Raw genomic sequence first — 54438 nt, 5'->3', positions numbered from 1 at the left:
ACGACTACTAATGTTCAATTCCGTAGCCTTGTAATTTTGAACCGATCCAGAAGACAAGGAAACTCCTGGATCAGTACCCCCCAGAGGAATTTATTTGTTATGGGAACATGGAGGACTTTGCGACTCGACAGATTTAAGGTGCATCAGTCACCATTTACTACACGGGGAGTCTTCGGCCGGCGGGGATCGAACCCACGAACTCTTGGACATGGGCCTTTAGTGCCCTACCGACCAGCCTGAAATTATCCCGGCCATAATATTTTTTATACCTCTTATAACCCTCGCTGAACAGCGGACCCTATTTGGGGATTTACAACTATTAATGTTCAACTACGTAGCCTTGTAATTTTGAACCCAATCCAGAAGACAAGGGTACTCCTGGATCAAGTGTTGGGGTAAATTTGCCATCGCGGAGGACTTTTTGATGGAACTAACCCGCATTTGCGTTATGTGGAGAGGAAGGCCACGAGAACCTCCCACGGTTAGCCTGAATGCAAGGGGACTCTAACCCATGATCCGTCTACTACCACTGAAGATATTTCACGTCAGCACTGTGGTTGGTGCAATTCGTATCTACTGGCATTCGAATCCGGTTCATCTCATTTGAAGGCGAACGCTCTATTTCCTGAGCCAGTTTTTCCCAAACTTTTGACTTTTGTGTACCCTTTCTAAATTTATCGTAACGTTGTGTACACTAATAAAGAAAATTAATGTATTTTTTACTATTAAAAAATTGCACAAAAGTTAAATCGCAACTAGCTGTTGACACCACCAATTATTAATTGTTAACTATTCAAAAAATAGCCAATAGAAAAATACGTAATCGTAAATTTTCATGGCTAGCTTTGGTTTTAAATAAAATTTTTTGAAATTTTCGTTTGTTGCAAGATATTTCGCATAAGAACGCGTACCCCCCCCTAAACTGTTCCCGTACCCCTGGGGGTACGCGTACCACACTTTGGGAAACACTGTCCTGAGCCATCACGATTTATTCACGGGAGAAATGACGCCTTATGTAATATATATATATATATATGCAGTTCATAAGCAACAATTTCTTTATTTTAACGTTATTTTACCCAGTTTGAAATATATACGTACTTACTTAAATATTGTAAAACACTGAGGGGCCTCTAATAGTCTAAAACAATTTTCCTCAGTATGGTACTAAAATAAAATATAATATCTAGTCAAATTTAAAAATTAATATTAAGGGGAGATTTGGGGCAATTAATATATACAGCATATATAAGCAACAATTACTCCATTTTAACGCTAATATTCGTATTTAGAAAAGAAAAATAATAATTTTAAGAAAAGGAATATTTTATTTACGCTATACAATCATAAAATAAAAACATTTATTTTTATTAAATTTAATTTTAAACACAATTACCGGGGTTCGAACCCCGGATCTCGAGACTAGCAACTTCTTGTTTGCTATCTCGTAGTTCTAACGGCCACACTATACCTGGCTGCCCGACTTACAACGAGCTTTAAAAACTTTCCCGAGCTTTTTCAATTGAACCATATTGTGGACTCCATAATTTATGTATAATTATTTATTTTGGTACGGTAACATAGTATTTTATAATATAATACTTGGTGGAGTTTGAAAATTATAAGTTAATATTAAGGGGAGATATGGGGCCATTTATATGTTCAGTGTATGAGCAACAATTTCTCCATTTTAACGCTATTATACGCATTTTAAAAAAAAAAAGATAAACAATAATTTTAAGTAAAGGAATATTTTATTTGCTTTACAATATTGTAAAATAAATTTAATAAGAAACATCCATTTTTATTAAATATAATTTTTAAATATTGGCCATGACCGGAGTTCGAACCCGAAACTGCGGAACAAGCAGTTACCTGCTTTCTATCACTTAACACTACCTGACTAGCCGAATTATAACAAGAACTTTTCCGAGCTTTTTTTATGGAATCATATTGTGTCACAGTGTTTGCCGCTTAGTAGTTAGTCTATAATTATTTACTTTTGTACAGTAAAATAGTATATTATGATATAATACCTGGTCGAGTTTGAAAAATATGGTTTAATACTAAGGGGAGATATGAGGCTATATATAAGGACAGTATATGAGCAACAATTTCTCCCTTTGAAAGATATTATACGCACTTAGAAAATATAAATTTTGAGTGAAACAAAAATTATTTACGTTGCAATTTTGTAAAATAAGTGAAAAAAAAAACATATATTTTTATTAAATGTAATTTTTAAATATTGACTATTCCCGGGGTTCGACCCCCGGATACTCAGGCTCAGGACCTAAAAATTCTTGCGTCCTATCAATTAACCATAACGTCCGCACCACACCTGGAGGTCCGACTTATAACAAGTTTCAAGTAATATCCTGCGCTTTTTCAATGGAGCTATATTATGCCACATTTTGGGCCCACTAATTCGTGATTAATTATATAATTATTTCCCATGGTATGGTAGTATAGTATATCATAATCTAATACCTGTATGAGATTGAATGTTAAAGGTTAATAATATGGGGAAATATATGGCCATACTAAGATACAATAGATGAGCAACAATTTCTCCATTTTAACGCTATTATTCGCAGTTAGAAATATATGCATACATACTTACATATTACGCTACATTGTGTGCCCCTAATTTGGATAATTATTTCATTTGGTATGGTCAGCTCTGCACATAGGCCGCCTTAACTTTCCAAACAAGCTGGTTCCTATCGATGTGAAGCTGAATGGGCTTCAAGTGGTTAGGGGGAACAAACCCCTTAACTGCTGAGACACAAGGACAGCTTAATGCCTTGACCACTGAGTGAATCATCCTGCCTTTAAACCAATAAAAAAATTTATTCACAGTATTCCAGATTTGAATTTAAGTTTGTTTGTTCTTCTTTCATTATGGAGCTAAAGTGTCTGAATAGCTTCAAAGAAGAAGGAAAAATGAAATCTGTTTGCCTTTTTTCTCCTTGTTTCTATCAATTCGTTTTTTTTTTTTTATCTCTAGTTTTTAAAATTGTTTATGAAAAAGAAAAATAATTTTACATTAGTTGCAAACAACAAAATTTCAACAATCTCGTAAGTTGAGGGGGAGATTTTTTGAACAGATTGTTAGGGAAATTTATTTTATTACTCAAAGTATTATTTTATTACTCAACCGTAAGACTTAAATTTTGACCATGAAATCATAACAATTACGGACTTTAGCCACATTCACCTACATAGAATTATATTTCTAGAATTACCTTATTTTTTAAGTAACTAACCCAATTTTAAGTTTATAAGTATTCTTACAACTTTTTATAAGTTCAACGATTTTCAAAGTTCAAGTTTAAAAATATTTACAAACTTAAAATTAAGGACATATAAGTCTCTAAAGATTAACATCAAAGTAAAATATTTTTTTCCATCTGAAGGAAACCCTTAAGTTTAAATAATTTACCAAATTAATAACAGAAAATCTAAAAAAATAAAGTAAATAAAATCTCAGCAACAAGTTTATGAATGTATATTTGTTTTCAAACTAATGCAGTATGCTAGTCTGCATTGTAATTAAACCATGTGTCAAAATTGAGAAGAAAATTACAAAATAGAGAGGAAATATTTTATTCTAAAGAAAAAATCTAGATAACAAATTGCATAAATTTTGAAATAATCAGGCTAATTACTGATGTCGCCAGATGCGATCTTTGTATTCAAGTTCTCCTGTCCTGCACTTTCTTTCAAACTTGGCCTGTAATAATAAGAAATATTATTTTTCAAAAAGTGAAGTACACTGACCGTAGCTAGCATATACACACGTTAAAGTCTACTGTCAAACTTAAGAACTCCACTCATCATTTGTCTAGAGCACTGTCATTGACCATGGTTATGATTAAGAGATAAAACTATTCCAAAAAAAAAGGTAAACATTTAGGACAGATTCTGTTTTGAGTCATCAAAAGAAGTATCAAAAGCTCCCCACTTGTGATGTTGTTGCACGACCCCATTGGCCAGCAGTGCTAGACCAGGTCCATGACGTAATACACCCTCAAAAAAATCCAACACCGTCAATGGATCAGCTACTAAATCCTGCTTGGTGAGCCCAGGTACACGAGGATGTGGTGAGGCAAAGCCTGGTCTGAAGAACAGTTGGTACAAATTTCAAAGTTCTTGGATCCTTCCGAAAATTTCATTGATTTAAGGTGACCACTTCGAAAGCGGGCAAGAATAGTTTGTTCCTGTCTATTAAAATCTTGGGCCAAGGGGCCTCCAGGTCGAGAACACTGATAGCATGGGTGCTTTGGGGGGACATTCCAAGTGATCTTGTTTTTGTGTTTTATTTTTGAGAAGATTTCCAAAAATGAGAGGGGTGCCTACGGCACAGAGGCCTCGGAAGCACCAGCTTTAGCCAAAGTGTCCGGAATCTCGTTTCCTTCAAGATCGACGTGGGAAGGAATCCATTGTAGATGAATCTGATGCGAAATGGAAAGCCGTTTTAATTTTTTGAGTATTGACACTCCAGTACTATCTCTCATGCTTTACCAATTGGTCAAGTGCTGTTTTGCACTTCTGCTGTCAGAAAGAACCCATATCTCGTTTCCATAGCAGCAGAGAGCTTCTTATTTTGTAATGAGAGGAGTTCTTTAGTTGAACATACAGTACCGTTAGCCTCTCATCATTATGGACTTTCAAGAAAGAAAAAAAGATTAACAATACTCTCTCAAGTTTGCATAAGGCCATGTGTCATTTTAATTGATTTTAATGTCATAAATTTAATATAGAGGACTATTTGAGAAGCAAAATAGTTTTTTCTCCCCTTTTCAGAAAAGGAAACTAAATAGATAAATTCTTTATGTGTCAATAAAATAACTATGTTTTCACTTAAATTAGCAATTTATACTTAAAAAAAACATTTTTTAATTCAGACATAACTAGCGTAACTAATAAAAGAAAGCTGAATTTTCACGACAACTAGGGGTATTGTGAAATATCAATATTTTTTTGATAAGAGCGATATATTTTAAAATAAATTCTAATCACAAATTAAAGCTTTCCAATAGTAGTTAATGTTTAGCTTTTAAAATCCTTGTTATCATGCAATAAAATGTGCCAAGATTCACACAAGTTATATAATGGATAGTTATATATGGATAGTGGGATAGTTATAAAATGACTTGAGTTTTAATGAAATTATATATATAAAAACAGTCAAATCTAAATTTTATCAAGTCTTATTTCATCTAAGATATTAAAAAGATTGAAATATCTTTGAAAAAAAGTTTTTTAATTTCAAAACTGTAAAAACTTTGGATATGGGTGATTCTCACGAAACATGGCAATTCACTGTCCCTTGATCTAATACTACAATACTAAAAGAGCTTTTTTAAAAAAAAATAATTAATAAATAGCATTGCTGTTAGCATTTTAAAATGACTTTGCACTAGCATTGACTGTTTTGTATACTTAAAAAATTTAATTGAATATCAAAATGTCATTTTCCTGTTATGTCCCAAACAATATTTCCAATAATGACTAGCTTCAAAACTTCCCATACATTTTACAAAATCTAATTTTTTTTAATCTTATCCTATGTAAGCATTTCTAGAATATACGCAGAGAGTATTGTTTACTAAAACTTCGTTTAAAATAATTTTTTCTGTCAATAATTTGCTTGTCCCATGAAAATCTGTCATTTTCCTGGCTACTTTTATTTAGTGATTTATAACCAAAATAGATAGTGCGAGGAATCAATATATTATGTTAATAGATTGATTAGATACCCTCCTATCTGAACTTGTCTTGTTGCATGAATAAAGAACCAATTTTCTGGCTCAAAATCTATTTAAAAAAAATTTTCAAGGTGAGTAGGTTTTTATGCTGTCATTTTCCTGGCTTCTTGAAATCATTAATAAAAAACTACACACAACTAGATTTATCTGGATTTCTAACTAGATTAGAAAACTCACAAAAACTAGATTTATCTGAGTTATTTTAAGATATACTGTTGTTTTCTGCAGAATATAAACGTCTTCGGCCAAAATATTAAATTAAAGTAAAGTTATATGCTATAAAATGGCGAATTTGTCATTATCCTGGCTTATGAATGCCAGGACATAGAAGTGTTACCAGAAATTCTTCTTAACTGCTAATACTGTAAAGAGGGAAAGCAAATATTGACCTAATACCAAGTTTATGTATGATTGTAATATGCTTGGATGTAATCAAAGTTATTTATTTATTTAATGATTGATTAATATACACAATTTTATTCTGTACATATCAGGAACAAAATTTTTTTTTGTTTCTTTCTACAGTGGATAAAGAGAATTAATTTAAGCAATTTATGGTCCACCTAATATAAAGGTTTAATTGAGTTACTTACCATTAACTTAAAATGACTGTTTTTTAAACTTCTAAGGTAATATGCTATTTTCCTGGCATTTAAGATTTGGTGAATTTCTATTTAAATTTTTTTCTCGAGCAAATGTCAATAAACTACACTGCTGTCTATAAGATATTAATAAGTGTCGCTAAAGAAGTATACAAAAAAAAAATTTAGATTATTTTGAAGAATTTAAATTTGAAGAAATTTTTTGGTCCGAATTGTCATGTTTCGTGAGAATCACCCATATATGAAATATGGATATACTTGAAAACTTACAATAAAATATACATGTTAGATCAAATTGTTATAATTCACTATGATATTTTCAAGGGAGTAAAAATTTTTTCAAATATTTCCAGGAACTTTGAAAAGATAAAAAAAAAAAAAAATTATATCACATTTTAAAATAATTTTAATTTAAGTGGAAAACAACTATTTTCAGAGCTAGTAGATGATACCAAGAGGAAAAAGTTTCATACCCAATATTTCTCATGCTTTGAATGACACAATTCATCTTGTAACATACTTTTACATAACCAATATTTTTAATTTACCAATTTTATAAAAGATGTAGATTGGTTTCTTTCAAAGTTAATCTAGGCAGTTTGCGTATTTTACAAAATTTTAATGAAAATTTCGGATTTCACAGAATTTTAATGAAAATGTCACATTATAGATTGGCCTATGCAATTTCAATTATTTCGGCTTCTCCTATAAGTTCAAAAAAAAATTTAATAAAATAACCACAGATTTCAATATAAGACAGATCAATTGTTATGAAAAATAACGTTAAACTTTTTACTTAGTGTAGTAATAAAAACATACTTTTGAATTTTTAAGGAATAAACCATAGGCTACAATTGGCACAATAATAGAAAACATGTACTTCAGCCAATTCTTAAATGTAGGGATGAATCTTTCTGTCATAGTCATGTGCATTGAATAATACCTTTGCACAGCAGGATCAAACTGAAAGTAAATATATATACACATAAATATGTAACTAAAAGTTCAAGAACCAAAGTATTAAAAATGCTTCAGACTATAGATATTAAAAATGCTTTCGACAATAGATATTAAAAATGCTTCAGAATATATATAGATACAGACAGGATCAAACTAAAAATAAATATATATACATATAAATATGTAACTAAAAGTTTAAGAACTAAAATATTAAAAATGCTTCAGACTATATATAGATACAGGCAGAATCAAACTAAATATATATATATATATACATAAATATGTAACTAAAACTTTAAGAACTAAAATATTAAAAATGCCTCAGATTATATATGGATACAGGCAGGATCAAACTAAAAATAAATATACATATACACATAAATATGTAACTAAAACTTTAAGAACTAAAATATTAAAAATGCTTCAGACTATAGATATTAAAAATGCTTCAGATTACATATAGATACAGACAGGATCAAACTAAAAATAAATATATATACACATAAATATGTAACTAAAAGTTTAAGAACCACAATATTAAAAATGCTTCAGACTATATATAGATACAGGCAGGATCAAACTAAAAATAAATATATATCTACACAAAAATATGAAACTAAAAGTTTAAGAACCAAAATATTTAAAATGCTTCAGACTATAGATATTGAAAATGCTTCAGATTATATATAGACATAGGCAGGATCAAACGAAAAATAAATATATATACACATAAATATGTAACTAAAAGTTTAAGAGCCAAAATATTAAAAATGCTTCGGACTATAGATGAGAGTGATGTAACATGAAACATACACAATTTACACAGTAATTATTAATTAAAATGATGTAAAAAATTGAGAATTTATGAAATACAATCAGAATCAACTAAACTACTTATAAGAATAAAATTTACTAAAACCAAATTATTTTGTATGAAACCGATGTTAAAGTTAATTGTTCAAATGAATATTTATAGTTGCCAGTCCTTGCTTAATTGCATAAAGAATTTTTTTTTTTAAGAAATGTATTATCAGCTAGAATGGAATTTTCGTTTTTCAGTTAAATAGATGATTCACAATCATTTCAATAGGGACTTCTCTTTTGTTTCCTGCGCCAAACAGATCTCAGGCAAAAATTTAAAAATCAATCATACCTTGTTTTTATGTAGTAGGCAAGTTTTTTCTTTCAACTCTCTTTGAAACATTTTACTCATACAGCATTAAGATTATAAAAAGGTAAGAAGTAGAGAAATGTTTAATATGTGTCAAAACAGCCTTCAGTTATCAATTTCTTTGGAAGGAAATAAATAGAATCAAAGTACATATATTAGACTTTTCTCCAGCATGATTTCTTACTATGGACATAAATTTAAATATTTATATTTTATAATAATAACACTAGCAGCTTCAATTATAAATGTGTATTATTCGCTAACATGAGTTCACTTCCTCAAAATATTATAACTATAAAATACATATCCCAGCAACAATTTTACCTTGCCCCCAGTTGGGCTCAATATGGGTCTTACAAGAACAATTAGAGACCAATATTGGGATGTCTAGATTTTTTAATATTGGTCCTAGAAAGGAAGATAAGGAAGGATAGAAACTATATTGGCTAAATAATGGAGATAAAATATTGGGTGAATCTGACCATTCTATATAGATCCGATATTGGTTGTAAAGTGGTTGTTAAATATCTGAAAAATTATGGCCCTTTGAACAATTATTGAGCCAAATTTCATGAATATTGGCCCAATGAGGGCCCAAGTTATTTTTCTGCTAGAGTATTATTTCTAAATAAAATTAAAAAAAAAAATTTTAAAATTCAAATATATACTCCCTTTATATTTGAATAATCTACTTATTTTACTACAGTTAGCTGGAAGCAATGGTATTCCTTTAAATGGGATGACAGCAATAATAACAGTTACATAATATTAAAAAAATTATTTTTCTTACATAACTTTCGTTCTTAGCAGGGATGATTGTGAGCCCATCTCAAAAATCCTGAAAATTTCTTGAGAAAATCATTAATGACGCATTTCTAAAAATTAATGTCTTCGTAAATTAAAATCATTGATATTTTCAGAACAAGAAATTCTAAATAAATTATATGCAGCATAATTTAAGTGAATAATTATGTACAAGTTTACTTTTATCTCTAATCACATTTATTATTCTACCAGAAAAAAATATTTAGAAATCAGTGTTTTCATCATAGAAAAAAAATGGGTGAGAATTTCTCACCCTTTCTCAGAAACAGGGTGAGATTTCAAAAAGTTAAGTGAGATTTCTAAAAATTAAAAAAACACAAAAACTCTTGGAAAAAAAATCATTTTTTTTAATTATAACGCATTTTTAACGTCTTCTATTTTTTAAAGCATTGAATATTTTTGCTGCATCATCATAGAAGATTTTGCCTTTACAAGGTATTTTTCCATCTTACATTAGTGCATTAAAAATTTGAACGTCTTACATGAAGAAACCTTACGGTAAGCACGTGGTTGCAGAGAAATGTGTTCTGAAAGGGGTTGTGTTCTGTTGTTGGAAAAGGTTTTGAACAATACTGGTAAATAGGGAAGCTAGATAACGAGGCAGATGTTGAAAATAATGAAAGATCAAGGAAGATAAGTGAAACGGATTTTATTCTAAATGGCGTAATTCGAAGCCTTTTCCAAAATGCGAGAAATTCGCGAATTTTGAAATTAATTTATAGAATGCGCGAATTTCTCGCGGTAATCATTTTTTAATGCGAGAACAGAAAAAAATATGCGAGATTCTCGCTTTCTCGCGCTGTAGTGAAAACACTAGAAATGAAAGAGATGCAAAGTATAAATTCTAGTTCTTATATTTCTAAATAAAATAAACAAGACTTTTTAATTCTAAATACGATCAATGATTTCTTGAAATTTCTGGACCTTTGATTTCTGTAAACTTCTGGATCGCGTTTAGCGAAGAATCCGGATTTTTTCCGGAGCATAATCTTCCCTGTCTTAGACTAAACTGTTTTAGGTTAAAAATTTTACAACTCACCACAATGGGATCAGTGCCATAGGGATCAGTTAGCTTCCTCAAGTATTCTTGCCTCAATGCTCTACGCAATTTCTTTCTCTCTTCGACCAAACGAACTTCTTCTGGTGAAGCATCAGGTTTACTCCCTGCATCAGGTCTGATACATAATTTAGAGGTAACTAAAAGAAAAATTAATTGATATTATATTTTTAAATAAAATTAATTTAGATAATATTTTTTAATTAAAAATTTCTTATTTAAAAACTATGGAGAAATCAATCGCAATGACTGCCAAAAATTCCATAGAATTATTGCCTTATAAGTAAATACTCAAATGCACAATTTCAATTTTCCATATTGTTTAAAACATATCGAGATATTTAAAAACCACATGCAAATCAATATCAATAACTGCCGAAAATGCAACTGAAACATTACATCGATTTACAATACTATTGGCGTAAATTAAGCACGTCAAAAAGTGATTATCTAAATGCATGATTCAAATATTGAGTGTAAATTTCTGTAGAAAAGAAAAGTAATAATTTTTTTTTCTTCTCAAAAGAAAAATCTTTCTGCAAGAACTCTGTAACGTTCTGCGACAAAGTCGCCGTGTCACTGCAAGTCTGACACGGGGCATAAAACAAAACTAGAAAAAAACAATGCAAAAAAAAATACAAAAAGTCAAAAAAAAAAAAAAAAATTTCAAAAAGTCAACAAGAAAAAAAAAATGCAAAATGAAAAAAATGTGCAAAAAAGAAAAATGAAGAAAAAAGTGCAAAAAATGAAAAAAAAAGTGCAAAAAGAAAAAAAAAAAATTTCAAAAGTCAACACATTTTTTTATTTTATTAATAAATACAAGGAACTAAAACAAAACATAATGCACAAGTTTTAAGTTGAGATTTGAATTTGTTTTTTTACATGTAAGAAACATTTAATTTAAAATCAGTTTACTATCCCGAGTTATCTCCGGCAAATGAAAAAAGTTAAATATTAGTCTTTCAGTGTTTTCATCTCAGAAAAAAAATGGGTGAGAATTTCTCACCCTTTCTCAAAAACAGGGTGAGATTTCAAAAAGTTAAGTGAGACTTCAAAAATTTAAAAAAAAAAAAAAAAAAAAAAAAAAAAAAAAACCACTAAGAGACTTGAAAAAAAAATCATTTCTTTAATCATAATGCATTTTGAATATCTTCTAATTTTTAAAGCATTGAATATTTTTGCAGCATCATCAAATGGAAAATGTTCTACATCTACTTTTTCATCAGCTATTCTCATTAGGTTGCTCAAATGCGTATTTGTTTCGTTTTGATCGTTTCTACCCACATTTGTTTCATTTTCATTTGTCCGTTTCGGAGTAGAAGATATTGGCTTTACAAGGTATTTGTCCATCTTACATTAACGAGCAAAAAATTTTAACATCTTACATGAAGAAACTTTACCTACGGTAAACACGTGGTTGCAGAGAAATGCGTTCTGAAAGAGGTTCCGTGGTTCGGAAGGATGGTGCTCTGTTGTTCTTAAAGGTTCTGAACAATACTGGTAAATAGGGAAGTTAGATAATGGGGCAGATTTTGAAAATAATAAAAGATCCAGGAAGAAAAGTGAAACGGATTTTATTCTAAATGGCGCAAATGAGAAATTTTTTTCAAAATGCGAGAAATTCGCAAATTTTGAAATAGGTTTATAGAATGCGCGAATTTCTCGCGGTTATCATTTTTTAATGCGAGGATATAAAAAAATATGCGAGATTCTCGCGTTCTCGCGCTGTAGTGAAAACACTGGTCTTTGTATGACAGTTCCTAAAACAAGGAGCAACACAAAGTGATACTTTTCAAATGTCAGTGAAGGAATATGCCATTTTTTTTATTACTCTTATTGCTATGTAAATTCAGCAACCATCGCATATACAATCGCACAAAATACATGTCCAGTCCCAAAGCAAAACTTGGCAAACTTCCAATCACAGCAGAATATATTTTTTGCTTCTGACCGAGTAAAAACGTGATAAAACAAAATGTACTGACAAATTCCGCTAAGCCAGAGTTTTCTCGGAATAATAAATATTTGCAATGTATACCTGAGTTAACTCGGAATAATCAGGTAAGTGGTTACAAAATCATACTGTTACAATTAACTTGTACTGTTCTGCTGATCAGTGAATTCAAAACTTTGATCTACTGATATTGCTCATCAAAATTGAGAATTTTGTTTCCTTTGGAGATTTTTGTTTACACCTACTTTAGTAGTTACACACGAATTCTTTGAGGGACAGAGCTGTTGCATTGCATTTTATAGGTAAGCAATTAGAGTACATTTTCAAGTAATTCCCAAAAGTTACAGTGTTCCCCCTCAATTTCAGGAAAAATAATTCCCCGACTTTTCCAGATATTTCTGGCAAATATCAATGGAAATCCATAACACATTTTATCTATACCATGCAATTTTTCATCAGAAAATTTTGATTTTTTTCTCAGTGGAATGTCAAATATTAGATTTTGTAACAGATACCTTACGAACAGGGACCGATCAAGACAAATTCAGGCCCAAGGCCCACAAAATTTTTTGGGCCCCTAACAAAATATTTTGAAATTAAATTTCCGAAGAACATAGTCCTAACAATTTCTTTTATATTTCTTCTTCTCTTCTAGATTCTTTTTATAGTTCTAACAATCAAAAGAATCTATTGAACTGCAAGATTCAAGAGAAATATTCTAAAAAATTTTGAAAGCAGACAGTTGAAGATAAAGTTTATACATCTAAATATTAAAGCAGGGATGCTACTCGCAAAATATCAAATTGTCTCACCAGAAATTGCATTTCGTCTCAGTTAAAATCTCTTTTTGGCTCAGTTTGTCTCAGCTAAAATTATTTTTTTCACTCAGTTTATCTCAGCTAAAATGATTATTAATCAGTTTGATAACAATATAAAGATAATTTTCAGGATCCATAAAACCATTAATAGCATACTAGGAGTACTACAATTATACATACATTCACTATTGCTAGGATTTTAAAAAACCTGCATATGATTGATTATAAGAGTCCACAAAATTGTTTTATGGACTCTGTTGTTTTCATATATATTGCATTTATCATTTATGCCAATGAATAGTATCTGTCCCAGAATTTTACAAAGTAAATTTTAACTTTCTTATTTTTTAAAATATAATGGTGTTAACTTTCTAAAAAGAAATATCTATTTAGTTTCAGTAATTCAAAAGGGAAAATACCCATTTCATTTTGAGCTCAAATTTCATCTCAAAATATATAACTATTCAGTTACAATGAAAGGTCTACAGATTTCAATAATTAAAAGAGAAATTCAGTAATTAAATAATGAGAGTTTAAGAAAATGCAAATAACACAAAAAAAAAACACTCTTTGATAGAATTCAGGAGGTGCAGTGAAATTTTGAAATATTTTAGGTAGGAATTTTTCAAGAAAATTTTAGGGAGCACTTAATAGCCAAAAATTAGCATATATACATTTTTATATCAAAACAGAAATATTTAAAAACTATTATAAACAATTTAAAAAGACACATATAAATATAATTTTCTTTCTAAAATGACTTGCATCCTTTATTAAGTATAAAAGTAAAATTTTTAGTTTATTGGCATTGACTAGTAGATTGTACTTTCTTGCATTCACAAGATCAGTTAGTTGACTATGTTCTTTTAATTTATATAGCTAAATATACAATCATAAAATGTGATTATGAATGCACTTAGTAATTGTTTAAATGCAACAACTGTAGAAAAATATATCACATCTTTACAGTAACTAATTCGAGAAAAAACTTAATTCTACTTCTTTCTAGAATCGTGAAACTGGATTTTAAAATTGCGTGAATATGAATTGCGATTTTGGGTTTTAAAATCGCGTGAATATGAATTGCGATATTGAATTACAAAATCGTGTGAATATGAATCGCGATTTTGGATTTTAAAATCGCGTGAATATGAATCGCGATATTGGATTTTAAAATCGCGTGAATATGAATCACGATATTGGATTTTAAAATCGAGTGAACATGAATCGCGATTTTTGATTTTAAAATCAAGTGAATATGAATCACGATATCGGATTTTAAAATCACGTGAATATGAATCGTGCGGTTGGATTTTAAAATCGCGTGAATATGAATCTAGATTTTGGATTATAAAATCATATGAATCACGCTGTTGGATTTTAAAAACACGAAAATACAAATCACGATATTGGATTTTAAAATCGCGTGAATATGAATCGCGCAGCTGGATTTAAAAAACACAAATCACGATATTGGATTTTAAAATCGCGTCAATATGAATCACTATTTCGGATTTTAAAATCGCGTGAATATGAATCACGATTTTGAATTTTAAAAACACGTGAATAAGAATATCGCTGTTGGATTTTAAAAACGCGAAAATAGAAATAGCGATATTGAATTTTTAAATTGCGTAAATAAGAATCCCGATGAATAATTTTTAGATCACGTGAATACGAATCGCAATGAGTAATTTTTAAATAGCGTACAAATACGAAAAACGAGATCTGATATTACAACTGCGTGATAACGAATCGCAATATTGGATTTAAAAATGCGTGAATACGAATCGCGACGTTGGATTTTAAACTCGCGAGAATACAGATCGCGATATTGAATTTTTAAATTGAGTGAATAGGAATTGCTAGTACGATTTTTAAACAGCTTAAAAAAGTCGCAACACATAAGTTTTAAATACGTTAAATACGAAAATCGATGATTGATATTAAAATCGTCTGATTAAAAATCGCGATTTTAGCATATTCCAGCGCAATTCCTAATATTTAAAATTCCGAAAATCAGCCAAACGAAAAAAAAAATCATATATCGGTGGTCGAAACGAAACACTTACACTCCTTTCCACTCTATAGCGGAAGTCGCGGGAATCCGACTATCGTTCCGGCGGCTTGGGTTTCTCTAATTGGACTCCCTAAAAATTATAGTTTTTGGAACATGGTCGAAAATTTTAAAAATTGGGAGAAAAAAGCGGATTTCCGCTTTTTCGTGGAAGTCTTTCATCCCTTGGAGACGTGAACGGCAAAATGATCTCCAATGACTCACGGCAATCGGATTAATATTTGAAACTGAATTCAGGTTTGCCAAATTTTGGACGTTTTGTCTCAGAATGGCGCAGCTTTGGCAGAAACTGAGCTGAATGTCGCAAAATGGCGCAGTTATGCCGTTTTGTCTCAGTTTGTCGCAAATGGCGCAGGCGTAGCATCCCTGTTAAAGCAAAATATAAAACAACAAAACAATGGTGTATGAAAATAAAAATAGTTTGGTGATCACAAACAATTGAAATCAGTGAGACTTTGCGAATATGCATTCTTGTTGCATTTGCATTGCAAGCTGTTGGAGTAAGAATTGCACCAATTAAAATTCAGCTGTACTTTCGAATTTGATTAGTGCAGTGCTTACACGAGTTTGGTTTATCACAATATAAAGAAAATTTGAAATAAAAAATGCCTTTTTTGAGATAAATTGTTTCTTTCAGTATTTTTTTTTTAAAAAAGAAATATTGTGACTTTTTACTAATTTTTGAGGCCCCCCAGATAGTGTGGGCCCTAGGCCTGTGCCTAGGCGATAATCAGGCCCTGCACAAAGATACAATAGAATGAGAAGGAAGGATGAAAAAGTTTCTCTAAAAAGTGGTATTTTATAAAATAACTGCAATAGATGTTAGAATTATTTAACTTGAACCTGAATGCCTGATTACTGTTACTGACACTATTAAGACTGATTATTTTCTAGTTATAATATAGGAATTTTCCAGTTTTTTTTTGTAAAAAATTACAACTTTCAGTGACTATTCCCTGTTTTTTAGAGTTAAAATCAAATTCCCTGATAATTCCAGGTTTTCCCTGTTCTCTCTGATCTGTGGGAGCCCTTTAGTTAATATTAAACGTTAAGTGGTTGGCATCAATGTGATGTATAGATAGAAGGTTAAATATTGCTGGGTGCCTGTTTCTTTTACTCTCTTCCTTCCGATTCTTGTAATAGGCATCAGTGAGTGGCAGATGGGAACTAACGGACTGCGAAGATGATGGTAACTTAAATTCCTCAACCGTTCTGCCCCTATGGTTTGAAGGAAGTCGGGTAATTCATATCCCAGAGTTTTTAAATTCTAAGAATCAGCCCTGACTTCCAATGTTGAATATCATGCCAATAGTAACAGCACGGGAGATATGCTGAACTGTGTTTGCAAATTGAGCTCTCCGTTAAAATTTAAAGTTTCAGAATTACTTTGAACTGCTAGGCGTTCAACTTTGCACATCATTAACAACAAAATGTTCTTCCCATATGTGTTGATAGTAGTTGTTGTGCTACCTTTACAGCAAACGATACTTAGTTGTTGTGCTTCTTCTGATTCAAACAGTACTTAGTTATTGCGATTCTTCTACAGTGAGCAGTATTCCTCCTACATGTCTATAATAGTTGTTGTACTTCTACAATGAATTGTACTTACTGTATGCATCTAAAATAGATGGTGGGCTACTGTGTTTTTGGGCAATGTCCTAGTCCTTATTTCAACTAAAACATTTCGGATTGAACCTTTAATAAAATGTTGTTTTTACAAACTCTTGTTTTTAATTCACGTGTAGTACATTACAAACTGCGAATGTTAATAAAGTAAAGATAAATGAATAATTATAATATAGAGAATGTGTAATGTACACAATTATGATGAAGTACACAATTATGTGACAAAAACACAAAATTATACCATTAATTTCTGTTTTGAGTGATCCATGATAATTTATTTTATGGTGGTCTGAGAAAAATTGTAGTGATCCCAGATAAATAGACCTTATTGTTTATGATGCAAAAGACACACAATCACTCACTTTAACAACAGATTAGGTGGCCAATTACCAAAAAAGAAAAAAAAAAGAAAAGAAAAACAGAAAGCAATGTAACAAAATCACATAATTATTTTCACTAAAATTTTTTTTTAAAAAACTTAATGCAACATCTAAGCATGTTATTTCAAAGAGAAATTTGCTGTAATTTGTAATACTTTATTAAAAAAGACATGAGTATCTACCAATAGTAACTAAGCATAGACAGGAGCAGATAAGCGTAGTATTAGCAGGAAATTTTTTAGCACCACACTCATAATTTTGGATGTGGGGGAAAAAATGTCTAAAATTCCTTTATCCTAACACGCAGATCAATCTGGCATTGATAGCTATGAGAAAGTTTTTCCCTGCTTTGCTTTCTCCGCAGTCACGGTATTGCTTTTAACTTTCAGGAATGAGTTTTCTCTGCTTTTTTTCAATTTAATAATTAAATAATAAAATAGATAAATAAAAAAAAAAACTCGCCTTTCTAAAGGAAGTAAGAGTTTTTTTTCTTCGAGTTTTCAAGAAGGAATTCCTTTTTAAGGTTTTCCCACCAATGCAAATGCAATTAAAATTATGCTTACTTGAATTATTAAAAATTTCAAACAAACAAATTTCGTCAAAATGAGGTGGTGGCAAAAGGGTTGAAACTGGTTAAAAAATTTTATGAATGCTCGTAGGAAGTTTTTTAATTGAGATTTTGTCAGAAAGAATTTAGAGATTTATTCTAAGAAAGTTTTTCATTTTATCTAAATCTGCAGAGGGGATTAAAAAAAAATTATAAAAAAATTTATACAAAAGATGTACACGTTTCTGAATTAAAAATAATAAAAATTTCTACATTGACGTGTTTTAAAATTAAATAATTTAATGATAAAAAAATTAGGCAAAAAAATCAAAGAATACTTACCAGAAAAATTACGTATAACACTTGCTGACTGTAAAACATTAAGTCGCCGTACTCCTTTTAAAATTGATAATGAAGCTGCCATTGCAACTATGACCTTATTAAAGATAAAGAAAAAGTATTAGAATTTAACAAGAATAAGTATCGTATAATATAAAATTAACAAAATAATTGAAAAGTCAAAGGAAAAGAATAATGTCTGCTTTGCAAATATTAATTTGATAATTAACCATATGAATAAATTGCAAATGATTTAAATCATTTTTAAATAAAAAATAAGAAGAAATTTGTTTAAGGCAAAATTCATATTCATGGAGAAAAAATAATATTATTCACTTATTGCCCTTACGAAGACGTCCTTCTATAATTTCTTGTTTATTTACAGGACAGGAACTTATATCTATTGTGTACGAATAAAACTACCGTAAAAACTGATCACACCGATCCGTACTCATTTCATAAAAAAAACCTTTTATTTACGTACGAAACGTCGATCAACTGAAAGCACTTTATGAATGCATTCAAAATTTAAAAAAATTAAGAGTTAGATGCCACAATTTTTTAACAATTTGCACTAACAATTTTTAACCTTTATTAAAAATAGAACTTTTCATAGAATGGAATACTTTTAATTTTTTCAATCCACTTCTAACTAGAATTAGTTGAAAGAGAATGAATTAAAAAAAAAAAAAAAAACTGAAACTAAGTAATCACTGTAAATGATAGTAAAACTGTAACCGCACAAAGCCGTCGTAATTTGTAAATGTTTACTTTCTGATTTTTTTTCTTCCTAAGTCATACGTGTTTTTGTCTTGTCATATCTAAATTGAATCAAGAATAGATTAATGTTTGAATTCGCGTTTGAAAATTTTAGTTAGAGTTGAATCACTACATTCCAAACAAATGAATTGCACTTGATTTAGTTTTTGTAAATCGAAATGTGGTCTTTTTTTAGTAGAGATGCAGCAAAGGATTTTGCTTTCGAACTTGGTGCTGAAGTGGAAGGTTTAAAAGATTACTCAATCTGGAAATTGCATTCTGGAAAGAAAAAAGTATATTTTACAGATTATTTTAGCTATCTCTTTTTCCGTTTTTGATATCAATAGAGCGTTATACGTATATTTTTTATTCTACTGTCTATGCTGATTACCTATTTAAATTTTCTTCAAATGTATGCTCGTTTTAATTTTAAATTTGTATTTCTATTGACAGGCATCTGGGGAGGCAGTCAGCATCTTTGTGTTTGAAAATTCTTCACCAGAAACTGCATCTTTGGTATTTACGTTATTTATTTTTAGCGTATCACACAAATGTTAATTTTATATATTTATTTCAAAGTACCTTCTGAGACTTTTTAAACTTTAATTTATGTATGTGATATTATTAATAATTTTTGTATTTTCTAAAGGTTTTAGTGCTTTATAATCTTCTAAGTAATTCTTAAGTTTTAGAAAAAAAATATAACTAACAATTAAAAATCTGCAGGTTTATCATCAGTTAATTTAAAACTTTTTTTTATTGTGTGTCTAACAATTGTTTAAGCTTCAATTTGGAACCTAATAGGATTGGTTTAATTTCTGCAAAAAAATGATTAATTTAATTACATATTACAATGTATCTGTGAACCTAAAGTTTCTGAATTGTGTATGCATTACAGTTAAACCTGTTTGTCTCGAAAACTTCTATGTCTCAAAATTTCTAAAATTCCTTACATTTACTATTTAAAATCATTGTGTTTTCCATATCTATCTTGAAATGTTTTCTTTCAAAACCTTTGTTTCTCGAATTTCTAATAATGGAGCACAAATGCCCAAACAACATAACAAACAAAAAAGATTAGACGTCAAAAAAAAAATCTTTAAAAAGATTATTTTCAGTGTTAAAGGTATGTTAAAATTTTTTTTAAATGTAAATAGATATATCTGGTATAATTCATTTACAGAAATGTCTATATTTTTCTGCTATTAAACAATTAAAGCACCTATAATCAAATGTTTTAATTATATTAAATTTTTTAAAGAACCTGTATAACTCAAAACCACTTTGCGATAAACAGTCTCAACTGAACTATTAATATTTTGTAAAACGTTTAATACCTTATAATCTCTAAAGTAATTCTTAAGTGTTGTAAAATTATCAAAATTATTAAAAATTTGCTATATAGTCATCACTAATCAACTATTTATTGTGAATCCAATAATTGTTTTAATCAATTTGAAATTTAATAGAATTGCTTTAGTTTCTGAAAAGAAATGCTGTATGAGTAGAAAATAAAAAAAAGATGTGGGAAGCACTAATATAAAATGTTTTTTTTTTTTTTTGTATTTATACCATTATCGCATGAAATATACTTTTATAAAATGTATTTTGCATTCTATAATTTCAGTTAGAAATTGCTAAATCTGCTTTGAAAAGATTGAAGACTCTAAGACATCCTAGTATATTGACATATGTAGATAGCTTGGAAGTGAGAATATAATTGTTTCTTTATATATTATATATGTCATGTGTTATTAAATGTCATGTGTTATATTAAATGTCATGTGTTGCATTAAAGTGTTTTCATTTCATACCTAATTTAAAAATCTAGGATTCGATAAGATTTTTTAATTATTATTTAAATGCCCCATTGTAAATCTTTATAATTTAGGTCCATGTTTTACTTTGAATAAAGGGATATTTCCGTATCCTGATCTGTTATGCCAGCTAAAATTGCCATGGTACCATGGTTTTTAACTTAGTTGCCATGGTTTTTAACTTGGAATTTTTTTTAAAAAGACATAAAAAAAATTTTTTTTTGGGGGGGGGGTATTATTATATTCTGCTGGAGGTCACGATATGCAAATCTTCCCTTTAATTAATAAATATAATTTTTAAAACAAAAAGTAAAATAAATAAAACTTAAAATTTATTAATATTTTTGGGTACTTGCGTATAATACTGATGACTTTTTTTTTCAAGCCTCAATTGGGAAATAGTTCAAACCTAAATATTTCCGCATTTTTTCTTGCAATTAATTATATTTAAATGTTACCTATTTCCATGTTTTCTGATTAAATTAATATATAAGTGTTTTACTTTGCCAATTTAAAAGGAACTGTGAATTTACATTAATAATGATAGAAATAGATTTATTCAGAATTTGTTTAGAAGTTCAAAATATTGGATTTCTATTACAGTGTACATGTAGGCTTGCCATTTATTAGGGGGACAGGAAAGTAATGTTGTTTCGATGCATTTGATATTTGTTATCAAGATTTTATTTTTAATCAAGAACGTATTCTTCCTCGTTATCAACAACTTAGCAATGCCGGATTGAAAATGGATTGAAAAAAAGTAAATTGGTTTTTTAAGACTGACGAATATTTAATGCTCTGAAATGACATTACTTTCCGGTCCTCTAATACTTGTTCTACTAGTTGCCCAGGTAGCTAATTTTACAGAATGAATCTGCATCTTAGTAAATCTAAATTTGTCTGTGACCTCAATGATGTCAAACAATGATTATTATAGTAAAAATATAGCTTAATCTGACATGCAGCTAATTTTTTCCAATAATATAAGCTCCTTAAAAATTGAACCTGAAGACTTTATTTTTAAATTTAAGTCCAATCTTATGCAGTATTATGAAATGGAATAAATCCCAATACGGTAAAATCTGTAATCAGGTAACAAAAAAAAAAAATCTTTTATTTTTTTTTTTAAATTTTTTTTCTCAATTCAGCTTTTTAGTTTTTTTTAGTTTTTTTTTTACTATCAAGTTTAGAGATGTTTTGAAAAAGAATCTTTGCTTGTTTACTTTTTAACGATGAAGAAAACTTAAATGCAAAATAATCTCTTGATGCTTTAATAATCTGCTGTCACTCAAGGGTTTTTTGCTACCGGGCTATTACAGAATTACTATTTTTGTGCTTTTTGATAACTTTCCCTTTAGAAACTTGTCATTAATAATGTTTTGTTGTAAAAAAAAAATAATAATAATTCAAACTTTTTTTTTCTTTTCAGACTGATAAACTTGTGTACTTAGTTGTTGAGCCTGTGGAGCCTTTAGAACTCCATTTGAACAAAAATTCTTATACAGCTGACCAAAAGAATCTGGCAATATCATGGGGTTTATATCAAATAGCTGTAAGTTCATTGACTTGCAATCATTTTTATGCCATTTTTAAATTATATTTTCTATTATTTTTTTTACTGTACAAATTTGGTTTAAAAAATGCTACAATTTTTCTATATCTGTTCTCACTGTTTACAGCAATTCAAATATCACAGCAAATTACCAATTATGTATCTTGAATTTATTTAGGAGATTTTGGTAGTTCTAATTTAATCCCATTTGCTTATCAAAAGAATTTTATTAAACATTCCTGAAATTTAAATTATATATAATAACTTTCTCTGTGATGTTTTAAAGGTTTGAAACTTTCATATTGTGTTTAACATCTGAAACCTAATGATATTTATAGCAGTAAATAATCAGAATTTGTTTAGGTTTTTGATTTGAGGATTATCAAAGGTTATGACTGTCAAAAACTGACTCATGTTTACACACGACGCAGGTTTAACATTATAAAATTAAATACTGTTTTCAACTAATAAATTTCACACTTCTTTTAACCTCTTGAAGGTTAATTATTTGTGATGACAGTGTCATTTGGTGAAAGTTAAAAAAAATTTTTTTTTCCCTCCTGTAACAATAGTAGTTACAATTAAAAATTACAGCTTTCAAAAATGTCTATGCATAGATAATTGTTATTCATCTATGAATCAGCATATTATTGTAGTTGTTTTAGCTGTTAATCATTCTTAAAACATCTACAGTTTTTTGCCATTTTATTTGGTCTAAAGCATCATAATTGTTTTTTTTTTTTTGCAACTGTTTTTTGGATTTTAAAGTAATGTTCACATTCAAGAATTGTTTCATAAAATGTATATTTGCATTTTCTTGAATAAATTTTTTTTTTTAAATTACATAATTTAGTTGCATGTATGTTATCCACTAAGTGTGTTTTAAGTATAAACAAATTTTTAATAGTTATGTATGATCAGAGCTCAAGGTATATTAATAAAAAAGGAGCTTAATGAAACAGAATTTTATTTGCTGAAGTAGCATTAATTACCATCCGCTTCAATATATTAAAAATTTTGCAATAAAAATTTATTAGGTTGAATAAAATTAGTCAGTTATTGGAAATATAATTTTTTTGTGCAATGCAGAAATATTTAGTTAACATATTTTGAAGTTAGCTATTTATTTTTAGTCTGGTCTTAGTTTTCTCAACAATGATTGCCACCTGTCACATAATAATGTTTGCTTGTCTTCTGTGTTTGTGGATCGAGCTGGTGAGTGGAAGCTTTTTGGTTTGGAGTATATTGCACCTGAATCTTACCCTGTGAAAGTTTTACCTTCTCTTCAGATTTATAATCCACCTGAACAGGGAAGCAATCGTTATGCTAAGGAGTCTTCCAATTCTTGGTAAGAACTGTTAAAGTGTTTATTTTTAAAGGTGCTCTAAAATTAATTGCTGATTATTTAGTAAGTAAAATTATTGTATCCCAGACTTTTTTTTACCATTGTACACTTGAATGTGCCATAATGGACGAGATTCTTCCACTTTTTGACATTGTTTTAAATTTCTCAAGAAAAACTCAGAGGATTATTTTGTAACTTTAGAGTTTTTTATAGTTCATGGCAATAAATTAAAAAGAAAACTAGTATTTTTAATCACCCTATGCCAAAAAATTAAGCAATAAGTTTGTAACTTGTATTGATTTCTTTAATTGTTATTTGCAACAACTGCATAGAGTTTCGTAATTCTAGCTTAAATATTTATAGAAATATGAACCTTTATATTAAAAAAAACTCTTTTTTGTTACGATTTTTTGCCATAACTTTAAAAATATTTGTTAAAATTAAACAAAATTTTTTGAAGCAATTTAAAAATAATACAAATATTTGAAAAAAGTTCACTTAAAACTGCACAAGATATGAGTATTTAAAGTAGTTCTTTTGTACTGCGCATGCGCAAAAAGATTTCTAATTTTGTCGTGGATAGTATTTTGAAACTACTGAAAAAAGTCTCATTTAAATATCTTAAAAATGTAAAAAGTTTTGAGCAAGTTTCTATGCTTTTGTACTTTTTAAAATAAAGCTCAAAATAATCAGGGGTTTTCCACAAATTTGAATTTGTTCTTGCTACTTTCCTGTTGCTTTGTTGTCTTGTTCTTGTTGGTTTTGTTTTGTTGTTCCGGTTATAAGACAGTGTCACTTGCTATACTACAAAATAAAATTTCTGAGATTAAAATTTAAATCTTAGTGCTAAGTTTGAAAAATCACATGAACTAAACAACTCTAATGTTACAATCCTCTTGAGTATTTCTTGAGAAATTTTAAAAAATGTCAAAAATTAAAAGTATTTCTTTCATTAAAAAGAAAAAATCTCTCTCTATGTATAAATAGTTTTTTCTAGAACCCTTCAAAAAAAAAATTTGGGTTCGTATAGCTTTCTGAATTGTCTGGTTAATAGTTATATTTTCCAATTTGGTATTCGGTATGGCCTAAAATCATTGTGTCTTAATTTTTGCTAAATTTTTATACTGGCACAAGTAATGGAAAAACCTCTCTTTAAAAATTTTTCCCTAAAAAACAGTAACATGAATATTTAACGCTTAATAAGAAGTTTTTCTTTTTGATTTAATAATATCGTTTATATATTTTATAAAAGTTTTATGACCTCTTCTAATTTAAGCACCCAATAGAAAGCATGAATCTCCTAATAAAATAAAAATAGCTTCATTGGAGGACAAAATTCATTTTTATTTTATATTGATTGACACCTGTTGAATTATATTTAGTTTAATTAATTATTACTTATTACCCTTAATTATTACTTTATTTTTTAAAAAATTAAAAGATTTATTTATATTACTTTCAGGGCTTGTGATAGCTGGGGTTTTGGTTGTTTGATCTGGGAAGTTTTTAATAGTAGATTAAGCAAAATCTCCTCTCTGAAAAATACAGGAAAAGTAAGTTTTTCTCTTAGTTCTTACTCAAATTCTTTTATGTTTAATTTATACTCAATTCTATTTATTTTCTGCAGATTCCTAATAATCTGTGCCCTTTTTACTGTGAACTTGTTTGTGCTAATCCAGATTCTCGACCAAGTTCCTCAACTTTTTTGAAGAAAGCTTCCAAAGCAAAAGGATATTTTAAAAACAAATTTGTGGATACCATGCTCTTCTTAAGAGAAATACATGTATGTATGTTCATTTTCTTATGTTACAAAATTTCTTCTACTTTGAAGTTTTAATAAATGGTTCCCAAAAAGTAAAACTAGTTATTAAAATTAATATATCAGTATTGAAGAAACTATCTAGCAATATACAAGGTGTTAATATAAGTTATATCTCAATTTAATTGAATTTATCTCTTCAATACATGAAATTTGCCTACTACATAGATCACTATGATGTATTAAGGGACCTATGCAACAGGCAAATTATATTATTTGTATTTTTTTCATTGTTAGATGCTGTAGAATTACAACATTTCTCCCTTGTTATTTGGGCCCAAAATAGGACTTGGCAGTAAATTTAGCAAGTTTGCCTTTTGGCTTAGTGACATTTGACATTCTTAGAAAAAAATTAGTTAAAATGTATAAGTGAAATACATTTTTATAAATAAACATAATTAGGTTTATCATGTTTATTATATTTATTTTAGTTTTTTAATAAGTTATGATTACTAACAAATATTCAATCATTTCTTTAACATTATCATGTTACTTAATAAATTATAATTATTAGTTATTTCAATAATTATGTTTCTTTTCATTTTATGAATTAGGAAATTAATTTTATAAATTGAGGCTTAAAATTTTGTTGATGTTTCTTGCCATAACTTGAAATTAAACTTTTTACCTATTTACTACTTAACTGACTAACTATGAACTAAGGTTTGCCGCTCTTTCTAATTATGCCATTTTTCTTTGAAGTGGACTTTTTCTACTGTTATTGTTTGTGATATCTCATATTGTCATATATTTAAAATTTAATTTCTCAAAAACTATTTAACCGATTTGATACAGATTTTGCCATTTAAAATTGCATTCTTCAGCATAGTGAAAGAAAATTATTTTACCTTACAATTTAATATTGTTTTCACTATTAAAAGAAATATTAACAAATAATAATTTAAAATTATTTCTTTGTGTGAAATTATCTTTGGATAAACATATTTTATTATTGTGTGTAAAAATGTTTAGAGTCACTTAAAAAGTTCTTGAAATATAGCGAAATACATAAATTATAAAATTAATATTAATGGGGCTACTTCTCCCTCATTTTTCGTGGGTCAGAAATGCAAATCCTGTGAAAAAAGGAATGTTTATTCAAAGGAAATATATGTTTGTGTCTGATAAAAAGTGCCAACACTAATTAATCAGTATATTTAGGTAAGGTCCTTGACCCATTAAGATTGAGTCTTAAGTTCGTGAAAATCCAATTATTCGATCAAAATTTAATCAGGATGTTCTCTTTCTTTTTCTCCACTCTACACTGATATAGAATGGTAATTTAGTAATATAATAACTGACAATTATGGCCAATATAAATAACTTACTAAATGTTATATACACAGTTCCTTTCCAAATTATTAGACAATATAAGATTCTATGTGGAATCTTAATTATCAGGTGATGATATACAGCTTTATTGTTCTTACGCGACTGAAACCGGCTTGCACTTGTTTACGTTCGTGTATCAGTTAAATAAGAGGATATATTATATAAATGTAGAATAATTATTTTATCAGGTATTATATCAATAATTTAAAATAATTTGTGCAAATTATTACGACTCACTGTAGTTTTTTAATCATTACATATTTTGCATGTTAATCATTACATATTTTATGTTTAGACATACATGTAAAAGGTTTTTAGTCAGGAGATTTTTTATGTACTCCCTATTTGTATTTATTTTTAGCCTATTGCATAACAATGTTAACCAATTGATACAAGAATGCAAACAGTTAGAACTGCATAAAAGCAATAAAGTTGTATAGTATCATCTGATAAGTAAGATTTTACATAGAACAAGGTTCCCATGGTCCTTAAAAATCCTTAAAAACTGCTTAACTTTTATTTTGGAAAATAAGGGCCCTTAGAAGTACTTAATTTTGGTACAAGGTTTTTAAAAGTGCTTAATTTTTCAACATAGTTGATAAGAAATTTTTCACTTCAATGTTTTAAAACAAAAAGTCGTTCTTTCATCACCTAGTTCCTTCAGTTCAGTTTCATTTGTTTTTCTGTTAAGAATTTTATTCCAAAATTTAAGATTCCAATCACTGTAATCACTAATCATTAACCATAAGTGACAACTACCCATCCCCCAATTGTAGCACTTCAGCACTTGTTTATTCATAAACTCCTTTCGCATTCCAACCATTGTAGACTATCAAAATGAAGCTCGCATTCTTCGAAGATAATTTTCTGTTGAAGAGGGCTAAAGGGGCATGTAGGTTTAACTGCATAACAGTACATGTATGTATAGCTACTATAAGAAAACTGCTAAAAAAGGTTGTTAATTAAACATGGTCTTCAGATGTAGTGGTTATTATTTATTCTTCTAAATTTAGAAAAATTGTCAGTAAGTTAAAAAGTATTCTAAACTTAAAAAAAAAAAAAAAGCACGAATTCGGACCTAGTTTGGATAATAAGGGTTCGGATAATCGGCACTCTACTGCATTAAGTTAAGCCCAATGAAAAAAAGTACCCTTTTAAACCCCAATGAAATTTTTTTTTTTTTTTTTTTTTTTTTTTTGGTGTAACTGAATATTTACCAAGATTGGCCCACAGCTGAATATGTGATGCATGTCTTGTAGCAAATTATAAAAACTTGTAATAATTTTTTCAATGTTTTTCCCAAATTTCTTTATTTACTCTTTTTTTTTTTAATATATTAAAAGAAATTGCAAATTTTAATTTCTGCACCTAGTTTTACAATTCATTTTGAATGAAATGATTAAAAAGGGAATACAGATAAGTTTCATAGATGTTGTTAATCCTTCACAATCTGAAATTTTTTTAAAAAAACTCAACCCAGGTTTGCAAAAATTGTCTGGGCCTACTTTAGCAAGCCCTGGTAAGTAATACAATTTTATCAGTACTTACATTATATTAAAATTATTTTTTTATTTATTAATTTTTTTAAGAAAGTTAAATAATTTGCACTGTCACTGATGATATATATTTATACGATGATAATAAGCAATTATACTATTTTTAAAGTCCTTAATTTTTCAAAAAACGTCCTTAATTTTTTTTAAAAAAATTTCTTGAAAGTGCTTAATTTTTGCTTTGTTAAAAGAGTGGGAATCCTGTAGAATTTTATTGTGCGTTTAATGATTTTGCCAGGGACTGTATATTAGCTATTAAGAAATTCCTGTGGTTCTGTTAAGTAAATGTTCATTTTATTTATTTAGATCAAAGACACTGAGGAAAAATTGAAATTTTTTAATAATTTATCTTCTTCACTGGATTCTTTTCCGCAAGATATATGCCTGTATAAAGTATTACCTGAACTTGTTAATGCCTTTGAATTTGGAAATGCTGGTTCTTCTGTTTTAACCCCCATGTTTAAGGTATTTGTTAATCGTATTTGTTTTGTGTTTGTTAGATTTTTTTCTATTTTGTTTTAATAGTTGCTGTACGTAAATATTTCAGTTAGGAAAGCTATTGCCGGAGGATGAGTACCAGAAAAAAATTGTACCATGTATTGTGAAAATGTTTTCGTCTAAAGATAGAGCAACAAGGGCTAAACTTTTACAGCAGGTAAGCAAGCTGAATTTGTTTAAAGAAAAGTATTTTAAAATAAAATTTTGTGTATATGCTACTGTTTGTGTATATAAATAAGGCATAACTGAAAAATTAATAATAAGGTTTATGCCACCAGTTATAAAAATCAGGAAAACTAACTAAAATCAGTCTGGAAAATCAGGAATTTTTTTCTTTGCATTTGTGGCAATCCCAATTATGTTTGTAACTATTTATGCCGTTGTTTTCAATATCTCAAAATTTAAGAAAGACATTGGCAAAGTTAAAGTATTAAAAAATTATTTGTTGTCATTAAGTTATAATAAGTAAATTAATAAAAGCATTATTAATAAATTACTATTAGTTTCAATGTTAATAAATTGTTAAAATTATACAAATTATTATTCTAATTTGAAGTTACTTTATTTTTTAACATTTTATTAAAAAAGTATCTTGTGATTTGTTCTTCAATTTTCTTAAAATTTATTCAACAATATCTTAAATTTATTAAAAAAAGTATTACTTAGTAATCTTTGTTCATAGAGTAAATATGCTTAAAAAAAGTTGTAATAACCTACATGTGAAAGCTATATGAAAACAGCTCAATTTTTGCTCATCTACTGCAAAACTCTATTCCCTATACTGTGGTGCAATAGCAAATTTAACATAAGCGACAAAAAATCCGAAATTCAGATTCATTAATTAGTAATTATTAATTCATTTGTATTTTAATGAAGAGTAAATTGAACATGGACAATTTACATAATAATGAAACGAGGAAGTTTCAAAGTTTTTAGCACATGTTTCAATTGTACAATGTTTTAACCATTTGTTACTCAACAAGCATCTAAGCGGTTGCCAAATTTGTCTCACATATGAAACGACCCAAACGTGTGTGCACCTAATGTCTAGCGACTGTACTGCTATTACCACTACGTAAGTTGTGATAAGCAAAACTTTGAACTTACTTGTTACTTTTGTAAGTAGACTTCCTGTCCAATTTATGTTTTATGAAATTTAAATTAATTTATATGAGTAACTTTTTTTTAAAAACTCTACATATTAAAACTTGATATATTATCACAAAGGATGCAGAAAGAAAATTATTATGTCATAATTGTGTTTCCTTAGAATAATATTATAATGAAATTATTTGCTGTTTTTTGATTATAGGTTGAACAGTTTATCGATCACATTCAGCCTTCTGTTATTAACAATCAAATATTTCCAAACATTGCCCAGGGTTTCTTAGATACCAACCCAACTATAAGAGATCAAACAATAAAGGTATTTGTTTTTGTTTTGTTGGTGTTAATTATTAATGCATGAAATTTTTTCTTACTCATTGTAACTATAATTGAGCTATATTGTTATTTAGTATAAAATTGATCTCTGACTTTTAAATTATTTTTTGACTTTTAAAATATCTAAATGAGTGTAAAGATTTAATAATCAAAAAAATTATTCCCTATAGATATTAGGGTGAGTTGGTTTGAATAGTAAGAAATTAATTCTTAAAATAATTTTGATTTAGATAAATTCAAAAGGTTTTTTGTCAATGAATTTTAAAAAATCAATTTATTTATTTAGTAAATTATTTACAATTTCATGAAAAAATATTGTTCTGCCATGTATTAATTTTATGTATTTTATTTTGTTATAAATATATATGCACTTTAAAAATCTTGTTGAAATTAGCAGATTTAGTAAATTCAATAGCTTGAATTTTTTTTTTGTGGTTCATTTAACGCATTTGCGCTGTTAACTTTAAAAAAAAACTCTCTGCTGCATCTTTGTCTTTGTGAAATTCTAAAGGTTATTATAGTCACCAACCAATAAGAGTTGAGGTATAAGACTTTGATTTAGTTGGAGAAATAAACTTTACATTTTTATAATAAAACACTCATTTTTGATTATTTATAAGATTTTAGCAAAACGCCTCAATTTTGAATAGTTAGTTGTCTGGATAATAATTATTTTAAATCTGAGCTTTCAGACTAATTTAATATGAGGTCAAAATAATTTGTGATGATCTATTTTCTACAAAATTTTAATAAAAATGCTTGTAAAAACTAATAATTTAGGCATTTTTGTTGTTCCCATTTTCTCATGAAAAATTTCAGATTTTTCACATGCATAAAATCCCTGGCCCTTTAGCTATAATTTCTTTCTGTAATTTTTTTTAAAACATAAGTTAGTATATAAATTTACTTATTATATATATTAGTATATAAATTTAAGAAACTTTATTACAAATTTAAATTAAATATTGCTAGAAAGGGTTATGAACAAACTGATACTAGTTGTGTTTTTAATGCAACAGTAGTGTAAGAAATTTATTTATATTGAATAAACTTTTATGAGTTGTTCAGTGCTTCTTAAATAAAATTATAGTGGAAACTCAACTGTTAAACTTTTTGCCCTGAGCAAAGTAATTATTAAAGTAAATATAGTATATTTTATTATCCTTTTGCATTAAGTTTTCCTTTATTATACTTAATTAGAGCAAAATACATATTTTTTAGTTCTACACCTTTTAAAAAATAGTTTAATATTTTATAGACTTTTCCAGAAATTATCCTGATTTTTATTGATAGATGTTTTTTAGATTATTTCTTTGTGTGTGTAATGAGGCCTGTATTAATTTTTTGTATTTCTTTTTTAAGTGCATGATGTATTTAGCCCCTAAGCTGAACTATCAGAACTTGAATGACGAGATGTTGAAACATTTTGCTCGCCTTCAAAGCAAAGATGAACAGGTAGGACTAAAAACTTTTTATATTAAGTAAACATTTTGTATTGCGATTTGCATTTTATACTGTGGTATAATGTCAGTAATTATTGATATTTCACGATATATTATAATATTTTTTAAATTTAACTAATTTATTTTTAAATTGCTTGAAATTTTCTTAACCCAAATAAAATTTAATGGCACAGTAATATCATATTCATCATTGTTATCAACAACACTTGCCATCTTGATTTTTAATGTAGAATATTGCCTTCAATTTAAAATAATCTTCTTGCTATGTTTAGAAAATATTAATATTTCACTATAGATTTATATATTACCCTGCCCTATTGAATTCTATGTAACACTGTTTTATGATCTGTAGCTGTTTACTCAAAGTTTTGTAATCTTCTACAAAACTTTAAGAATTGAAACCAATGAATTTAAGATAAAATGTTGTCAAATTTTCAAAATGGGGTCTTCTAATTTGGTTATTATAATATGTACTATTGTAATATGTATTTTATATGTACTATAAAAATATAATTTTGATTTGAAATGCTAAACAATTGAAACAATCAAATAAATTTGAAATAGTATTAGTAAAATGGAATAAAAATAAATACAACTGATTTTTTTGAAATCTATTTTTATTTAAAAAAGCATTGATTATATTTATCTTATGATTTAGGGCGGAATTAGAACAAATACAACTGTTTGCCTTGGAAAAATTGCCTCTTATCTTCACCCTCAAGTGAGTAACAAAAAAATATTATTTTAAGAAATATTAAAAATACTTTATTTAAATGTTTACTGAAACTTACTTCTGTCAGAAAACTTTCAATGTATTATAATATTTTATTCTATAATTTTACATCACTTTCAATATTACATTGCAATTTAATCACAGCAAAATGCAACGCATGTAGTCAATATTATTGATATTAATTTCGTTTTACCTCTTATTGTAATTGATATATCTTAAACTAAACTAAACTCAGTGGCGCGACAGCCCATAGAGGGTCAAGGCCTACTGTGCCCATCTCAGTTTTCTTGACCTTGGACTCAGGGGTGCAAGAGCAGATGTTCCGGTTAGGTGGTCAGCCGAATGCGAAACCCCCCAAAGTTAGTTCCCAAGCATGCTTGGTACTCATTTATCGACCCCCTGAAGGGATGAAAGGCTGAGTCAACATTAATAATAAAATTACTAAAATAAAACTTAAGCTAAATAGGACCTAGTAGTTGTTGACCTAAGTAGGAATTGACTTTAAAAAAGATATTTTTTTAACACAGTTACAGTTACTTTTGACTAAAATCAACATTATTTTCTTTAAGATATTGTTCCATAATACATTAAGCATCAATGTGATTAATATAAAATTAGCATATTAAGTTAAATTTTTAAAGTAAGCATTCTATACAGCCTAGATGAAATGTAATTCAAAATTTTTAGCGTAAGGTTATGTATTTATTTTGAAGCAAAACTGTGATCTATTATTAACATGCTTTAAACTAAAATCTGCACTATCAGTTGTATAATGTACATTGTTGCATAATATCATATTACGTGTCGATGTGATTAATAAAAAGCTTGCATATTGTCATAAAGTGTAAGTTTGTTTCAAGTATGTTATTATAATTTTACAGACGAGAAAGAAAGTTTTGATTGCCGCTTTTTTGCGAGCTTTAAGAGATCCGTTTCCACCTGCAAGAACAGCAGCTATTCTGGCTTTATCTGCTACTGAGCATTACTACAGTATTAATGATTGTGCTACTAAAGTTTTACCTGCTCTCTGTCACTTCACTGTTGATCCAGAAAAGGATATAAGGGACCAAGTAAGTAGGAAAAATATTTGTTTTGGTTTCTAAAACTGAAATTTACTAAACTTTATAGTTATCATAAACTATTATATAAGTTTTACAACGGGGTTTAGAGATTGTACTTAACACTTAAGAAAAACTTATCTAGTGTTTTAAACTTCAGGCTTAGGAAACCGAAAAAAGGAAGTAATTTAATTTAGGCATTTTTTTCATTGCTTAGAGCAGCAGTTTCCAAAAAATTTAGGTTTCCAAGTTAATTCCTTGAAATATAATTTTTTTAAAAAAAAATATAAGTCTTGACTTTTGAAACACCTAATAGGTTTGTATCCAACCTATAATTGATTAGGATATTAAATATTTATGTATTTATTAGGATGTATTTATTACCTATAATTGATTAGGATATTAAAATTCCTATAAAAAATAGCAAATTTTAAAAAATATAATTTTTTTTTCTCCAATAACAACATATTGTGTAAGTTACTAAATGGATATTGATTTTCAAATGTTTGCATTAGTATTTCTCATTGAACTTTCAAATTCAAATAAAATAGCTAATTTCTGGATTAAAGAATTATTTTTCTCCGATAGCCATTTTCACAGTTCATAGTAGTTTTTTTTCTTCTTCAAAAATCATAACTTATATTTTATTTTATTCGATTTGATTAATGCATATGCCAAAAATTACTAGGCTGAAAGTTGCTGCAGACTTTTGAATTCAACTACCCAACATGAAATCTAATTTTAAGACTCTTGTTGATAAAACAATGAAGCATTTTATTCATCATATTAAATGTTTTTAAATTATTTTGTGTTCTTTTTTGTTAGCATGTTTTTACCTGCTAATTTCTTTTTTTTAAAGTCAGGGTTCCCCCTTAAAAAGTTTGATCCTGTAGGATTCTGTAGCTGAAAAAATTGGGAACTGCTGACCTAGAGGATCCTGTTTTTTATGCATTATCTTAATGTTTAAATTAAAAGAGTGTATTTTTTATTTTATGAACATTTATTTTAGAAAAATCATCATTCCATAATTTTAGAACTAAATTTCGAACCATTAGCATTAGATTTCAAATATATTATATGTTTTTTTCTTTAAAATCAAAAGCTAATAATAAAATAATTGTGCTACCTTTTTTAACTTTTTGAGAGAGAAAAAAAAGCCTCATATCAGGACTTTTTCCTCATCGAACAGTTAAAAAATGTAGCTTATTCAATTTTTTAAAGCTGTTATTTTGTCTTTTTGCGACACTTATATTTTTACGCAAGTAACTTTTGTAATATCGCAATATTGTGTCACTGTTCAATATGCTATCAAACAAAGCTGATATGAAATTAAATTCGTTGGTTCCATCAACAAATTTATTCTAATTGGAATGTTTATCATTTGAAACCTCGGTAATTAGAATTTCAATTTATTATTTGAAACCTCTGTACCTGAAATCACAATTTTAGCAGTAATAACTGTTTCTAAGTGTTTTCAATGAGGAATTTTAAAGTTTTTGTTCAGTGTTAAAACTTGTTACATACTTGATCAATGCTAGTGTTTATGTTACCTGAGAATTTAAAAAAATTAAGTATTTTTAATTCTCTAAACTATTATTTGTTTCCTATTAATTTCTTACTAACAAGTAACAATTGAGATATCTTGTTTATTTTTTTTTTTTGTTCTTATTTTTAAAAAAATTGTTTTATAAATGTTTATTTTTTAGGCTTTTAAAGGAATTGGAGGTTTTCTTACTAAGCTGCAAAAAGTTTCAGATGATCCGAGTCTGATTGAGAAAATGGGTCTGTTAAACTGTTTTTTTCCCCTTGATTTTTTTAACATATTTTTCTTTCATTACTCTTATTGCTTGCTACAGTGTTTAAGGAGAGTTATGTGTCTAAATTGATTGACAATGGGCATTTCAGTGTTTTTAAAATTATTTAAAAAAATATTTTTTTAAATGTAAAATTATTTTTAAAACATAAAATTACTTTTTGGAAAAAATATTTTAATCAAAAATATTAGTACAGTCTCTTAAGAATGCTTCTATGCGTTTCTTAAAAAAAAATTTTTCTCCGCATTTTAAGATGAGATAGGGATGTTCTTTTAAGTTTAACACAATTTACATTTACACAAATTACATTTCAGTGTTTTTAAAATTAATTTAATGTTCATTGAAAAAATATTATTTAAACATAAAATTACTTTTAAGACATAAAATTACTTTTAAAACATAAAATTACTTTTAAATCATAAAATTACTTTTAAATCATAAAATTACTTTTTTGAATAAATATTTTAACCAAAAATGTTGGTATAGCAATCGTTTGATATGATTTTCTTAAATTTTTTTTTCACATTTTAAGATGAAATAGGGATTTTCTTTTAAGTTACATACAAGTTTAAGTAAATTTACATACATGCATTTAAGTTTAATTAAATTTACACAAATACATTTACATTTACACAGTTTACATTTACACAAATTATATTTCAGTGTTTTTAAAATTAATTTAATGCTTAGTTAAAAAAAAGTATTTTTTTAAACGTAAAAATAATTTTAAAACATAAAATTACTTTTTGGAAAAAATATTCATACAGTAAATGTTTGCTATGTGTTTCTTAAAAAAAAATCACTTTTTTTAAAAAAAATCAGGACTTTTTCAATTGTTCAATATTTTAGAATTTGTTTTGCAATGGTTTGAATAATATCTTATTAATCTTTATTAATGTCATTGCCTATATTTAATTTTAATCTAATTTTATCTATATGCAATTTATTTAATTTAGAGGCGGAGTTACAATCTACAACGCCTGCTTCCATTGCTGCTTCATGGACTTCTTGGGCAGTTACATCTTTAACTGATAAATTTTATAAATCGAATGTAAAATCCCAGAACAATCCTTCTCCTCAAAGTGACACACCATCAGCAGAATCAGCTGGTATGAGATTTTTAATTTATGTGTTTAAAAAGTTTTGAAATTGAACAAAACAAAGGCATTAAAACCGAACTTAGTAGCTTAGCGTTGCTTATTTTATTTATGATATATAAAATTATGTTTCAAGTAAAACAATTAAGTCTCTATAAGAGACTTAATTGTTTTACTTGAAGAAACAAGGTTTTTTATTGATAAAATGTACTGGAATATTATTATTTTAATTATAGTCTTTTTATGTTTGCGTGCTTAAAAATTTCTGAAATTGACTAAAACTAAGAAATGGAAGCCAAACTGTCAACCTAATGTTACATATTTGATTATTGTTTATCATTTATATTTATTATGATATTATGAAACATAATATCATGTATACAAATTTAATCTGTTATATAAAAAAGGTAGGTCTTTATTAATAAAATGTACTGGATTATTATTTTTTCTTTATTTTTGTGTTTAAAAAGTTTTAAAACTGAATTAAAAAAGGATATTAAAGCCAAACTAGTGAACTTAGTGTTGTATATTTTATGTATAAATTGCATAATTTAATTTCAAGTATAAGAATTAAATCTTTTATTAAAAAATGTTTTTTATTAATAAAATAGACTAAAATATTATTATTATTATTCGGATTATCAATTAAATTATTGAAATTTCAAATACATTACCAAAAAATATTTAACTATTTAGTTGACTCTGTATTTTTAAAGATTATAAAAGAGCTAAATTAATCTTATTTCTAGATTTGCTTTTGCAAATAAATTCTAGATTCTCAGAAATAAATTTGTTTTTATTTCTTTATGTTCATTCATAGAATAAATATTCACAATCATAGAATACATATTGTAATGAAACAATTATGGTTTTTTGAAGGTATAAAATAATTTACAATGACAGGTTTGTTGAAGAAATTTGGTTGAAGCTGATGTTGTTGATTGACACATTTCCAATAGTCTATATTTTATTTCAGTGATACAGGACAGCAATTACACATTTAACATCATAAACTGCTTAAATGAGAAATCAAATATGAATTGTAAAAATATTTTATTTTTGAAACATATGGAGCTCTACAGTGAATATTAATATTAATCTTTAATATTAATCTTTACTTTACACTTTATTCTATTTCTTTATTATATTTCTTTACTTAAAATATGCATTATGAATTGATAAATTTAAAAAATGTCCCGTAGGGATTGTAGCTGCAAGGCTGAGCCTCACAGGACACCTTGTTCCACTAAGAAATCAAATATTTATAGCAAGTGTCATGTATATGTTAATATAATTTTCGCCAAGGCTCTTTTTTTTTTGCCTTATGCATTTAAATGTGTTGGTGGAAAATAATAATGAATTTGTGAGAAATAATAAGAAATTTTAATGAATTCAAGACATTAGAAACCATATAACAGTTTTCGAATTCTATGCTAATGTGTTAGGCAGATGTAGAGGGAATCTCAAAAAATAGATTTTATTCTGTACTCATATCATGGTTGTGGATTAGATTACCAATTATATTAATGATTTTTATTTACTGAGAAAAGGATTAAATAGGATAATAATACTGTTTTTAAATGTTGGGAAATATAGTATGCATATTTCAGCATGACAAATAAATATATATACATATATAATATAATTACACATTAACTTATAGATTACAATTATATTACTTTTAAAATACAATGATTATTGTATTTTAAATGTAATGATTAAAAAAGTTCAAATTAGGACCATTTCTTTTAACAAAAAACTTGCTATAACTGCACTGCAATTGTTTTTTTCCCCCTTTTTTTCTTAAGTACACCAATTTATACGACATTGTATAAATTTTTGATCTTCTCTCAAACTTTGCTGACCCATTTTGCAAAAAATAGTAATTAAGTAATATTTAATGGAAGTTAACTTACTTTATACTATTTTTCAATTTTTGAGTAAATAATTCTTCTTCTTTGGTCTGTTTTTGTTTTGAGATGCCATGTTGACTTAAATTAGATTAACGCTGATTCTTTGTTTTAATTTTTAACAATTTATTTGTTTTGTCTTTAGCTGAAAAATTAGAAGAACTATCAGTTAAGTCTGAAAAGACTACAAAAGATGATAATTCATGGAATGATAATTGGGGAGAAGAAGTAAGTAATATCTGTTTTTATTCCTACTTCTTTTTTGATTTTGATATTTATATCAAATAAGGTTCCTCGTGATGTGTAACAATCTAGTTTAATCCACACTTTAAAGAACAAAATGAATATATATATATATACATGCAGAAGTAAATAAAAAACACACTGTTAACTATATATTTCTTTAAATATTAAGCATTTGTTTCATTCATAATTCACAACAAATTGCATATGAATAGTTAAAAAATATCTTTTAGCTTTTTCAATTTACATTCACTTTATGTCAGTTGAAAGCAAGAAACAGAGAGATACTTGTCCTCTTATAAAAAATATTAAATTTATAAATGAATAAACGTTGAAATGCATATGAAAAAAAAATATATATATATTTTACTTTTTTTTTTAACTATTATAATATGTTAAAGTTATTAGTAAGGCCCGGATTTTGGTGACATTTCCTTTTTTTTTTTTGCATTTTTGGACCTTTTTTTGTCTTTTAGAGCATTTTTTTAGATTTATAGGGCATTTTTCTTTAAATTTTGGAGCGTATTTTGCATTTTAATGCATTTTTTAAAGTTTTTTGTTAATTTTTTCCAATTTTTATTATTTTTTTATCAATTTTCATTATTACACTGGCTTCCAAACAATGAAGAAAATCTACAGAATATTAACAGGTGAAGCAAAATCTTTTAAAATTGAAGAAGAATTGTAAGTAAGAGAGACCGTCTTTTTCAAGTACGCACCTATAACATCAGTAGACGTTGAAAGAAGCTTCTGCAGGAATGAAAATTTACTTTCAGACAAGAGATGCGCGTTTACATTTCAAATTATCAAAAAACATTTAATAATCCAATGTAATTCTGATATTTAGTAATATTATGAGATGGAAGTTGTTATATCCATTAAAGCTTCTATACAAAATAAAAATATTTTGGTGTCAATATATTTTCCTTTTTTTGTTATTTTAGGGTATAAAATTTTTTTTCAATCTTTAATGAACGTAGAACAGGTATTGCATTGCTTTATATTTTTTAAATGACTCATAATAATTTTAAAGAGCAAAACATTTTTTTAATTCAATATTTTTACTTTATTTAAGGCATTTTTTGCGCAATTGTTGGATTTTTAAGGGCATTTTTTGCCCTTTTTAAGGGCATTAGTTGAGGTTTTTTAGGTCATCAAAATCCGGGCTCTAGTTATTAGTAATCTCTAGTTGTATTTATATTGTCTCTATAATCATAAATGTAATTTTTTATCAAAAGTATATTAGTATATGGGTAGGCCCTTTCCCCTTGAAGAAATTTTTATTTATTTTTCTGGATGACAATAGTTCTCCAGTTCTTAACTCTTAATATAGGTCAAAATTTTGCTTGGAAATTTTGCTTTTGGCGAGTTGTAATATATTTAATGTGGCCTCTTTTGCACAAAAAAAAAAATATATATATATATAATAAAATCGTAAATGATCAAAAAAACTTTTGATATCAATAATATAAAGCATTTTTTAAAAAGAATTTCTCAAAATATAGTAAACATTGCAAAACTCATTTTTAAAACGAAACAAGCCTGAAATAAAGTAATTTTCAGATTATTATCTATTCTTAGTTTCATGTTTATTGAAAAATAATAATAAAATGCACACATGCATTTTCAACGAAAAATGTGGCGACTGGCAGACTATTTTTGAGCCCCCATTTGTCATATTTAGTCACCATGTAACTGGTTGCGACCATTGATCTTGCTCTGCAGCCCTCAGTATTCCAAAATATATTTCAACTACATCTATCTATCGTAACCTGTATAACTATTCAGCTTGTTTTATTTTGCATAATATATATATCTGTTATGAAAGCTAAATAGATATACATGTATGTTTTGACTTATGTGGTACCGGAATGGTGGACATTTTTCTATGTAAGTTTGCAACACTTGAGTTATCTGTTGTTGCCTTTTAAAAATATGTAAATGCACCACATAATTAAAAGAAAAACAATTGCAAAGTTTTAATTAGAAATTTTCATGCTCCTAAAAAAAAGTATTTTTTTCTAATTTTTCCCTTTTGGGAAACATTTATTGTTGATACATTTATTTTTGGAGTCAAATAGGTAGGGTAAAATATACGGTGTCAACAACTAGATTGTGTAAATGTTAACAACACCACAACGATTTTATACTTGCAAAGATAGATTTCGAAAGATGTCTGAAGTGTTAATAGATTTCTGTTGAAAAGTATCAAACAGATTTGTATAAGAATCAATTAATTTGTTATCTATTTTAAAATTTAAACTTTGTAAATTTGATTTGATGTTAATTTAAATGTCATCTTAGTAAGTAGCTCTGATTTTGTGAGGATTAAGTACAATATAAGTAAACTCTCTCTCTCACTCAGTTATAAAATATTGCTTGAAAAAAAATACTAGATGACTGTAATGTCTATTGATGTAATCCAATAAAAAAAATGACATTATCTAACATTTTTATACCTTCATCTTTAATTTTTTAACTAAACACTATTTAATATTTGACTAGTCCATGCAATGAAAAAAAGGTGATTTATTATTTTTTCCCTTTATTGCAGGAAGAAGATTCTAAAGCTGGAATGATGAGTTTACCATCTCCTTCAACAATCAGCCCCAGTAATGAAAATGATGGTTGGGAAGATGAGTGGGAAAGTTTGGAAACTGATAATAATGTCTCAAAAGTAGGTAGTTTTAAAAGACATATATTTTCTTCATTGTTATATTAATGCATGAGACTTGGAGGAAATTTCAAATTTTTACTGTTGAATGTTTTTATGCAAAATAGAAAGTGGAACATCCAGTTTTTGACTAGATGAAATTTACTGATTATTTTCTGAGTTGTCTAATTTTAAAGCAAGTGGTATATTTGAAATTTGTACACCTTACAACTTAAAATTTTTTAATTTAATAAAATAATAAATATAATTATTGTTAAAAATTGTTTTTGGTGTGGAATTATCTTTCAATAAACAAATTTTATAATTGTGTACAAAATTTTTTCGATTCACTTGGAAAGTTCTTGAGATATAGCGAAATATTAAAAAAGAAAAAATATCATTAAGAGGTCTGAACTTTCAACCGTTCTCTTGATCAAACTGTCAAAACTATATTTTACAAATTGCGGCTACCCCCCCCCCTATTTTCAGGCTTGAAAATCAGAATCCGGTTATTAAAAAAAAAGAAGAAAAAAAATTATGTTTATTCTGAGAAAGTAAATTTTTTTTGTGTCTGATTTGGTAAATTAAAATAGTGTCTACATTCATTAATTAGCATGTTTAAGATAAGGCCTCTAACAGATATTTACCGTGCATCCTTTTATTATCTTCTACTATGACGCTTCTTTAATTCTTAAATCTTTCAATGTCATTTAACCATCTTGTCAGTGGTCTTCCTTTAGCTTGATATCCCTCACGGTTAGTTCGAAATCCCTTTAGATTTTAGTAAGACTATCTTCCAAGCCTCTCGAAACATGGCCTAGCCATTTGATTTTTTAATTGCAGATGGATATAAAAAAAATAAACATCATTTCAAATTTTCTTCTGTTAGAAGAAATGATAAGTTTCTCATATTGTATTATGGTATTCCATATAGCTATTGTAAAATATGAATTTCTGGTACAAATATCTCAGAAAGTTGTATTGTTCCTTTAATTTTTAAAGTGTGTGTGATTAGTGTTATTTGTGGTTGCCTACTAAACACCAGCATTCTCCTTCTTACCCAGTGGTGAAGATTGCTTTGAGCTGCGAGTAAGCAACTTTGATTCCAGCAATGAAATTAAACGCCACCAAAAAATTTGTAAGGTGCCAATCGTTTGTGGTTGCACTCTTTTAAATGGTGGATACTACAGGATAGGGGTTCAGATGTGAGGACCACCTGTAGGGTCAGCAGAGGGGGAGATAAGGATTGATAGATTTATGAAGAATTAGAATGCAGCTAGCGTTATCTTTCAGTTTGTTCTTGTGGAGCATAACATTTCGACTGAGGACAAGCTCGCAACTAGCAGATTTTTCTTCCCTCAATGAAATACATATGCCACAAAAACAAATTGAAAAAAATTTTATGTTCCACAAGAACAAATTGTTAAGATAAGGCGTTCTGCATTAAAATTCCTCATAAATCTATCACTCTTTATCTCCCCCTCCGCTGACCAGATGAGTGGTGTCTCGCCGTTCAAGCCCCCGTCCTGTAGCGTCCACCATGTAAAAGGGGGTAACCACAAACGATTTGTAGCTTACAAATTATCAATTTGTTTTTGTGGAATATCTATTTCATTGAGGGACGAAAAAGCTGCTAGTTGCGAACTTGTCCTCAGCGGCTTTCAATTCGTTTTTGTGGGGTATCTATTTAATTGAGGAGTGAATAACTTGTGTGTACCCAGCCTGTAAACGGTCAGAATTCAGTGAAAATTGTGTTTTTGTGGGGTTCACCCAGTTCTCAAATTCTTCTCCTTACCCAGTCCTACAGGTCGAGGCAAATGGGTTTGGCACTTTATTAAGGATTTCTGTACTGTAATTTTTTGTAAGGTAAAATAGTTACATGGTGCGTAGCCTTTTTAAAAGGTGCTTATTTTTGATTTTCATTATTTAAAAGTCCTTAAAGGTGCTTTTGTCATTGGGTGTTTTTAAAAAGTGCTTAGTTTTCCCTTTTGGAAAATGAGAATTTTCCTTTACCATGTCTATTTTCGCTACCTATTATGCAAAAGCGTACTTTTCACATTGTTCTATTCAACGCTTTTACAATTCATTCAATTTGCCTACCGTCAGTCCATAGTGTATGAAAGCGCATTTTACATGTTTGATGAAATACTTGCGAGTCCATAACTGTCTACTTAGCTGGGTTCGATGAGGTTATTGCACTCTCATGTGCAACTCTGCTGCATTTTGCAAGATATTCTTAATTCCAGACTGATTCCACCCCCTGATATCGAACCAAAAAACCTCTTCATCTTTTTATAATGGCTAATGTAGTGAAGAAAAGAGTTCTTTCTCAGAAACTGGTTATTTTGTCATGATCATGTAAAGTCTTTGAAAATTATTTTGCATTTCGTTAATGTATATAATGCTTAAAAATATTTTTTGAGTGCTTAAAAAGTACTTAAAAGGTGCTTATTTTTTGTTGAAAGATTTGATTTGTGGAAAGATTGTCGAAATGCTGGGTTCTCATTTTAATCATTAATTATTTTCACATGTTACTTTTAGACTATTCATTCACACTCAGTCATAATAGAGGTGTCACTCAGTCTTAATAACAGTAAACAAACTGAGCTTTTTATTCTTAATTATTCAGTATAAAAATGTAATAAGCAGTTTTAGGACTTTGAAAAGATAAATGGAATATTAAAATTGTTGATACTTTTTTTTATTTAGAATACTGAAAGATTAAAGACCTTCTTTCATGGTGACAGTGAAGATCCATTCAGTACAAGTACATTTGAAATGAAGGCAGAGGTTTCAAAAGAAATGTCTCCATCTACACCTGACACTGGTGGCGATTGGAATACTGATAGCTGGGACAATTGGGAATCGAGTACAGCACCTAAAAGTACGTATACATTATTGAATGAGATTTATTTTTTGAACTTTTTAATTTCTCTAAATTTCTTTGAAAGAGGCATTTAATTTAGCACACATGTTCCCACAGACCCGGAGTCAAAAAATTTTTTCAATGCTCCAGCTCTGCTCCCAGATGATAAGCTAAATTCTCTACTCCGCTAAGGCTATGTCAATTTTTCCTATACATTTATGTATGCTTTTGAGTTTCTAATTTTAATTTGAAATTTTTATTATAAAAGGGAATATTAATAAAATAATATAAGATTCATCACTTTCTTTTAAAGAAGAAAGTTAGGTGAATTTTAAATTCAAAATAAATTTGTTTTTAAGTAGTTTTGCCAAGTTTTTTCTGAGAATTTTCTATCTCTAATTAAAAAAAAACCTAAAAATAATGGAATTAAAATAATTAAATATTTAAAATACTAATTAATGACATTTTTATCCAATAGTATTTTAATTTTAAAAATTAATTTTTGATAAGAGTATGATTAGTATGCCATAATTATTAGATTTTAGAATGAAAATAAATATTGCAAATCCCAATTTAAAATAAAATTAAATAAATTACCTGAGTCAAATGTAAATTAATTGGTGAAACCATCCAAAAATTAAAAGCACGAAAATCTTAAATTTTTTGTTTTATTTTAAGCCCGAAAATTTTAAAAGACAAAAAATTAAAATAACCCAGGATCTTTGGAAAATTTAGAGCTCCAGGGATAACACAGCTCCTTGCTTGTTTCTTATCTCATCTAGTGGATAAGATAACCCATCTCTCTCTTAATATATTCCATTTGGAATTATGATATAACATTTTTTTATATGATATTACAATTATGATATAGCATTCTGATAAAATGTTTTGTTGTACTGATATAAAGTAATCTGATAGTAGGCAGTTGATGGGTAAAATTCATACTGCTGCCATGGTGGTAATAAGATTTCTTTGCTAATTCAAACTATTCATTTCTTCAAACTATTTGGAGGGGGAAAAAATCAATTTTCCATGTTTGTTACTTAATTAAGTGACAGGTCATTTTCCTATGACGTAGTAGATAAAGGTTGAAATTTTGGTTATAATAAGTATTCAATTCCTTCACAATTCATTAACATTTATTTTCAACAAAAATGAGGAAAAAATAACAGGCAATGTAATTTTAATCAGTCTACAAAATTATAATTTTTTGCATTGCATAGGACATATGACTTTTGCTGTTGCCTATCCACTATATAATTGTTATGTTTTTGTTTTTACAGAGTGGCTACAAAATATTGATACAAATATCAAATCATTTTATAGTACAGACATTAAATATAAAATTATTAAATACATAAACATAATGAACACTAGAATTGGCAGTTTACCTTATAATTTTTTTATTCGAATCAACCACCATCTTTATCGATTAGTAAAGATAATCTCTTACCCCATTGTCTGATGGCGGCACAAGTCATTTTAAGAGATAATTTGTCCCATTCATGCTATAAAGTAGCTCTGTGGAATTCTAAACTTCTGTTCTGATTAGCATTAACTTAAGACTCTGTAACTCCCGAAATACTATAGTCTAAAGGATTTAGATATGGTGAAGAAGGGGGCCAATCTTCTTGCTTAATAAATTTTGGACAATTGGGATGGAACCAAACCTGTGTTGTTTTGGCTCAGTGTGACAGTGCAGAATCTTGCTGAAATATCTAATCCTTTTTTTAATATTCAGCATTGACTTTTTACCCCTTTATCGATTCAGAGGAAATTTTTCGTTATTTGACACTGCAGCCCAAACCATTGCAAAATTCTTGTTCTGAAAGCATTCCACAGTTCGAACACTTTTAGATTTATCATCGAAGGTTGCTGAATATACATTATTTTTAGCATTATAAAAAAGTTTCGTGTAAAATATTTTCTCACCAGAAAAGATTATTATATCAACACTTTTATTACTGTGCCAGTTCAGATATTTCTAGCATTTTTGTAACCTTTTCAATTCTTGTGCAGTAGTCAAACCTTGAATTTTTCTTGAACTTCTGTACAAAAACCCAGGTCATCATTTGACGTAATTTGCATAGTTCTCAGATTCTCGTTCTCTTCTGGAGCCATTTTATTATCAGAACGTTGTGGATTTTTTCATATCTTTTTATGCTCTCTTTTGTATGAACAGAGCATAAGCGACCAGTCCTGGGTTGATCTTCACAGCTATTAGTATCCAATAATTGATTTATAGATAAATGTTCAATTAAACCCAAGAGATTTTATATTGCTTAGAGACTCTACTTGCCGAAAATCTGCGATCAAACAGTTGCTTAACCATCAATCTTTTAAATTCACTCTTTAAATCGCCTGCACTTATCGAATGTGCAACTCACAGGTATAATGACCAAACGATTAAAATTATTTCCTAATTTTTGAGTATTACATTATTTAGTAGCCACCTGTAATGACTCTTGGACAAGCCAACCGGCAATTGGAATTTTGTGAATTAAGTCGGCGCGCCTTTCGTTTAACAAGAGAGCACCACAAAGGTGAAAGTACGTCTAAGCTCAGAACCCCAGGGATAGATAGCAACACCACTTAATCGATAGTCCACTTCCTCGGGATCTGAAGGGGATGGAAATTTTTTCCACATTCTTGTACTCATGGTGCTGCTCAGCAACCATAGGGCTTTTGATTCCACTTATTTAAGAGCATATATATGTACTATTAATAGTATTCTAGAGCATATTCTTAGTGGAATCGGATCGTACACTGGCCATTCCCAACCAAAGTCCAATTCTCTGACCACTGGGCTACCAGAGCCCTAATGCTTATGGATTTCAAAAAAATATTTTCCACTTCTAATCAAAATAAAGAATGTACATTTGATGTATTTTTTAAAACAACTTAAATTCAAAATTTTTGTAATATAATTTCAGCAGGTTCTATCTCTGAACGGAATGCCGAATCTCTGCAACAGAAGAAGGAAGCGAATCGAATGGCGAGAGAAGAAAGAAGAAAACAAAAATTAAAAGAGAGGCAACTAGCAAGACCAGTTAAATTAGGAGCTCAAAAAATCTCATCATTAAATGATTAAATGTTTGATTTTATTCTATCTGAAGTATTTTTTATTCATTCTAAGTCATTTTATCTTTAATTGTAATCATCATGTATTGTAAAATCAATTCAAATAAATGTATCATATTTTTCAAATGGTTTGATTTATTTGTGAAATGCATTATAAAGTGAAAGCTGGAATTAAAATGCATTATTATTAGTAGCTGCTGCAAAGATTTCCAATTGAGGTTTTCATAATACAGTACAGAACCCGTTATCCGGAAATCAAAAAACCGGAACGAAATTCGATAAATTATCCCGCCATTTTTAAAAAACATTTTTTTTTCCTCGTGAGATTTTTGGATTTTTCTTTCTATTTTGAGAACCTTTACATCATTTTGGAAATAATCATTAGTGTATTACTTCATCGTTTTTTCTTCTTTTTAAGATTATTTCTAAATATTTTTTTTTTAGTTGGGTTTAAGAATTAAAAAAAACGGCTTTTTGTAGCGATTCAGAAAACCGGAAAAATCAGTTATCCGGAATAGCGATGGGCCCGATCGTTCCGGATAATCGGTTCCCTACTGTAATTTGTATAAATAAATTTTTTACCTTTAACTACTGAGTAATGAATTTTTTTCTTCTCTTTAAACAATTCTAAAATCAATAAGTAAAGAATAAAAAGTAATACTATATCATCGACCGCGCTATTTTTTTTAAAAACAAAAAGTCAATGAGGGCTAGTTAATTACTAGAAAAATTATTCCAAGTTATTTTCGCATTTTATGGTGAAGTTATGGTTTTTTTTAAACCCATTTTAGCCAGAGTGTAGAAATGATTAAATTTTCTACTATTTTCATTGAAATGTGCTTAAATAACATTCATTAAAACAAAAAAAATTTCCTGCCTTAAAAATATTTTATGTATAAAGTAAAATTATGCGTTTTCGTACCATTGACCAAATCACTAGGCAATCTCTTCAGTCAAACACAAATTTTTTTATAACTCGTTTTTTTATTTTAATTTTAATTTAAAAAACTTTAATCTGTCATAATAACATATTATTAATCTCAAATGGAATAATTTCACATTTTCAAAAAGTCAAACTTGCCATTAACCGTTTCAAGTTAAGAAACTATAAAAGTTTAAAAATTCTTTAACAGAAAGTTAGACCCATAATATTTATATTGGACCGCGTATTATATTACCGGGAGCTAGTGTTTTACAAATCATAAAAAGTTTTCTTTAATTAAAATTGTGTTCACCTCATAAATATACTTGAACTGCTACAATTTTTTAAGTCTTGGCGACCAAAGCTGTGGAATTGGCTAATACGTATAAAGGAATTTATCGTTTGGGACATAACATTTACAAAAAAGAGTCAAATCTAAGTGCGATTGTTTGGACGCAAATATTATTGACGCTGCGAATGGAAATCATTACATCAAATTTTAAATTTATCCTGAACTGTCTTGGTCTTCTCTGGGAAGACATTTACTCCTCTTTTGGTGTTTGATTTTCTTCAGGTCAACGGGTTCATAGATCTGGTCTGACTTCGTCAGGCCAGAAGAGGATAAGCAACAACAACAACAGTGTCAGAAAAGTAAAAAAGTATAAATTCATATATAAAGCTGACAGCAACAATCTCCTCATCATTACACGTATATCAAAAGAAAATACTTAAAACTCATAAATTGTGGAGTTACTTAAATTAAAGGTTTTAAAAAGTAAACAAGGCACGAAACCATGCTGCATTATTGAATATTGCGTCCACATACTTGGAAAAGACACCATAAATTATTTGAAATAAATTTATAAAAATAATTAAAAAGCTATACCCTACTCATATATCCTACACCCACAACAAAGCTTTATCCTAAAAAGGAAACAAAAAACTAAGAAATAAAAAGGTGTTTCAGGAAGTCCGAATAAAAAGAGACTGATAATTAAAGCCCGGAATTTCAGGCAATAAAAAATGCAAAAATAGGCAGGCAAAAAGGCATTTAAAAAGCTTGAAATAGGCACTTAAAATTGGAGCAAAATGGTAGTTGGTAATGCCTAAAAGCCTATATAGGTATCCAAGGTATAAAAAAAGTTGCTAGAAGTATCCGGTATACCTACATATTCATTTCACTCGACTGCCGTAGCAATAGTACAAAAGAAGTGGACATAATTGCACAAAAAAAAAACCCTCAACTGCGTAGGTGCGAAATAAAAATTTAAAACTCGTACTTACAATAATATTGTATGCAAATTTATTCTGATGATTGGTTGTTGTTGCACATCACAACTAGATGCTTTTTCAAATTTTCGAAAGAGAAATTTTGTCTCCTGTCAGTCAATATAGTTTTAAACAAAGAGAAGGATCTTTCTACTTCGACAGAAGTTATGGGCGCGTACCTAAAACAACTTGCCATGGTAGGAGATATGGTTAATTCAACTGTAGTATCACCAGAAAGTACTTTTGCAATGTCCTTGATGCATTCAAAGTCTGTATTTGCAGAGATGACGCTTTCACATTTCTTCCTTATTATGTCACCAAATGGTCCAGGCACAGACATTAGTTCTTCAATAATATTATCGAAAATCTTTAGTGACTCGGACAAAGACATATTTCTTTTTTCCATGTGTTCAATAGCTCCAGGGAGCTTCCCAAAATAAGTTGAAATAAAAGTCAGTTCATTTTTAATTTTAGAACTGCTAAGCAGATTTTTACTTTTTCTTATGGATATTGCCTCTTCATCCGAAAAGCTGGTAAGGACTCGAAAAACTTCCTCAAAATTTGTGCAGTAGTATGAGACTGCTGAAATCCATGTTCCCCATCTCGTAAGGATCGGTTTAGAAGGTAATTGAATGTCTGGTGCAATGAATGTCTGGATGGTGAATGTCTGGAAGGTAATTGAATCTGGTGCTGGTGTTCTTTGAACACTTGAACTCTTGAAGGGGCTTTCACAAATACTTTTTTCACACTAGAAACAAGCGAGTCTACCTCAGGATAGAGACCTCTTACTTCCTCTGCTATCCTGTGCAATGCATGAGCAAGGCACGTTAGATGGATCATATTAGGAAATAAAACTTTTAAGGCATTTCCAGCTTTTTTCATGTAGGAGGCTGCATCTGTAAGAAATAATAGCACTCTTTCATGCTCAGTACCATTTGGCCAAAGTAAAGCCAGTGCATTAGTGAACAACTGTGCAATTGTAGTACTGTTAGTCTTTTGCAACTGTTCAGATGACAACAAAAAGATTTTATGTTTTTCAAATGGGTCCAAAACACCAACAATAACATTCGCAACATATCGTCCAGTTACATCTGTCGTTTCATCTATAGATAGCCATATGCTTTTCGTTCCGATTTCATTTTGAATAGTTTTAAGAACTTCGGTATAACAGTCATCTAAATAAGTTTTCCTTAAAGTTGATTCACAGGGCACACTTTGATTCGTATATTTTTGCAAAAAAGCTCGTATACTTTTATTTTCAAGTTTCCACAGCGGAATGCCGGCATCTACAAATGATCTGCATAAATCCATTGCAAATTCCGATTTGCGAGAAGATAATTGAAAGCAAGTGGGAATCAGAGTTGGTGTTTTCCCATCTTTTTTATCTTTTGCTGTTTTATGCTTAGATGTCTCCAAGTGCTGAGATAAAAAATACTTCTTCTCAAAATTTACTGACTTCTCGCATGCCTTACAAAACAGAATGCTCCCATCAGTAGAAAACACATCCGACCCAAATTCTTTCACAAAACTGTCCAGTTTTTTGCTTGTATAGGCTTTTACTTTAGGCATTTTAGAAATAACTAGTAGTACTAGAAAACTTTTTCGCGCTCCTGCTACAATGTGCTCAACCAGCTTGGTGAATTCGTTTTGTAGATAAGAGAGCATACGAGTTATTCGATGGTGTAGGCTATATGGGCCGTAAGTAAGAATAAATTCTATTGACTGTAAGTAAAAATAACTCCAATCTTTTCACTCCCTTTCTCTCTCTCCTTGCAAAGCGCATCGGGCGAAGGTGACGCCACGTTTTCTGACGCCACGACGAAGGTGACGCCATCACGAAGAGACGGAGAGAAAATATTAATAAGACAAAAGGAATAAAGTCCTAATCTCTATAAATGCATTACAATACGTCGGATGACAGTCAATCATTTCTGTACTTCAAAATTTCTTCATTTTGCGTTTAAGCTCGGTCAAAAGCACAAAAAGCTTTGCAGAAAAATTTTAAATTAGACAGAAATAGGCATTTATGAACAAAAGGAACGAAAAAGGCATTTTCAGAAGAAAACGTTTAAAAAAGGCAGAAAAGGGCATTTATGGCATTTTGCCTGAACTTCCGGGCTCTACTGATAATACACAAAAACTTTTAAAGCAGCTAAATTTATTCACACCTCATGTTCAATCATGCGCTTTTTAAATCGTATGTTGCAAGTGAAACATGCACGAAAAAGTATTCGAAGATTTCGCCAGAAAATTTGAAACCCTACTTGGCGAATTTCAAACTACGGTGCCAAAGAAGTGCCCAGGAGTCGACATTGTGTAAATTCGCAATCGGGAGTGGGTACTTGGAGCTATGTCGTAGCGCTATCCTCGTATAAGCGTGGTCCAACGGCTAAGACCGTGCGCTAGTGACTTACGCATGGAGCGAGAGGGCGTGGGTTCGAACCCCAACTGTGGTCAATTTTTAATTTTTTTTCTTCTTTTGTTTATTTTACATTATATTATTTATTTAATGTCTTTTTCGACTTATAAAAGAATCCCATAAATAAAAGAGAATTTATTTATTCGGAAAATTTCAAATAATGCTTAAAAGTAGGAAAAGTCACGGAAAATTAGTTTATTTATATTATATTATTTTTTTAAACTCCTTTTACAATATTTTCACGAGAGTTTAACAGGCGAAATATGTTGTTCTAAGTATAAAATCAAGGGTGTCTTTTTGAGAAAGAAAGCATAATGGAAGAAAAAATAAAATGACGGGTGAAAAAGGATCAAATTTCAAGCCAACCTACTTCCCTTTAATATTATGCTATAATTTTCAAACTCGGACCGAAATTAGGCCTCTATGAACGGAACCCCTCCTCCAAAGCAAATTTTTATAGGCCTTTTAGGGGGGCCGTAATGGCCCCTTAAGTCTTTTGTTTAGCAAACCGGGAAGGGTACTTGAAGCTATGTCGTAGCGCGATCCTCGTATAAGCGTGGTCCAACGGCTAAGACCGTGCGCTAGTGACTTACGCATGGTGCGAGAGGGCGTGGGTTCGAACCCCAACTGTGGTCAATTTTTAAATTTTTTTCTTCTTTTGTTTATTTTACATTATATTATTTATTTAATGTCTTTTTCGACTTATAAAAGAATCCCATAAATAAAAGAGAATTTATTTATTCGGAAAATTTCAAATAATGCTTAAAAGTAGGAAAAGTCCCGGAAAATTAGTTTATTTATATTATATTATTTTTTTAAACTCCTTTTACAATATTTTCACGAGAGTTTAACAGGCGAAATATGTTGTTCTAAGTATAAAATCAAGGGCGTCTTTTTGAGAAAGAAAGCATAATGGAAGAAAAAATAAAATAAAATAAAATGACGGGGAAAAAAGGATCAAATTTCAAGCCATCCTACTTCCCTTTAATATTATGCTATAATTTTCAAACTCGGACCGAAATTAGTTCTCTATGAACGGAACCCCTCCTCCAAAGCAAATTTTTATAGGCCTTTTAGGGGGGCCGTAATGGCCCCTTAAGTCTTTTGTTTAGCAAACCGGGGAGGGTACTTGAAGCTATGTCGTAGCGCGATCCTTGTATAAGCGTGGTCCAACGGCTAAGACCATGCGCTAGTGACTTACGCATGGAGCGAGAGGGCGTGGGTTCGAACCCCAACTGTGGTCAATTTTTTATTTTTTTTCTTCTTTTGTTTATTTTACATTATATTATTTATTTAATGTCTTTTTCGACTTATAAAAGAATCCCATAAATAAAAGAGAATTTATTTATTCGGAAAATTTCAAATAATGCTTAAAAGTAGGAAAAGTCACGGAAAATTAGTTTATTTATATTATATTATTTTTTTAAACTCCTTTTACAATATTTTCACGAGAGTTTGACAGGCGAAATATGTTGTTCTAAGTATAAAATCAAGGGTGTCTTTTTGAGAAAGAAAGCATAATGGAAGAAAAAATAAAATAAAATAAAATGACGGGAAAAAGGATAAAATTTCAAGCCAACCTACTTCCCTTCAATATTATGCTATAATTTTCAAACTCGGACCGAAAATAGTTCTCTATGAACGGATCCCCTCCTCCAAAGCAAATTTTTATAGGCCATTTAGGGGGGCCGTAATGGCCCCTTAAGTCTTTTGTTTAGCAAACCGGGAAGGGTACTTGAAGCTATGTCGTAGCGCGATCCTCGTATAAGCGTGGTCCAGCGGCTAAGACCATGCGCTAGTGACTTACGCATGGAGCGAGAGGGCGTGGGTTCGAACCCCAACTGTGGTCAATTTTTAAATTTTTTTCTTCTTTTGTTTATTTTACATTATATTATTTATTTAATGTCTTTTTCGACTTATAAAAGAATCCCATAAATAAAAGAGAATTTATTTATTCGGAAAATTTCAAATAATGCTTAAAAGTAGGAAAAGTCCCGGAAAATTAGTTTATTTATATTATATTATTTTTTTAAACTCCTTTTACAATATTTTCACGAGAGTTTAACAGGCGAAATATGTTGTTCTAAGTATAAAATCAAGGGCGTCTTTTTGAGAAAGAAAGCATAATGGAAGAAAAAATAAAATAAAATAAAATGACGGGGAAAAAAGGATCAAATTTCAAGCCATCCTACTTCCCTTTAATATTATGCTATAATTTTCAAACTCGGACCGAAATTAGTTCTCTATGAACGGAACCCCTCCTCCAAAGCAAATTTTTATAGGCCTTTTAGGGGGGCCGTAATGGCCCCTTAAGTCTTTTGTTTAGCAAACCGGGGAGGGTACTTGAAGCTATGTCGTAGCGCGATCCTTGTATAAGCGTGGTCCAACGGCTAAGACCATGCGCTAGTGACTTACGCATGGAGCGAGAGGGCGTGGGTTCGAACCCCAACTGTGGTCAATTTTTTAATTTTTTTCTTCTTTTGTTTATTTTACATTATATTATTTATTTAATGTCTTTTTCGACTTATAAAAGAATCCCATAAATAAAAGAGAATTTATTTATTCGAAAAATTTCAAATAATGCTTAAAAGTAGGAAAAGTCCCGGAAAATTAGTTTATTTATATTATATTATTTTTTTAAACTCCTTTTACAATATTTTCA

At 28.8% G+C, this 54438-nt stretch overlaps 2 protein-coding genes across 5 annotated transcripts; one reads left to right on the top strand and one right to left on the bottom strand.

The window, feature by feature from the left end:
* Positions 1-3593: 3593 nt before the first annotated feature.
* Positions 3594-18641, bottom strand: ND-B15 (NADH dehydrogenase (ubiquinone) B15 subunit). Of its 2 annotated transcripts, none has more exons than XM_016053654.4 (5): positions 18467-18641; positions 18134-18227; positions 10372-10529; positions 7196-7339; positions 3594-3736 (listed from the first exon to the last, which is right to left on the bottom strand). In XM_016053654.4, the coding sequence occupies exons 2-5, from the start codon at positions 18213-18215 to the stop codon at positions 3668-3670; spliced, it is 453 nt and encodes a 150-aa protein (XP_015909140.2). In that variant the 5' UTR covers positions 18216-18227; positions 18467-18641; the 3' UTR covers positions 3594-3667. The 2 variants fall into 2 exon arrangements, with proteins under 2 accessions (XP_015909140.2, XP_015909141.2); XM_016053655.5 differs by having other exon boundaries at positions 18480-18641.
* An 85-nt stretch (positions 18642-18726) lies between these two features.
* Positions 18727-47292, top strand: yata (N-terminal kinase-like protein yata). 3 transcript variants are annotated; one of them, XM_043053293.3, is made up of 19 exons: positions 18727-19182; positions 19343-19405; positions 20517-20597; positions 22136-22258; positions 23392-23606; positions 25066-25156; positions 25231-25386; positions 28614-28772; positions 28855-28962; positions 30118-30231; positions 31611-31703; positions 32370-32432; positions 33326-33514; positions 35209-35284; positions 36273-36425; positions 38469-38551; positions 41121-41243; positions 43929-44103; positions 47022-47292. In XM_043053293.3, exons 1-19 carry the CDS (start codon positions 19069-19071, stop codon positions 47174-47176), a joined length of 2334 nt encoding a protein of 777 aa, XP_042909227.2. In that variant the 5' UTR covers positions 18727-19068; the 3' UTR covers positions 47177-47292. The 3 variants fall into 3 exon arrangements, with proteins under 3 accessions (XP_042909227.2, XP_042909226.2, XP_087020659.1); XM_043053292.3 differs by having other exon boundaries at positions 47019-47292; XM_087164533.1 differs by lacking the exon at positions 28614-28772 and having other exon boundaries at positions 47019-47292.
* The last annotated feature ends 7146 nt before the right edge of the window (positions 47293-54438 follow it).

Source organism: Parasteatoda tepidariorum, chromosome 5 (assembly GCF_982258835.1).
Source record: "Parasteatoda tepidariorum strain Cologne lab strain chromosome 5, Ptep-v5.0, whole genome shotgun sequence".
NCBI classification, from domain to species: domain Eukaryota; kingdom Metazoa; phylum Arthropoda; class Arachnida; order Araneae; family Theridiidae; genus Parasteatoda; species Parasteatoda tepidariorum.
This window is presented reverse-complemented; position numbering and strand designations above follow the sequence as displayed.

Excerpts from the sequence above, each read along its gene's own strand:
- yata (XM_043053292.3), top strand. The coding sequence starts at position 19,069 with ATGTGGTCTTTTTTTAGTAGAGATGCAGCAAAGGATTTTGCTTTCGAA. Across the intron at positions 23,607-25,065 it reads AAGGAGTCTTCCAATTCTTG|GGCTTGTGATAGCTGGGGTT; the intron begins GTAAGAACTGTT and ends TATTACTTTCAG. Across the intron at positions 30,232-31,610 it reads TAAGAGATCAAACAATAAAG|TGCATGATGTATTTAGCCCC; the intron begins GTATTTGTTTTT and ends TTCTTTTTTAAG.
- ND-B15 (XM_016053654.4), bottom strand. The coding sequence starts at position 18,215 with ATGGCAGCTTCATTATCAATTTTAAAAGGAGTACGGCGACTTAATGTT. Across the intron at positions 7,340-10,371 it reads ATGGCACTGATCCCATTGTG|TTTGATCCTGCTGTGCAAAG; the intron begins GTGAGTTGTAAA and ends ATTTACTTTCAG. Across the intron at positions 3,737-7,195 it reads TATTCCTTAAAAATTCAAAA|GCCAAGTTTGAAAGAAAGTG; the intron begins GTATGTTTTTAT and ends TTATTATTACAG.